Raw genomic sequence first — 69,426 nt, forward strand, 5'->3', positions numbered from 1 at the left:
CTCCATGGTCATAATTTTATCACTATATATGTTCATAATTGTAAGTTCATAATGTTAGAGCTCTGTGTTCATAATTTCATAATTGTATAACTGTATATTCATAACGGCATAACTGTACATTCATAATAAAAAAAAAAAAAATAACGCCGTTAACGGTAAAACGTGTGCGATTTTTTTTTTTTTTTTTTTTTTTTTTAACTAAATGACGCGTTTTTTTTAAAAAACGACGTCGTTTTGGGCCCGTGTCCACAATTCAATGTGGACACGGGTCCAGGGCATAATTTGCCATAACTATCCCGGATATACAGCATAATTTGCCTACTTCAGATATTTGGGCCTTTACAAAAGTGAACCGGTTCTGCCCATGTCCAATTTGGTTTCAAAATTTCCCGCCCAAATATTGGCGACTAGATTTGTTGAAATTTCCTCTTCTCACACCGATGATACTGATAAGCTTATGCTGAGCTGACAAGCAAATCAAAGGCCATTACGCCTAGAAGAATCAGGAACGCATAATTTCAGCTTAGTCGAATATTTGACCGGAGTTGGGCTTCAGCACCGGTGTTTTCTGAACCAGTTGTTATGGGTGCGGAGGTGGAATCGGCGACTGTTGACGAGTTGATGACGGAGGACAATCGGTCGGGATCTCGAGGACCGAGGCTTTTCATTAAAGAGATGGTGATGAAAAATTTCAAATCCTATGCGGGCGAACAGCGCGTTGGCCCATTTCACAAGGTTAGGGTTTTCTTACAACTTGTCTTTGAGAAATTAAAATTGTTTGAATCTTCTGGTGCTTAATTGCCCCTATTCTGCAGAGTTTCACTGCCGTGGTCGGTCCTAATGGAAGTGGGAAGAGCAACGTGATTGATGCTATGTTATTTGTGTTTGGAAAGCGAGCTAAACAAGTAAAAAGAAATTTTAATCTCAAGTGTTTTTGTTGATTTTATTCTCATGTGTTGTACTTTTAGTTTCTGTGTGTGCGTGTTTTTGTGTGTGTGTGTGTGTGTTTTTTTTCTTTTCTTTTTTGGTCGTAGATGATGAATGGAAATGAGATTTCTAGTTGTGCAGCAGAAAATGAAATTGAAATTATGATTTCCATTAGTATTTAACGACTCCAGAAATTTTAAGAATTTATTTCTTGCTACATTTTGTTATTTTCTCCACATGTCATCAGACATCAGTGGTTGCTTTTCATGTTCAAATTTGCAATTTGCTTGTATTTGAGCAGATGCGGCTTAATAAAGTGTCAGAGCTCATTCACAATTCAACCAATCACCAGAATCTGGATAGTGCTGGTGTATCTGTTCACTTTCAGGAGATCATTGACTTAGTATGTTTACTTGTTCTTCTTTACTAATGAAGTTGAAATTGGGATGTGACCATTTCATTGACTTCACGTGCCTCTTTATAGGATGATGGAACGTTTGAAGCAGTCCCTGGAAGTGATTTTGTAATTACTCGTGTTGCCTTTAGAGACAATTCCTCCAAATATTATATTAATGATAGAACAAGTAATTTTACTGAGGTCACAAAGAAATTGAAAGGGAAAGGAGTTGACTTGGATAACAACCGCTTTTTGATTCTTCAGGTTTGTATTTATTATTATTATTATTATTATTATTATTATTTTTAATTGTGAAATGTAGTACAACAAATTTGCTTGCATTCTAAGTTAAAGAAATGTGTAATTTCATCAGGGTGAGGTTGAGCAGATATCGTTGATGAAACCGAAAGCACAAGGACCTCATGATGAAGGCTTTCTTGAGTATCTGGAGGATATTATTGGAACTAACAAATATGTCGAGAAGATTGATGAATCATTTAAGCAGTATGCTCTGTTACTTTGTCAAAGTTGATTATCTTCACTCCTGCAGATGGCTTTGTCTATTGAGTTTAAAGAATTTATTTCTCATAGTTTACACACAAGGTTTTACTTTAAGAAGGGAAATGGTATTTGAATAATCATGCTGCCTTAAATTTTCTTCTTTCTAATGTATGCCATTGATATTCTGGTTTCCAACTTCCCATGTTTTTCTTTGAACAAGCCATTTTATGATGTCACGCGTTTAATACCAGAATTGTATCAGTATCTTAACTGCCATGAGTAAACATCATAAATAATCATATTGAGTGTATGCATGCGACATTTCTTAAGCCTGTGTTTGTGACATATTAAATTGCTTATAGGCTAGAATCCCTCAATGAAAAGAGGACTGGGGTTGTTCAAATGGTGAAGCTGGCAGAGAAAGAAAGGGATAGCCTGGAGGTATGTTTTACACATAACAGGTGCCTATACTTTCCTCAATCAGTGCCTTGATAAATTAATTTGTAATGTTGACTCCATCAGGGTGTAAAGAATGAAGCTGAAGCCTACATGCTTAAAGAATTATCCCTGCTGAAATGGCAAGAGAAAGCAACAAAGTTAGCTTTTGAAGATAATTCAGCAAAAATAGTTGAGATACAGGGTAACATTTTCACCACAGAAGAGAATCTGAAAAATGAAAGGTAATTTATCTATTTTCAAGCTTGAATTCATGTACCTTGTTGCTTCATTGCTGTTGATTCTGAAAATAGCATGCACTGTTGCAGGGAGAAGATTCGAGAAAACAGCAAAACGTTGAAGGAACTTGAGTCACTTCATATAAAGTATATGAAAAAGCATGAGGTCTGGACTTTAGATTCATCTAACAAACTTTGGCTAGCCATTTAGTACCGCCTTGCGTAGAGTTCCCTGCAGTCAATTTGAATTCCTGTCTCTTTTTTCTTCCTTTCTAGCCTTTAATTATACTGGTCTTTACTTTTGCTTTGAAAACCAGGAGCTTGGTAATACCCTGGGACGTTGCAAAGATGAGTTCAAGGAATTTGAAAGGCAAGATGTGAAGTATCGTGAAGATTTGAAGCATTTGAAAGAGAAGATGAAGAAGCTTAATGTTAAACTTGATAAGGTTTAGGGAAAGCTTGACATTGACTATGCTACTATATGAGGAATTATATGCTATTACTTTAGAATTAGTGCTGACAGCCTTGCTGTTTTTTATTTTAGGATTCAGCAAAAATTGAGGACACCACAAAGCAGTGTGAGGAGTCCACTAATTTGATTCCACAACTGGAGGAAGATATTCCTATGCTGCAAAAGGTTTTACTGGATGAGGAAAAGATCTTAGAGGAAATAAAGGAGAAGTCTAAAGGTAGAGTAGTTTCATATGTGCTGACAAAAGATTAAGGATCTTCTGTTTTCTGTATTTTGTCTTCATGAATTTGCTACTCAGCTCTTAGTAGATTAGAGAAAATCTCTCATCCCAAGGTTTCTCTTGATATTAATGTGGTAGATCCCATAATGGTATGATCTAATTTAATGCCTTCCCAAATGAAGGCTTTCATAGTCCTCTGTCAACCTGTCATTAGTTTCACCTGATTCATCTCCTTTGTTTGAATAGCTTATTTTTCATTGACTTAAATGTTTGTTTCTCTTGTGGTTTACTGGAAGTTGTCATGATGGCTCTGTTAAATTAATTTAAAGGTTTAATTCTCCATACTAAACAATGCAATTTAATGTAAAGATATGGGTTAATTAATTACCTAATGTCCTTCCATATTGTATAACATTTTAAAAATAGTTGAGACGGAGGTTCTCCGAGGTGAGCTTGCTGAAGTTCGAGCTGAATTAGAACCATGGGAAAAGCAACTGATTGAGCACAGGGGAAAATTTGAAGTTGCATCAACTGAAATGAAACTTCTAGCTGAGAAGGTAAGCTCTGAGATTGTGTTGTTCTGATGTCAAGTGAGGTCTACCTTTTGTTTATTGCTTGTTCTGTTTTAAAGAGGGCTCTGTCTCAGTCACCTGGGAAGATATTGTATAGACTTCTGCTGAGGAAATATATTATGTTTATGATGTGGGATTGCAACTGATGAGATATAGTCACAGGATGTGTTTTACACTTATTTTTCTTATCTAGAGTGTTTATTGGCCCATTATTATACTAGTATTCCTTCCAAAGCAAATTTTACGCAATTACATATATGTGGTCTAAATGGATTTAAATTGTAGAACATGATATGCTAGTACTCAAAATATTATTCTTGTTTAGTGCAGATGCTATTATTTAGTGATCTTGCTGCATTATTTGCCATGTTCTCCCTATTTTGTACAAATTGATTAACTGCTTGTTTAAGTCTGTGATTTGGTTCGGCTGGTTAGACCTTTTGATGCTTATTTTGATTACTTGCAGCATGAGGCTGGCCGTGCTGCTTATGAGGATGCTCAGAAGCAGATAGATGAAATTGAAAAGAAAATTGAGGTTAAAGGTGCAGGCATAAAGAACTTAATCAATGAGCTCGAGAGGAGTAAGATTGAAAAATCAGAAGTGCAAAAATTGGAAAATGTATGCATTTTTTAAAATGTAGTTTTTTTTTTTTGAATTTTCAAATTGCATGATGCACTTCATATTTTCCTGGGTAACTGTGCACGGTGAAAATTTTGAGCCATTGCAGGAATACCTCCTAGAAGAACAAAGATTAACTCCTCTTGAAAAAGCTGCTAGACAGAAGCTCACTGAGCTTGTATCTGTTATGGAATCTGAGAAGAGTCAAGGATCTGTGTTGAAAGCATTACTGCATGCCAAAGAGGCAAATCTCATTCCAGGAATATATGGTCGCATGGGTGATTTAGGTGCTATTGATGGTGAGTGCGTTTCTCTTTTTAATTTTTATGTGCTAGCTCACTTTTTGTATTTATTATTTGTCCTTTCACATGGAAAAAATTGCAATTTAAGTCTATCTAGATACCTTGATTACCTTCTCCTTATGTTTATTCTCAACTTTACACTTATGCTGCTCTATGAGCAATTGAGAAATGAGAACTTCCTTCGCTATGCTAGGACTTGTATAATGCTATAAATTACTTTTTAATTAAAATGATCTAAATTTGAAGTGTTATATATTGTGTTATAAAATTTATATTTTATTGCAATCAATCACATGCCGATACAAGTATTATAATGTGAAATATTAGTGTCTGTTTTTCCTAGTATTTTTCCCAATAATTAATTAATTACTTTATCAATGCAATTTTTCCCAGTGGCTTCTTATTTCAATGCATCAAACGACTAGTTCTTGCACTATTCTAGTCAATTTGCCTTTTTTCTTAAAATTCTGCATTATATGTATGTGCACTTGTATTTATTTATTTAATTTTATTTTGACAGCAAAGTACGATATTGCAATATCAACAGCATGTCCTGGACTTGACTATATTGTAGTGGAGACAACTGCAGCAGCACAAGCATGTGTGGAGCTACTTCGCAACAAAAATCTTGGTGTTGCAACTTTTATGATTTTGGTAGACATCTCTTTTAAGATGGAACAGTTTTTTTTTAATTTGTATTTTAGTTTTTTTTTTTTTTTTTTTTTTTTCTTTTTTCCCTAAAGTTAGATTAGATAATGATTGATTAATGTTAATCTGGATGCTTTCTTTGTGTGGCCTGTTTAAGGTGCATCTAAAAAATAGCAACATTGTTTCCTGCATTTGTGTTTTTCAAGATTTTGTTGCTTGTAAGAAACTAAACAAAGTCTTAAGTATGTCACGTAGCAGATTATGAACATTCAGAGAAATTCTTTCTGTTCCTTAGTTTGGTTCTTAGGTTTGGAAAAACTGCTTTTGCAGGAGAAGCAGGTTGATCATTTACATAGAATAAAGGAGAAAGTAACTACGCCTGAAGGAGTCCCACGCCTTTTTGATTTAGTTAAGGTTCAAGATGAGAGATTGAAGCTTGCTTTTTTTGCAGCATTAGGGAACACAGTTGTTGCTAATGATATTGATCAGGTAACATTTATTTAACTTTCATTCTTTGACCTCTGCTTCATTTTGATTTTTAGGAGACTCTTGAAAAATGTAAAATTTTAAACTTTCCTTTACCATTGCCAAATGATTATGATGCAAACATTTTTGTGTCTTGAATTCGGAAACAATTATGATTCTGTAAGAAATTCTGAATAGTTCTACTTCTCAATTGAAAAATACAAGCCCTAATTTATACAAAGAAGAAGATTGATTATAGCGAAGAGAATCCTATAATCAGGGAAAGTAAATAAAAGGATCACTAAACTAGGAAAGAATAAAATCATATCACTAATTACAGATCCTAAGAATATATGCATATCAATCTAATATTTTCACATATCAATTCTAATATTTCCACACTCCCCCTCAAGCTGAGTTGTATATATTATACAAACCCAGCTTGGAATTGAATTCTTCAAAGCTCCTTCTAGGTAGAGCCTTCGTAAGGATGTTGGCAATCTGTTTCTTTGTAGGAATGTAATTGAGTTCAATGATCCTCGAATTCACCTTCTCATAAATGAAGTGCCTGTCTATTTCAACGTGCTTTGTTCTATCGTGATGAACCGGGTTCTTAGCAATGCTGATGGCAGCTTGACTATCACTGTACATTTTGAAAGATGTAGGAATTTCAATTTTCAACTCATTCAACAACCTTTTAATCCACATCCCCTCACATATACCTAATGCCAGTGCACGGTATTCTGATTCTGCACTACTCCGAGAGACAATTGACTGTTTTTTGTTGCGCCAAGTGACTAGATTTCCCCATACATAGGTACAGTAACCACTAATCGATCGTCTATCCGTCAACTCTCCAGCCCAACTAGAATCCGTGTAGACTTCTAGGTCTCGGTTGTCATGCTTTCTGAAGTGCAAACCAAGACCTGGTGTCATTTTGAGATACCTTAGAATACGATAAACAGCTTCCAAATGCTCCTCATTAGGGTTATGCATATGTTGACTTACAACACTAACAGAGAAAGCAATATCAGGTCTGGTGTGGGAGAGATAAATTAGTTTTCCCACTAATCTTTGATAGCTCCCCCTCCCTACTGGAATTGGTTCCCCACTCCGATTTGTTTTTAAGTTAGGGTCCATTGGAGTATCTGTTGGCTTACTTCCAAGCATTCCAGTTTCGTTTAGAAGATCTAGGATGTACTTTCGTTGAGATATAACAATCCCTTCCTTAGATCGAGCTACCTCCATCCCACATGCACCATTCTTCTCAAGAGCATTTATTTCCTCATTGACAGCAACCTTCCATTTGGGATCTCTTAATGCCTCGTAGATGTTTGTGGGAATCTGGACAAGATCAAGAGAGGCAACAAAGGCTCGATACATAGGAGTTAATTTTCCATAAGCAACATACCTTTCTATTGGGTGACTAGTGCATGTTTTAACACCCTTTCGTTGAGCAATAGGCAAATCAAGATCATCAATAGCAGTAGATACCAACTCATGGGTCATAGAGTCCTTACCTTCATGATTTTCAAGGTCAAGTAAGCTCGAATGTGTGTTTGAACAGTCCTGGCTTTGCATGTTAGCCTCTATATTTTGAAGTTTTCTCCTTCTATAAACATGGAGTTCTGGTGCTTGAGGAGGTGAATTTGGTAGAGTGTTTTCTGAGGATGGATGGTTGTTTATTAGAGGCGAAGATGAGTTGATTGTAGGAAGAGAGGATGACGGGTGATTGACCATGTTTTCTGGAGTCACATATGATGAAAGAGGTAATAGAGAACTGGGTGATGTAGGTGATAAATCAGGTTGAGTTGGAGTAGGTTGATGTTGGTATGGTAGGACATTAGGTGAGGGAAAGGTAGCCTGATTATCTTGAAGTGTTTCCCAAAGTTGATATTTGCTCAAATGCTCCCCCTGAATACCAGATTTGGGAAAGAATGATTGGTGTTCAAAAAAAGTGACATCCAAAGTATGATAAACTCTTTTTGTGACTGGAGAGTAACATTTGTACCCCTTTTGAGTATTAGAATACCCAATGAAGATGCATCTGTGTGATTTGGGGTCAAGTTTTGTTCTTTTGTGATCATAGATATGGACAAAAGCAGTACAACCAAAAATTTTGAGTGGCAATTCCGAGGAAAAAAATGAGAGGTGAGGGAATGCTTGTAATAACAAGGATCGTGGTGTCTTGAACTTTAAGACACTACTAGGCATACGGTTTATGAGGTAAGTGGCAGTAAGTACAGCTTCCCCCCAAAAGTGTTTAGGCACATGATTTGAAAACATGATGGACCGAGAGACTTCAAGAAGGTGCCTATTTTTTCTCTCAGCCACTCCATTTTGTTGAGGGGTGTTGACACAGGAACTAATATGGACAATTCCCTGATCTAACAAGTATGGACCAAGAATTGAGTTGTAGTATTCTGTCCCATTATCAGTTTTCAAAACTTTAACTTTTTGTTTGAACTGATTTTGAATCATGGAATGAAAAGCTTTAAAAATTGATGCAGTTTCTGATTTTTCTTTCATGAGGAAAGTTCATGTGGTCCTAGTGTGGTCATCAATGAAGGATACAAACCATCTAGAACCATTAACATTTTTCACCCTTGAAGGCCCCCAAATGTCACTATGTATCAACGAAAAAGGTTGAGAAGGTTTGTAAGGATTGCTTGAATAAATGCTTCGAGTATGTTTTGCAAGTTGACACACTTCGCAATGAAAAAACTTGGGGTTTTTATTGATAAATAAATCAGGAAACAGTTTTTCAAGATAAACAAAATTTGGATGTCCAAGGCGAAAATGCCACAACATGACTAGACTCTCATTGGAGACAGAAACAGAATTGAAACCATAATTTGACTTGGGGAAATGTTTATTTTCAGGAGTGTTTTTGAGAATATAGAGACCACCGCAAATTTCAGCACTGCCAATCACCTTCTCCGAGCCCACAACCTGAAATTTACAAAGCTTAGGATAGAATTTAGTTACACAATTCATGTGTCTCTAGTGAGTTTACTGATGGAAAGAAGGTTGCAACTTAATTTAGGAACAAAGAGAACAGATGAAAGAAAAAGTTCATCAGTTAATTTGACAGATCCTGTTCCTATCACGTTAGAGAGGGATCCATCAGCAATTCTGACCGTGGTGGGATTGATACAAGGTTTGAATGTATGAAAAACCTTTAAATCACCTGACATATGGTCGGATGCCTCGGAATCCACAATCTAAGGACTTGTGTTATTGGAATTTGCAGCAAATGCGTGAGAAGTGGTACCTTGATGACTTATCATACTAACATGTGCTTCAGCGGAAGGTGGGATTGACTGTTGTGCAACAGATATCTGCCCAAAAAGCTTTTGCAGCGCCTCAAGCTGAATTTTTGAGAAAGGACTGACTTCATTGGGTGATGTTTAAGAGGTTGCAGCCACATTAGCACGGGCTTGATCAGTACGGGGTTTGGGTTTCCAATCAGCAGGTTTACCGTGAATTTTCCAGCAAGTCTCACGATAATGTCCAACCTTTTTGCAGTGCTCACATCATGGTCTGCCCCCTTTTCGAGGCCTGCTATCTTGAGAGGAAGTATGAGTGAGCATTGCAGAGATTTCTGAGTGTGAAGTTGTGTCAGCCATCATCAATTTTTGTCGGCTTTCCTCCCTTCTAACTTCAGCAAAAGCTTCACGAATGGGAGGAAAAGGTCGGACACTCATGATTCTCCCCCTGACCTGATCTAGGTTCTTGTTTAAACCTAATAAAAATCTGAAGGTTCTCTTTTGCTCAACAATATTTTTGTAAAGTGCAGAATCATCAGGACACTTCCAAGAGTATACTTCAAACATATCAAGGTGTTGCCAGTACCTTGTTATCGTGTTGTAATATTGTGTGACATTGGAGTCCCCTTGCTTTAACTCAAATAGCTTGGTTTCAGTTTCAAACAGTTCTGAAGTGTTTTCAGAACTGGAATATGTGTCACGTGCTCCATCCCAAATTTCTTTGGCGGTACGATAGAGGAGAAAATTTTCTCCAATCTCAGAAAGCATGGAGTTGATTAACCAGGACATTACCATATGGTTTTCAAATTTCCATTGGCGATAGCTAGTATCAGTTTCCTTAGGCTTCACGATTTCACCTGAGGTATTCGTCTTTCCCTCTACCAGAGACATACATGAGAACTGACTGGGACCATTGAAGGTAGTTGTGGCCGTTGAGCTTATGAGAGGTGATTGGGAGAGGAGAACTATCAAGGACTTGAGGAAGGTTAGGATGATTTGTGACAGTCGAGTGAGAAGGATGTAATGACCCATCTAAAGGTGAGGAATCAACTGGAAGGGTTTCAATAGGTTTAGACATAGTTGCTGGAGAGATTTGGTGAGGGAGGATAGAGAAGAGCTAGGGGTTTAGAGTCAGGCTCTTGATACCATGTAAGAAATTCTGAATAGTTCTACTTCTCAATTGAAAAATACAAGCCCTAATTTATACAAAGAAGAAGATTGATTATAGGGAAGAGAATGAGAATCCTATAATCAGGGAAAGTAAATAAAAGGATCACTAAACTAGGAAAGAATAAAATCATATCACTAATTACAGATCCTAAGAATATATGCATATCAATCTAATATTTTCACATATCAATTCTAATATTTCCACAGATTCCAAGCCATAAACCTGAGTGGATTGGTGTTGGTGTTGGTGAAAATGTGAAATAATCTCTCACCAAAAGTAGTGTGCTATTTGTGATTTATTCTTGTAAGATTATTTTTCCCCTGTTCATGCAAAGATATCTTTGAAAAGAAATATAGCCATGATATGTGATTGCCTCTTGACCTATAGGCAACACGAATTGCATATGGAGGAAACAGAGAATTTAGGCGAGTTGTATCACTCGATGGTGCTCTTTTTGAAAAATCTGGGACTATGAGTGGTGGTGGAAATAAGCCACGTGGTGGTAAGATGGGATCTTCAATCCGACCTGCCAGTGTTTCTGGAGAAGCTATTGCAAGTGCTGAAGATGAGCTTTCAAAGTTAAGTGAAAGCTTGAGGAATGTAAGGCAAAAAGTTTCTGAAGCAGCAATGCGTTACCGGTCGTTGGATGAAGCAATATCTCACCTGGAAATGGAATTAGCCAAAAGCCAGAAGGAGGTTTCATATCTGAGACTTGTTAAAACATTTTTTATAAATATTTTCTAAAGAGGCCTTTGTTAACTTTGAATTTGGGGTTTTAACCAGATTGACAGCTTGAAATCACAACAAAGTGATTTAAGAAAACAAATGGATTCCTTAAAGAGAGCTTCAAAGCCGAGCAAGGATGAAGTTGACCGACTGAAGGAGCTTGGCAAAATTACAACTGCCGAAGAAAAAGAAATAGACAAGCTGACACAAGGGTCAAAGCAATTGAAAGACAAGGTTAAGTTTATCCTGGTTTTGTGCTTTTCAACTGTTATATTTCAGGAGTTTGTGGTTAGTTCAATTCCGTCTATTCACATCACTTTTAACTGAGAAAAAGTTTCTTAGTTCCTGTGATATTTTCATTGTTGTAGGCTTCAGAGCTTCAGAATAAAATAGAGAATGCTGGTGGTGTACGGCTGAAAAATCAAAAGGAGAAGGTTAACAAAATTCAGTTGGTAAGCATTTAGTTGACGTAAATTCAAGTTTGGTGGCAATTAGTCAATATGGCCAATTAGTTTTACATTGGTGTGATAGAATTGATGCAACACCTAATACGTTAGAATTCCTAGCATCCCCAATTACAAATGCTCTGCTTATATCAGGATATTGACCAAAAAAGGACAGAGATTAATCGCCGCAAAGTTCAAATTGAAACGGGTCAGAAAATGATTAAAAAACTGGTAAAGGTGATAGAGGAATCTAAGAAAGAGAAGGAAAGACTTGGTGAAGAGAAAGAAAATTTGCTTTCTATGTTCAAAGTGATTGAACAGAAGGCTTTTGCAGCTCAGGAAAACTATAAGAAAACACAGGAGGTTGGTAAAATACTTTTAGTTCTCTTAAGCAAATAGGATCTTTTGATAGGCTTAGTAATTTATTTATTCATTTTTTATACAGCTCATCAATCAGCACCAAGATGTTTTGGATAAAGCAAAATCAGATTATGAAAACCTCAAGAAGGCCATGGATGAATTACGGGCATCAGAGGTCTTGTGCTGTTAAACTCATTACTGCCTTTTTCTAGTGAACCATCATTCCATAACATTGTTCAACTGGAGGTGCAGGTTGATGCTGACTACAAGCTGCAAGATATGAAAAAAGTGTACAAAGAGTTGGAACATAAAGGGAAAGGTTATGAGAAAAAGCTCTGTGATTTGGATACTGCTCTCTCAAAGCATATGGAGCAGTAAGACCTCACTCACTTATTGTACTCACAAGCCCTCCCAATCCTTGTTTCTTTTATTACTTATTTTAAACATATTTCTGCCTTTGGATCAGAATTCAGTTAGACTTGGTGGACCATGAAAAGGTTCAGGCAGCCCTGACTGATGGAACTCTTTCTGGAAGTTGTGATCTTAAAAGGGCTCTTGAGACGGTTTCACTTCTCGAAGCCCAATTGCGAGAGATGAACCCAAATCTTGATTCAATATCAGAGTATGCTTATTGTGAATTATAAAGTGAAAGATCCATCTCCTTTCTTATGTTGATGTGCTAAGAGTTTTCACCCTCACCCTCACCCTCACTAGGTATCGGAAGAAAGTGTCTCTGTACAATGGAAGAGTTGAAGAACTTAATTCTGTAACCACAGAGCGTGATGATATAAAAAAACAATATGATGAATGGAGAAAAAGAAGGTTTGATGATCTGTCATAATTACTTTTTATCTGTCCTAATTACTTATTACACTGTTAGTAGCACTTATGGTCTATTCACACTGAATAAGATTCTTTGTCACAATTGTCAGGTTGGATGAATTTATGGCTGGCTTTAATACGATATCTTTGAAGCTTAAAGAAATGTATCAGGTTGGATTATTTGAACTGAACTAATCATTTAATTCCATTTTCCAAGTTATCAGGTCAAAGTTTGTGTAAAATTTGTCATTACTTATAATTCTGCTGCAGTTAGACTGAGTTTTTATTAGGCAAGGAGTATTGCCTTGTGTTTTTATTTTTATTTTTTCTAACAAATTTAGTCTAATGTATTTGTTTAATTGTTTTCCAAATTGCTTGAACCTTCAATGAATTTGTTTACTATCGGTTTTCAGATGATCACCCTTGGAGGAGATGCAGAACTTGAGTTAGTGGATTCTCTGGATCCTTTCTCGGAAGGTGTTGTTTTCAGCGTTAGACCTCCCAAAAAAAGCTGGAAAAATATTGCAAATTTATCCGGTGGTGAAAAGGTACACCTGTGAAATATAACTTCATGCTAGTGTTAGTAATATTATAGGAAGCTAATCTAATATATTGAATTTAATGAACTGGTAATTTCAGACACTGAGCTCATTAGCCCTGGTTTTTGCCCTCCACCACTTCAAACCCACTCCACTTTATGTGATGGATGAGATTGATGCTGCTTTGGGTATGCCCTTTTCATCTTTGTCACTTGCTAATGCTGTGTCTAACTTTCCCCCCTCTGTGTTTATTGATATCTCTGTTACACTTGCCAGATTTCAAAAATGTGTCTATTGTGGGACACTACGTAAAGGAACGTACCAAAGATGCCCAGTTCATAATTATAAGGTAAGGTACTCAAAACCAAAACATGCATGGTTGTGAAATTCATGCATTCGGAACGTAATTTGGAGCTAAATTTTGTGCAGCCTTAGAAACAACATGTTTGAATTGGCTGATCGCCTTGTTGGAATATACAAGACGGATAATTGCACCAAGAGTATCACCATAAACCCTGGAAGCTTTGTCGTTAGTCAGAAAGCTGCATGATGCCTGGGCAGATGGTTAGCTCGTGAAGCATGTAAATTCTATTGTCTGTATTTTATTGTTGAATGTTTGTCCACATGTCTTGTCTTGTATAACTGCTTTTAGTGTATTGTATAAATTTGGTAGCATTTAAAGTCGACTTTTTTTTTTTTTGAATTACCCAGAAAGTGTCTATGGCAAACAATTCGTCGTATGTAATGTATTTTATTCAGGCCACAATGTTACGTTTGCTGGGTGGGGCACCAAAATTTAGCCTTCACTGATCTAGATTTAGTTTGGACATTATTACCATCTATATCAATTATCATAAATAATATAAATCTTGCAATGCCAGTCAAAATGCCAATTTGTCTGGTGCTCGAAAACCGTACTATGTTCTAGGATTGTATTTTATTTTTATTTTTATTTTTAATGTCCGCGACAAAGACCCAAACCAATGCACACGTGATTATTGTTAGATTAATTTACACCTCCCCCCGTTCTGTAGATGAGATTGATATCGTGGAAACTGGAAAACCATCCTATCGCCATTCATCATTACGTTTTGAGAAAAGCTGAGAAACAAACAAAAGTTGCAAGGCAGCAAAGCACCGATGAAGGCTTTGTCCTTTAGTGTCGTGTTGTGTACAAAACAACCTCATCTCATCTCTTAGTGGGTAAGACGGATTGGTGGGGCTCCCATTGAATAATTGTTTTTTCATTCTATATATTCCTCTTCCCAGCCGCCTCCTCCTCCTCTTTCTTCAGCTCTCGCCTTCATTTTTGGAGCTTAAACAGTTTAGAACATGGAGCCCAAATTTGATGATGGGCATTCTATTACAGTAAATCTCTTGGATGGACATAAAAAACTCCACCAAAACCAAAACATGAACCAGGATGGTAATGGTATTCACCGCCCCGCTTCCGGCCAGACATCCTTTTCCAAGACCTGTTTCAACGGCATCAATGCATTGTCAGGTACTTTCGGATCTTCTTATTAGTTTGTGGGTCTTTATGGCAATGCAAAGATGAGATGATTTGATGTGTATAAGATCCGTTGGAATAATATAATTAGATCTCTATCTTTTGTCATTTTCTGTGTTATGTGTGGTGGTGATTGATTGATTGTAAAAATGAATGTGATTATCAGGAGTTGGTATATTGTCAGTCCCATATGCATTGGCGTGTGGAGGATGGTTGAGCTTGTTCTTTCTGTTGATAATCGCGGCATCAACCTTCTACACAGGCTTACTAATTCAAAGGTGCATGGTGATGGATTGTAGGATAAAGAGCTACCCAGACATTGGTGAGCGTGCGTTTGGAAGTGTGGGAAGAACAGTGGTATCCATTGTTATGAACTTGGAGCTTTACATGGTGGCCACGGGTTTCTTGATCCTAGAAGGAGATAATCTGGACTACTTGATACCAAATTTGAAGTTAGAGCTATGGGGGATTGTGATTGGTGGGAAACCCAGCCTGGTTATTTTGATTGGGCTGCTAATTCTGCCCACTGTTCTGTTGAACGACATGAGCGTTCTTTCTTACATATCTGCCAGTGGAGTAATAGCTTCGGTTACGCTTCTGGGGTCAATGCTGTGGGCTAGTGCGACAGATGGAATTGGTATTCATGCAGATGATGCCCTTGTTTATTGGAAGGGAATCCCCACTGCTGTTAGCCTTTATTCCTTTTGTTACTGCGCTCATCCCGTTTTCCCCACTCTTTACACTTCCATGGAAAATCCCACACAGTTCTCAAAGGTATGTATATGGCTATGGCTATGGCTATGGCTTACACTGCGTTTGAATCGCTCATCTGGTTTTGTTGGGCAGAAGTCAGTAAAGTGCCAAATCTAACACCATGTAACTAGGGGATTGTTGGGCGGAGGTTCAGTAAAGGACCAAGTCCAACACCCTGGTTCTCGAAAATGTGTGGTGGTTTTTATTGGGCAGAAGCCAGTAAAGTGTCAAATCTAACACAATGTGACTAGGGAATTGTTGGGAGGAGGCAGTTAAGGACCAAGTCCAACACCCTGGTTCTCGAAAATGTGTGGTGGTATAAGGAAATAAAGTTGGGCATTTGCTACCAGCTATAGCTTTTGGTGTAGCTGTAAACGTTTGATCCTAACAAGTGGTATAAGAGTCTAGTCACATGTTAGAGAGTGGTATAAGAGTCTAGTCACAGGTTAGAGAGTGCCAAGGTCCTCGAAAACGTGTGGCAGTGTAAGGAAATAAAGTTACGTTTTTCTACTAGCTATACCTTTTGGCGTAATGGTAAGCGTTTGATCCTAACAAGTGACATCAGAGTCTAGTAACGGGTTAGAGAGAGCCAAGTCCAACACCTTGACTCTCGAAAATGTACGACAATATAAGGAAATAAAGTTACGCCTTTGCTACTAGCTATAGCTTTTGGCGTAATGGTAAGCGCTTGATCCTAACAGGTCTCTTTTCTTTGCTTTGCTTGTAGGTTCTGATTCTGTGCTTTCTAGCCTGCACCATTAGCTATGCATCAATGGCCATTCTGGGCTACCTTATGTTCGGTCCAGACGTGCTATCTCAAGTGACCCTAAACCTCCCCACCCATAAAATCAGCTCCAAAGTGGCCATCCTCACCACACTCATCAACCCAATAGCCAAGTACGCCTTGATGGTGAAACCGCTAGTGAATGCGATGGAGAATTTGTCCGCATCCCATTGCAACAAGAAGGGGTGCAGCCTGGTGATCAGAACCAGCCTGGTAATCAGCACAGTGATTGTGGCCGTAGCCATTCCCCTTTTCGCCTACTTAATGTCACTGGTGGGGGCGTTCTTGAGCATAACGGCATCCGTTATCCTGCCTTGCTTGTGCTTCTTGAAGATTTCTGGGATATACCGCACACTGGGGGTGGAGATGATAATGGTGTCTGGGATTATGGTAATGGGTGTAGCTATCATGGTTGTAGGTACTTACACGTCTGTGCTGGAAATTTATGGGCATTTGTAGACCAAATTGCTCTTGATGATAGGTGGTTAGAAAGGTGTTTGGCGTTTCTCGGTTGTACAAGTTTTTTTTTAACATTTTGTTTTGGTTTGTTTTGTGTACGTGGAAGTCATATTGTAAGCCATGTTAACATGATCTTAACTCTGAGGGTGTTTGGTTGACATAATTTCAATTCAATTATAATGTAATTCAGCAGAGCTAAAAAGTAAAAATTATAGCGTTGGTTGAAAGGTATTGTAATCCTGTGAAATTATAATTTTCACTATTTGTGAAATTGTAATTTATGTGTTCCCCTAGTAAAATTGCAATTTATGTGTCTCCCTATGAATTGGAGTTCAGAAAAGAAAAAAGACTATTATTATTATTATTATTATTATTATTATTATTATTATTACTACACAAGGACATTTGAGTCTTTATATCACTTCTTCCTTTTTCATTTTCAATAATTCTATTCATACCTTTTAACCAAACGACATGTTAAGTCACATTTTGTTGTTTAGTTTTGGCTAGGGCAATTTATATCATGGATCAGGGTTCACATAGTATTATAGACCGTGAATCAAACGACAAGGTATATAATTCATACTCGTAAGGTACAAAATTTCATAATACAAGACACAAAAAAAAAAAAAAAACACAACATAGGACACATACACATATTATATATTTACTTATTTTTCAAATTTAATTTATGTGCATAATTTGAGTCCATAAACATAGAATTTCACAACACAAGACAAATAAATTCATAACATGAGACATAATTACTAATTTGTTTCAAGTATAGAATTCATATTCTTAAGTTATAGAATTTCATAACACAAGAGACAAATTAAAAACTCACAATATAAGACACATACACATGTAATATATTTACTTATTTTTCAAATCTAATTTAGATACATAATTTGTGTTCATAACCAGGGGCAGATCCAGAAATCTTCGTTAGTGAGGGCGAAAGATTAAAAACCAATGAGATATTTTGAAAAAAAAAAATACATAGATGCCGAGTCATAAATATTGTTAATTAGGATGAAAATTTAAAATACATCAAAATAAGATAAAAAAAATATTCAAAACAAATATGAAATATAATATAATTAATTAATTATGAAAAAAACACAAGCTACAAATAAAAAATTCAATTAGAATTAATCTCACTATAAATTCATGTTGTAGGATTTAAACCCCTAACATTTAGAAAAAAATCAAATATCTTACTATCTAAGTTAACTCATCTTTTGATTAAGTTTATGTAAATTTAGCATTTATAAATAAATTAACTATGTATACACAAGAGACCTATACGTACACTATATATAAATGTGATGGGAGCACGGGAGTGGGGGCAGCTGCCCCCGTTGTAGCTCCGCCAATGTTCATAACCACAGAATTTCACAATACAAACACATAAATTCATAACATATGACATAATTATAAATTTGTTTTAGACTCAAAATTCATATTCTTAAAATACAAAATTTCATAACACAAGACACAAAAGCTCATATTTACAGTACACTGTGAATCCTAATACATGGTGATAGTACTAATTCACCGGATGTCGGTTGCATGTACTAAATATATAAAATATATGTAAACAAAGAATGAATCAAGAAGAAACAAGAAATAGTTAAACCCTCCTTTTATTAATGTTCTGCTCTTTTCTAGCTATAGAGAGAAAGAAGAGGATATGTAGAGAGGGAGAGAGAGAGCCCAAAGAGAGGACCCAGAGATGGCCAAAATGGTCTCCTCTCACTTAGAGGGCTAGAAGCCCTTTTTATAGGCCTAAGGTGGCGGGTTTGACCCATCTCGGGTTTGACCCGTCACCTTTGACCCCGACCTGTAGGCCAAAAATCCGAACCACGAGACCCCGACCCGACCACACACGGACCCTGGGTATATAACTTATCATAAAGCCCCCACAGCCCGTGCTCTGACGACGAGCTAACGAGGAAGGGTTCGGGCTGGAAAAACTGGCTACACGGTCCGTGACATATGCTGGTTGCCTCGTTAAAAAACCTTAGGCTAACAAAAAACCCAGTGGGAAAAACTTTAGCCGAGGGAAAAAGAGTACAACGCTAAACACAGTCTAGTGGACCGAAAGGGAGCGCCCGACCCAGTGGTCGGACTTGCAACGCAACTTGCGAAAGGTCGAGCCCAACCGGTTCAAAGACCGAATTGCCGGGTACGACTGGGATCTGGAGATCCATCTAACCAACTACGGGGTTGGATCCGCTTGCGACCGAGAGATTGGATTAACTCGGGCGAAACGCTACTCGGGCGAAACTAAAAAGCAATTCGGGCGAAAAGAACGTGATTCGACCGTTTTGACCGACGAACGCGCTACTCGGGCTGGCGCAGCCCCCTCTCCCGTAGGTGCGAGAATCGTCAGCACAGGGGAGCGGATACGACGGGTTGCCGATCGGGAAACGATATCGCGGTCGGGAAATGACTCGACCGGGTCCGCGATGCGAGTGCACCCGGCTACTATGTCGACGATCAGGAACGATATCGCTAACAAGCGGTACATACACATCGCTAAAAAAGCGGTAAAACATCACACAAAGAAGGTAAACACATCGCTGAAAAGCGGCATTGCCAAAAGGCGGTAAACGCATCGCTGAAAAGCGGCATCGCTAAGAAGCGGGGTAAATACATCGCGCGGCATCGCCTAAAAGCGGAAACAACATCGCTAAAACGCGGCATCGCTAAGAGGCGGAATACATCGCGCGGCATCGCCTAAAAAGCGGAATCAAAATCGCTAAAACGTGGCATCGCTAAGAGGCGGAATACATCGTGCGGCATCGCCTAAAAGCGGAAACAACATCGCTAAAACGCGGTATCAACCGGTATAACCGGACTCATAGCCCCGGTGGTGGCAATGCTGACCTAACCGGTCATAGAGTGCCAGTGGTGGCGAAGCCAACCTAACTGGTCTTTAGAAATACCGGAGGCGGCAGTGCCAACCTACTCGGTCTAACAAGGCGCGTGGCTCACTTTTCCTTCACGTCGGAGGTGGCAATGCCGACCTGCTCGAGGTGGAAAAGCGCGTTGGACGACCGGGCTAATAGCCTCCAGGCGACCCCCACGCCAGCATCGCAGAGTGCCAGTGGTGGCGAGGCCAACCTAACTGGTCTTTAGAAACACCGGAGGCGGCAGTGCCAACCTACTCGGTGTAACAAGGCGCGTGGCTCACTTTCCCTTCTCGTCGGAGGTGGCAATGCCGACCTGCTCGATGTGGAAAAGCGCGTTGGACGACCGGGCTAAAAGCCTCCAGGCGACCCCCACGTCAGCATCGCCTTATCCGGGCAGACGGGTTGAACCGGCCGCTCTAGGCCGACCGGGCGCATGGCCTCAGGCGACCCACATACCAGTAAGCCGACCGGGCGCATGGCCTCAGGCGACCCACATATCAGTATGTTACCCGAGCAGACGATTTGAACCGGCCGCTCTAGGTCGACCGGGCACATGGCCTCAGGCGACCCACATACCAGTAAACCGACCGGGCATATGGCCACAGGCGACACACATATCAGTATGTTATCCGAGCAGACGATTTGACCCGGCCGCTCCTGCTACGACCGCCGCCCACCCTGTCCAGACCCCACTGTCGGACGCACTTATGTATAAGGTCATGTGATAGTGGAATTAACGGCCGGGCGAACTCAGGGCGTGGTCTTGCTGTTTGGCTATTGCCCTCGCCGGCTTTAACCGGAAAAAAAATATCGGCTTTAACCGGAAAAAAGTTTAACGACATTGCGGTCGTCGGGCTATTGCCCTCACTGATCGGTGACCGGAAAGAAGTTTAACGACATTGCGGTCGTTGCTGGAGCCTCGTCCGATTGGTCCGGAGACCCAAAATTGCCTACGTGATAAGGCTTGGTGCCGGGACTTTTCCCGGGCCTAACAATGCCGATGGTGGCTAGGCCAACCTGACCGGGATCTCAGTGCCGGTGGTGGGAATACCAACCTAACCGGGCTTGGGGTTCCGATGGTGAAAATGCCAACCTAACCGGGCTCTAAGTGCCGGTGGTGGGAATACCAACCTAACCGGACTTGGGGTGCCGGTGGTGAAAATACCAACCTAATCGGGCTTATTACAAATAAATTCTAACTATTACAAATTTTTCTAGGTACAAGCCCATAACTTAATACAATTTGTCGTTGGGCCTATACCACTTACAAGCTAAATATGCTACGGCCCACTTTAATATGTGGGCCTGACTATACAATTTGTAATTTTAAAAATTACATAAATAAATTATTAACTAGGCCAATAGCACTGGAACTTTCCAACGTGTTGAACGCATGCCAGCCACTACCCCCTTGTGCCTTGCTAGCTGGCCAATGAATGAGAGAGGAAAACAGTCGGGAGACGACCGGTGAGAAAAAGTTGCTCGGGGCGATCGGGAACGCGGATCTCATCAACTACGACCGGACATCTGCCCAGCTACTGCATTAGTCGGTGATGATTTTTGTATGGCAGACAAGTGTCAGAAGGAGGCACTCAACATGTTCCCACTTTCAATACTTCCACTGCCTAGGCTTTCTCAATTCACCGCCACCTTCCACTAATCACATTGCATGCAAAATGGACTTCAGCTTTTTCCAAATTCAAGACCACCATCTTGCCCCTCTACCCCACCTTCTTCTTGTGTTTTCTTTATGAACAACAAGAAGAAAATACACAGGAAAAAGTATAGGATTGTTACGAATGGAGCTCTTCTGGATCATCCACATGCAGCCTGCGCTATTACAGCTTCATTACAATAAGCTTTTCGGGCAGCAACGAACGGCGACAGCAACAAGCTCTCTTGATCTCGGCTTCATCTCTGTCTCGTGATTTGAGTTGATTCTTGTCGTTTCGGGACCCGACTTCAACTTTTTGCATTTCCCTGCACGTTGATAAGCGGATGACGACGACAGCGCCGGCATCGCGGCGGAGGGTGCCGGTGGTGCATAACGAAGATGATGACGATGAAGAAGCTGGCGGCGGTCACGGTGGTTGCATGCATTCGCTGCATTTCCTTCAACCCGGAACTACCTTCTACCAACATGCCCTCCACTTAACTCGACGGCGATCAGTACGCCGGAATTCCAGTCAGAGAGCGTTTAGGGAGGGGTCCGGAACTGAAGTCACGAATTGTGATGATGATGATGTCGACTTCGCATCTGATACAGAGGCTGAACTGGGTGTTTACATTGGATGCAATTACAGATGATAAAACCTATATACATCTACTACAAAATAAAAGAAAAAACAAAATGCTCGCCGGACGTTTATCTACGGCGGAACAGCCTGTAAGAAAGGCGATGATGCAGCTGAATGAAGATGACAACTCAGGCTGCATGTTGAGAGGAATCTGGAAGCTAAAGGACAAATATGAGTTCTAGTGAATCTCCATAATGGCATGAACAGAGAGAATGGCGGAGTGGTCGGGGCGCCTGTCTGGTAATCCAAGCGCCTGAGTTTGAACCACCTCTAACTCCAAGCGCCTGAGTTTGAACCACCTCTAACTCCAAGCGCCTGAGTTCGAACCACCTCTAACTCCAGAACTTGTAGCGATGGCTTGCAAATTCCAAATTTTCTCCCCTTTTCCAGGATTTTTGTAGCCCTTCCTCTTTGCTCGATGATAGGGACGTAGCCTTTTGCCACGGTCCCCACCGACGGTGCCATTTGATAGTACTAATTCACCGGATGTCGGTTGCATGTACTAAATATATAAAATATATGTAAACAAAGAATGAATCAAGAAGAAACAAGAAATAGTTAAACCCTCTTTTTATTAATGTTCTGCTCTTTTCTAGCTATAAAGAGAAAGAAGAGGATATGTAGAGAGGGAGAAAGAGAGCCCAAAGAGAGGACCCGGAGATGGCCAAAATGGCCTCCTCTCACTTAGAGGGCTAGAAGCCCTTTTTATAGGCCTAAGGTGGCGGGTTTGACCCATCTCGGGTTTGACCCGTCATCTTTGACCCCGACCCGTAAGCCAAAAATCCGAACCGCGAGATCCCGACCTGACCATACACGGACCCTGGGTATATAACTTATCACATGGTATAAGGATTGCTAGCTTCAAGTGTCGGCATTAGGAACGGATCGGAACATCGTAAACTGGGTTAAGACTTTGGAAAATGCATATTTTGTTTGACCATTACAGATCCAATGTCTTTTAATACAACAAACCAACTAAAATTTTAAAACAAAAAGTTCATAAAAGTCTGTGATATAAGACTTTCATGAACTCTTTAAAAAGTTACAAAAATTTTAAAAATATTTTATAGGAGTAAACTCTATAAAAATTTATCAATTACAAAGTTTATAAAAATTTTAATTGAATACACTCTTTAAGTCCTAAATATACTCTCGTAAGTACGTATTTTTTTTTTCTTTTTTTTTTTTGAATAGTTTATATTGATTGAAAGGGAAACTAATAATCAATCAATGAATCAAGACAAGTAGGGAATAAAAACAACACCATTAGATAGGTTTTTTTTTTCTTCATGATTTTTGTCAATCTACATGGAGGAAGAGTAGAGAGAAAAACAATGAAAAAAAAAGAGACAAAAAAATCAAATTATTGTAAATTTATTTTCATCTCTCTCCTCTCTGATCCGCATCACCCTCTCTCTTTTTCAAATCATAAAAAAGCTATTTAAAATGCACTAAGAGGAATGCTTTAACACAAAACGCAATATTCTATGTAAAAAAAAAAAAAACAAAAAACAAAAAGAAAAAAACAAAAGAGAAGAGAATGGCCATCATGTATAAGCCTTAAAAGAATACCAATGCAAAACACGTGGAATTATATTAAACATAAAGTTGTTCTTATCCCATCCAATTTTTCCCACGCTAAGCTAGATGAGGTAGCACATTAAAATATATATATATATATATTTTTTAATATGATGACATGGTTAGCAAACTTGTTACTGTAACAAATTTGCTAACCTGATAAAAGGCTGATGTTGTGATAATCTTTTTTACTTTTATTTTATTTTTTAAATATTTGATGATGTAAAATTTTAAAAAATAATAAAGTATTGCAGGGATAAGTAGATCCTAATGGTCCATGCATGTAAAAGAGTTAAAACAAAGGTGGCGTACTTTTATTCTCTTCTTTTATTTTCCTTTCGTCTTATTAGGCAACATAATATTCTCTAACATTACACTTCAATAAATTTTTATTTTTTTCAATTTTTCCCGTTTATGTAAAAGCTTGTCAAGGTATGCCAAAATCTACCCGGCCAACTTTGAATTGTCTCAATCATTATACCATAGACTATGATTCACTTTACAAGATGAACTATTGACATAAAATTTATTATTAATTATTATACAAAATGTTTAATTTTTGAAGATTTATTTTTTGTATTGAAGATTCATTTTTAATGATACTACCAAAAAATGAACTTTCATCAATATTTTTAAAAATAAATATTCAATATACTAAAAATAATTATTTATTCATAATCCACATTATAATTTGCAAAACTGCCAAAATGTGATACGGGTTAGGAGCGAAAATTTTTGGTCTGCAAAAAAAAAGTAGACTTTACGAATTGGGTTGCATACTAATATAAAATAAAATAAAGAGAAATTAAAATAACAAATTTAGTTAATAATTAATTTAACTTTTGCAAGTATCCATGATATCTTTTGCAAGCAAGTAATTAACCTCATAGTTTGCACCAAAAATTAAATAAATAAATAAAACCCCATAGCTTTTGCAAGCAAGTAAACTACATATATGGTTTGCTGATAGGTGGACACGGAAAAGCTAGGCTAAAACTATCTATTTCTTGCATCAACACATCCAATACAATTTATAACAACAAATATCAAAATAAGAAAGATTGGCGATTTCGTAGTCCGTAGAGAGATTAGAAATCACTTGTTGTAACATAAAGGAATAGGTCTCAATTAATTAGAATATTTTGGGTTTGTATTTGCTTTAATCACGAAAGAGTCTCCTTGGACATTAAAATTTAAGTTAAATTAGGATCTCTCAATTAATACACATCTGGGAATTCATTCATTGAATCTGCGAGTAACCAAGGCTAGGTCTGTGTGAATATTAATGTTCTCACCAGACCATTACCAACTTTTCATGGGTGACCATGGTTCGATTCCAATTTAGAACCGGGGATTCTTAGTTTCGAAAAATAGCAAACCGAAATTAATGGTTCCGGTTTGAATCACCAGTTTAAACTTTCTTTAAAAAAAAATCTATTTCTTATTTTTTTAAATAATTTAAATTTAATAATTATATTTTTAGAATTTTATCATTCTGATTAAAAAAAAAGGTTATATAAAATATTAAACTTTAAATTTAAACTTAAAAAATAAATAAAAAATAGTTTGAACTTAAACTTAATTTTATTAATAATAAGTTGCCTATGTACCTTTTATCAAAATAATTTTACCACAAGCTTTTAGAAATGTTTTTTTTTTTTTTTTTTTTTTTTACATGATATACATATTTTTGTTTGCTTGATTAACGTTTTCTGCATTTATTTGCAGATTGGTGAAAAGTGAAAACTGGTTTGGACAGATTTGTTTGGATTGAACCAGGATGGACATTCAGAGATATCGTCTTGGGGTCAATGTCATTCTCGCTAAGAGGAAGAATCTTGTGGAAATTGATTTACCCGTTTATTCTCTCTGTTCTATTTTACCTATATTGTTTACTATTTGATGGTTAAATCAATTATTTCTTCATTTTTTTTGATAATAACTATTTCTCCATTGTTTATATTCTTTATTAATTTTTATTAAATTTGAAATTTAAATTTTTGTATTTAATAGTAATTTTAATGTAGTTTTTAAATATATAAATTTTATATATTAATACTAAATTTAATAGTATGAAAAATTGAATTCAAAATTACTTTACTTAATTATCCTTAACCGAACCAGACAAACAAAATGAGAGGGGGAGTATTATTTATTGGTCAAATTAATTTTTTTTTCTTTGATAATTTTATTATTATTTTAACTTTAAATTTAGTATTTAATAATATTTTTAATACAATTTCTAAATATTATAATTTAATACTAAATTTAATATTATAAAAAATGGAATAAAAAGGTATAAGGGTGTAAACGATCCGAGCCGAGCCCGAGCCTGGGTAGGCTCATGCTCGAGCTCGAGTTCAGGCTCGAATTCGAACTCGAGTTTAGGTTCGAATTTGAGCTCAATTTTGATCTCGAATTTGACCTGTTTGATTTAAAATTTAAACTACTTTGTTTTATGACTTTTATCCATAATATAATTATATTATATATTATATATTATATAATATATTATAAGCCTCGCGAGCGACTCGTCGATCCGCGAGCCTACATTACCTAAGCTCGGCTCGTGCTCGTTTAATCCACGAGCGGCTCGAGCTCGAGCCGAACTCGATCTTGACCGAGTTCAAGCCGAGCGTTGACCGAACCGCTCACGAGCGGCTCGACTTATTTACACCCCTAAAAAGGTACTTTAGTCAAGTTCCATTAATCAACCTGGGGAGAGTATATGACTTTTTAATTTATGCCTTTTATTATGACTCCATCTGTAGGGCATGAGGTATGACCGTGATAGTGTTGTAAATCCATAACTTCATAATTTTACATTCAGATCGAATGTGAAATTATAACTTTATAACTATACATTCAGAATTGCATGCATAACTACACATCTATAACTTCATAACTATACATTCAGAATTGCATAACTACACATCCATAACTTCATAACTATATATACATTCAGAATGTGAAATTATAAAATTATGAACATATGTTTACGTATCTAACAGCAATCGAAAATAATTTCTTTTTTCTTTTTAAAGTAAAACGACGTCGTTTTTGCAACCGTATGTATGCATGGTGCAAATGGTTGCAGCATAATTTGCCCACCAAGATACCGGCCACTACATAGAGATGAACAAAGCAATTGCAATAGGATATTAGTGAGTTCTCAAAAGCCTATTAAAAATACATAGAGATGAACAAATTTATGTTGCTTTTTATTTTTCAGTACATAGAAATTTTTAGGCAAGTGTGTATAAATGTTTGTTTTAGTGAGCTAAAATCCTAATAAAATTGTCAAAGTTATTTTTGTTGCAATCAACCACAAAACATGTATTGGAGTTCATGTCTAAAACGAGCAATATGTTATACTTAATTATTGGAGAAAATTACACTTTTGGCCCTATGATTATTGTGGTCTTGTTAATTTGAGTATTTGACTTTAAAAATTATTAATTTAGTTCCATAACTATGCAAATTTTAACACATTTGGTTATGCCGATCAAATCGCCAGCCAAATGTTGCCAGAAAAATGTAATTACTTTTAAATTGTTTATTACTAAGGGTAAAATATTCATTTTAAGTTTAAAGAAAGGGAGGAAAGTTCATCCCGGTTAGCCCAGATGAAAAAAACCTCTCTTTTGCAGAGAAAATCCGATCTTGTCCTCCAACTGCTCGATGCAATTCCTCCGGGTAAACCCTCTATTTGTATCTTTCTTGATTTTGTTTCTGTAACACATGTTGCATTGCTGCATAAATTCTTGAAAATGCAATTAACTCGAAAATACCAGAGTCAGAAATGTAAATTGAACAGTCCTAAATTTAGGAAGGATGTATTTTGTGTGTATTGGGTTGCTCAATTGGTGAGAACCCTAGTTGATACGAACCAAGTTTAGCCCAAATTCTCAGGCCGGTGTAGGAGCATCACTACTTCTCTCCTAGATAAAAGTAGAATAGAAAGGGATGTTGATGGCTAATTTTGTACTGTTATTGAATTTTGCAGAGATAAGGAAATTATCAATGCTGCGAGCTATATACGAGTACTTGAGGGGGAAAATATTGGATGTGCTTCCCGATTATAAGAAGGAAGCAGAGGATCACCTCTCCACAGCTGTAAGTGAGATTGATTTCTTGTTAATTTTCTGTACTGGGTTCAAATTTGGGGTGTTTTTTTTTTTTTTTTTTTCACTCTGTTTTATTTGTTGGGTATATGCTTTGTTTACCAGGTAAAGTTGAACCCTTCTCTTGCATATGCTTGGCTGGATGAACTTTCCCTCTTTTTTTTTTTAAAGCTTAGAATGACTATTTTACCCTCATTAATAAATAATTTAAAAGTAATTACGTTTTTCCGACAATATTTGATCGGCAGGACTAAATGTGTCAAAAATTATATAATTACGGGACTAAATTGATAGTTTTTAAAGTCAAGTACTTAAATTAACAAGATCACAATAAACACATGACCAAAATTGTAATTTTCTCTAATTATTGTCAAACTCATGAATGGTTGGAACTTTAATTTTAATTTTTTTTTTTTTTTGTAAGTTTTGAAAGTTTCACGACTTTTATAGCAATAGAAGTTCTCATCAAGCACAAAAGTTGATAAAAAGCAAGAGTTACATTTATGATAGCAGTAGAAGTTTGAGCATAATGAACTTTTAGCAGTAAATTAAAACTTCTAACACACAACAAGAATCTTCAAGAACCAACAAGAGTTTCTCGATAAGCAGAGCGTACTTTCAAGCACAATAAGCATGTGATTTTTTTTACCAACATTCTCTACTTATTCCTTACTACTTTTGGAATGTTGCATATTATCCGAGGATGATACATGTCTTTTTAAGAAATGTTTGTGAAAGATTACAAAAGCTAGAATTTTTGGACAAGTTGCAAGCAACCATTGAATGCAACCTACACATGTCAAATCCGAGCATAAAATTTTAGTGGCAAGTGGATGAGCTTGAATTTGTTTTCTTCCAACGGTTAGATTCGAAGATAAAAATATAAATGGGTTAAATGTCAAAGAAAAGACTCAAAAAGAAATAAAAGATATATTCATATTTACAAATTTAAGCATTCAAAATCTCAAATCATCATCAATCAAGTTCAAGTCTTGACTTGTGTCCAAGGGGGCAATTTAGTGGACTAGGGGATGGAGGGGGAGGAATGGTTTTGCTCCCCCTACCTAGACAATGGAGATGTTAGCTGGCATCCCTACACCCAACAACATCCTTGGTTGGCGATATCGGGAGCAACCAGCTATTGTCAGGTAACATGGTGAGGGAGGAGGGGTGGTCGTGGTTGGTGGCTTAGAGCATCACCATCAAAGTATATTTTGGGGAGAATAGTACAATACCTTATGACTTGGAAGAGAGAGAGGATAAGAAAGAGAAAAATGAGACTCTCCTGCAAGAATGGAGAGAATAGCAAAAAGTGGGACCCATGTCTCCATTTGCTCCACTCCCGCACGCTGTGCGTGAGGGCCAAAAAGGCACCCAACAGGCGCGTGCAGTGACAGTCATTATAGTATTATTGTTTTTATTTTAAAATTCAGTTTTCCTTTTTTTTTTTTCTCCTCTCCCCTCCCATATTTTCTTTCCTAATTACTCTTACATTCTCCCCCTAATATTCCGAACCGATAATGTTGTTTTTTGTGACAAGGGGACTTATGTGTGGTCCAGAACTCTAGGGGCTTGGCTTCCACTAAATTTTCAACTGTCTTTGACTCCAAGAATACTTTAAATAGGGTTCTCAAACTCCATTCAGACATCATCAACCGATTCACAAAGTATGCACTTGCGTCCTTAGCTTATTGCCCGCAATCTTTCACTCATCAGGTGGTGTTTAATTAGTGGATTGGGATATGTGACTTGGTCCCATAGACCTTTTTGTTTATCAATCTGATTTATTTATTAATCATTTGTAGTCCAATCGTTATGTTATGGACCCGTGTCCAGCATGCATGCTGGACACGGGTAATAGTGTCTTAGGCACTGTTATCTCTTTTTTTTTTCTTTTTTTTTTAAAAAAAAAATTCAAATCGCTTCGTTATAGGAGTATATGTTCATAATTTTATTACTATATGTTAATAACTGTACATTCATAACTCCATAACTGTACGTTCATAACTCTATAACTGTACATTCATAACTCCATAACTGTACATTCATAACTCCATAATTGTACATTCATAATTTTCGAAGCTTTATGTTCACAATTTTAGAGCTCTATGTTCATAATTTTATCACTATATGTTCATAATTGTAAGTTCATAATGTCAGAGCTCTTTGTTCATAATTCGATCAATAACTGTACATTCATAATTTCATAACTGTAGATTCATAATCTCATAACTGTAGATTCATAACTCCATAACTGTAGATTCATAATCTTCGAAGCTCTATATTCACAATTTTAAAGTTCCATGGTCATAATTTTATCACTATATATTCATAATTGTAAGTTCATAATGTTAGAGCTCTGTGTTCATAATTTCATAATTGCATAACTGTACATTCATAACGGCATAACTGTACATTCATAATCCCAAAAAAATAACGCCGTTAACGGCAAAACACGCGCGATTTTTTTTTTTTTTTTAAAACTAAATGACGTATTTTTTTTTTTTTTTTGAAAAACAACGTCATTTTGGGCCCGCGTCCACAATGAATTGTGGACACGGTTCCGGGGCATAATTTGCCTTGTAGTCCAAAAGCGGTCACGCAAAGGCAAGGGCCTTATACCATTATGTCAATATAAATCTATTATTACCGCCTCCTATTAATTTTTTTTATCAAACTACCCAATTCCATGATAGGTTAATTTTGTTCTCTAAAATCATTAATATAAAAGTGTTAAAAAAAAAGGGTAAATTTTTGGCCCCCTTGCTCCGCACCTAATCATTTTTTTTTTAAACCACCTAATCATATCTTTATTTATATTAAAATTAAAGAGTAGTAATTAATTTTAAAATAATAAATATGAAAATGAAAAAAACAAAAGAAAGTAAACATGATAGCTGAAATGGTTTGAGCACACCGTCGATGAATGAATGAATATAATAAATATTGGAAAGAATGAATATAATAAATAAAACGATAAATTGTCATTGATTCTCACGTACTTGAAACAAATGAATTAATTTTTTTTTTTTAAATGCTACTGATTCTATTACAATATAGTATTGATATCACCTTTACTGAGGCACAAACCCCCAACCTCTCATATAAGGGAGCAACTTAGTACCATTGGACCACAAAGGTCCTTGGCTTAGAAAGAAAATAAATAAATTAAAAATTGAATTAAATAAGAAAAAAAGGTAAGTAAAATAATAAATATAGAAAAATGCTTAAAAATTAAAGTTGACTAATTATAATAACGTCACTATACTATTCTCACAGCCAAAAATTTCTTAATTAAATAAGTGAAATTTAAGATCTATAATTGTAAATTGAGCAACTAAGTACATGATTAATATAAATAGAAGTAGTTTGCGAAGAATATAAATAAAAGTAGCAACATATAAAATTATAAGTGAAATCAATATTGAATGTATAGTAAGTACTTCACATATTTAAGTAAGAAGAGGATTGGAGATTTAGAGAGAGCCCATTGATTTTCAGTGTTAGTTGGAAGTGAAAATGGTTAGTCTTAGCTGGTGTTGGATTATGGTTGAATCAATAGTAATCCCCAATGGATTCTTCATGAAATGGTTTTACTTGAGCTTCTATATCCATCCTTCTTTTCTTGCACTTCTCCAAATTTTCCTTTGGATCACAAAGCTATACACCTATCTTCTATCCTTCTTAGTTTTTGTTTCTAAAATCTCCAGTTTTGTTATCACCAAAACCCTCAGCTTCTTCAACCGTTGCTTCTGCAACAACCAAAGCCCCAGCACAATCATTATTCCAACTACTTATGGATTCAAAACAAGCTTATCAGTAGTCAATATTTCTGCGGTGAAAATCTACCAAGAAGAAGAAGAAGTTTGTCATGTTGTCCTATCAAGTTGCAGCTCGAATTCATCGACCTCGGGGTATGCATCTGATGGGATATTGAATGATCAGTTTTGGGCATCTTCTTGTAGCGAAGAAGAAGAAGAAGAAGAAGATGATCATGTCTTACTATCGAGTTGTGGCTCGAATTCGCCTGAAATGGGGATGAGGACTGATCAGTTTCTGGTATCATCACCAGCTTGGAGCTCCTCAGCCGCTGAAGAATATGAATTTGATGAGATAATGGCTGCTGCAGGTGTTTGTGACTTAATAAATTCGCCACCTGCAGCCATGGGTGATGATGAGGAAACCAATATTGATGATGAGTATAATGTTGGTGAAGATGACGATGATGATGATGATGATGATGGTCACCAGCTCTATCAGGAAGTAACAGATCCATTCTACAATGCATATTTACAAAAAATGAAATGGTTTGATGTTCTCAATCATGATAGATTTTTCGCTACAAGTGAGTATGATATGATATTTAATTAAGTTCAATTATATATGTGTAGAATTCGAATAAGATGTGTTAACCTCTTCTCGCGGACATGCGAACAGATTTGGACCATTGGATAAGTTCAGATCAATCATGGAAAATCAATCAAAATGGAAAAAACACCGTGACTTTTTTGGTAATTTTTTGCACCCAAATATATTTTTGTGGTGTATTAAGTGCTAATCTGTTGTGTACTGAGTGCTGGTATGTGATGCACTAAGTAGTGGTTTATGGTGCACTACGTGCTAGTCAATAGTGCACCACCAAATGGTGGTTTGTGGTGCACACGGTAATGTTTGACAGTGCATTGGTCTCAAAGCACCATCAAACATATCTAAATGCACCAGCATATCATTAAAATTACCGAAATACTACCTCGTTTTTCACTTTTTTATTAATTTTTAACTGTTGATCTGAGCTCATCCAATAATCTAAATCTATTCCTACGGAGGAGTCTATCGCACCACAACCAAACTATATATATATATATATATATATATATATATATATATATATATATATATATATATATATATATATATATATATATATAGTGGAGTTAACTAACTAGCTAACATAATTTGGTATTGGATAATCAATCATGTGCATCAGAAGCGATGATGAATGAGAAGCATATTGCAGCAAGAAGGGTAGGGAAGAGCTTAGAGCATGATTTAGAGTTAGTTTATGTGTCGCAGTCATGCTTGTCATGGGAGGCCCTACATCATCAGTTCACAAAGGTTGAGGCTGCTCATAGTCATATGTTGTTGTTCCACAACAGCGTTGCAGAAAGATTCCACAAGTTTCAGATTGTGTTGGAAAGGTTTCTTGAAGATGAGAGGTGTAGTAGTAGTGGAGGCACAACAAGGCATTCTAATTACATCCATTCAAAATACTCTCTCCAAACTCTACTCCTTGTTCCTCAACTCTCAGGTACGCATTACATTTTATTTTGCTTTTAATATGCATAAAAAGCAAATTGTAGATGAACCGGTATGCTCAAAGTGGGCAGACCCCTTGTGCACTTATCGCACCGACATTTGACCTTGTGTGTTGAGTTAGAATTACCGTGATTTACAATCCTATCAAATGTTCTGTCGGATTTGGGTGTGGGGGCTCTTAGAGTTGGGGATTCAACTTTTTGGGAAGAGAGCACGCCAATATAATAATGAATTAATTAAATGAAAATTAACTCATTCAACATTAACATTATTTATTCAAATGGTGATATATAGAGTATTATCCATTTACAATATTTAAATATATTTTTTTGGAAATAATTGAGCATTAATAAATATAAATTTTATTTTAATTTATGTTAACAATTCAGTATGTAAAATCAAGAAAAAAGAGTAGGTACTAAGGACCTAATTGTGGTCTAATGGTATCCGGTTGCTCTCCTAAATGGGAGGTGATAGGTTTGAGTAGTCTTGGTGGAGGCATTTAGTAGTTTTGGTATCCTTTTCTCTTGTAAAAAATATAAAAAAAAAAAAAAAAAAAAAAGTAGGTCACTAAATTGCAATTGAATGGATTGCCGGAAGTCAAGCACGCTTAACCACTATACCATTTATGCCATTTTTTAACCTATTATACTGGTTGAGATGAACCACTATACCATTTTTTAACCTGTTATACTGGTTGAGATGAAAAATTAAAATATGTTCAACTCAAATTGCATTAAAATAAATCAAAAACTATTTCAATTGCACATATTTTGTTTGTTTGATGGCTCGATTACACATTTCTTTAGTTCAATGATTCAATTGCACAAAAATAATAAGTTTAGTGACATATTTGATACTTTTTCCATAAAATTAATTTATAGTAACCTATCCAACTAACCATAACTCAGCTAATTTTTAAAACATGTTTAATACAATTTATAATTAATGTCAACAAATTAGAAAACAACCCAATTTTTTTAAAAAAATTAGCCTGCTTTTCACATACTATATATAATGCTACTTGGTTAAGTTGGTTGTGAGTCTGTGTTTATGTATTTCTTTTCTTGATATCTTCATGACATGTTTGACAAGTGTCTCTTAATTTAAATTAAGTTCAACACTAATATAATATATTAAGCTTCCATTTTAATTAAAGTGCAAGTCACCAGTCAACTATAAATTATGTTTGTACCAATTAAAAGAGTAAGATTTTGATTCTGACAGACCAAAACAACTAAATTAAAGTAGGATTGATTTTCGTGGCAAATAAGAATAGTTGTTGGTTTATCCTTGTCGCCATTGCAACGCCTCTTTCCAGAAAATGATGAATCAGATGGACCACAAGCACCTTATCTTAATACATATATACTAATATTCAATTCCATTCACACCTCACTCATATACATAGTTTAATCATTTTGCAAGATAAAAGAAACATGTATGACTTGTCCATTTACAATGTATTTAATTAGCCAAACTATATATACATAGCATTCAAAGTTGAGCACACATAAAAGATTACAAATAAAAAATCTTAAAAATTATTTTTTTGCATTTTTAAAAAAACAAATCTATGTTAAGTTTTTTTTTTTTTTTTGTTTAATTAATCTTCTTTTGATTATTTAGAACAAGACTCAATATTTTAATTATGATCTTGCACTATTGAGAATGATTTAGGTCGTTATAGTATTAATAATTTTTTTTATTGTTGATCTATTTTAGATTCAAATATGTTCTTTTTGCAAACTAGCACCAGTAACCCAATTGAATATGAGATACTACCAACAGAAAAGAAATCTATCCAAAAGCGAATTAACAACTTAGAATAATTCCAACCAAAAGTAGTATCTACTACCTAGCTAATACCATACCAACTACAATAAGTATTTAGATAATTGTTTTTAGAAAAGTGCAAATGTTAATTTTAATGCCAACTATAATGAATTCTCTTATATAATCTTGTATTAATATATTTTAATTTACTTATTTAAATACAAATGTTAAATATTAGATCAATTGTACAATGCGCGTGTAAAGAAAACTAGTACTGTATAGAAAGATGGAAGTGTGTTGTATAGAAAAAGTCTTTGGCCTACATGGTGTTGATGACCTTATATAGAAAGAGAAGAAACTCTACTTGAATTGGCATGAAAATGACATGCAAACTCCCAAATTTCCCTTGGTGTCTCTTAAATATATAGCATCTTTTCCCCTCTCTAAATGGGTATATTTGTAAACACTTAATTGAGCTTTATTGGGCCGGGTGTTATCCCATCAATATTAAAACTCCTAAAATGTGAGTGAAAATACTAAGAAGAAAGTTTATAATTGGTTAATTATTGAAAGGTTGGTTCAACTGTTCAATAGACCTGTTAGTTCAACGATATTACTCAACGGGTTTATTGAATTCGTTAGACCTGTTGAACAGCCGGACCTGTTGGTCTAATAGTACTGCTCAACGGGTTTATTGAATCCGGTTGAGGAGACCGTTGACGGACCAAATTGTCATTCTCAATAGTTTTTCTTATTAATTTGTGTCACAATTCGCGCTAATTAATAGATTAGGATGATTTGATCACAGTCATGGATTCTCTAATTTCAATAATCCAAATTAAGTCACATGCTCTCACCTAGAGAGTACGTGGTTTGAGAGCCCGACCCTATATATATACATACAAGCACATACCAAAACTTTAAAGTATTTATCTTGAATTATTGTCCAAAAATGTATACCTGTATTTGTGTTGGGATAATCCTTTATAATTTTGATAGGGTACCATAATGGAAAAATGTCGAATGAAGGCATTAAAGCAATTGAAGTGTTGAAGGCGATAGAAAAATGTATAACCACGTTTTGGTTATACGTGAAGGTGGATACCAAGAAATTAGGATGGAGTAGGCCGGTCCTCGAAGACCCAAGAGATTTGGATCTTCTACATGCCTTAACCAAGTTATTACGAAAGGTAAGATATGTTTCACGACCCATCTCGATCTTAATTAACTTGAAATTCTTTATGGATGTTTGAATGAACAATTGGAATATATATAATGTTGAAGAAGGAGGCAGCGTTGAAAAGAGTAGAAGGAAAAAGGAGATGTTGGTTGAGGAGGAGAAGAGCAGTGCATATGCAGGAGGAGGAGAACACAGAATTAATATGTAGAAAGATAGAGATGAAGTTGATTGGGAGGGTGCTGAAGCTTCCCATCATCTCCACTTCTCACCTCCAATGGTGTCAACACAAGCTTAGTAACTTAGAGTTCAACAAAGATGGAAGCATAATTAGGGCATACAATGCCTTCTTGTTTCCTTCTTGAAACTATCATCACTCTTCTTCTCCCAAAAGGTTGAATCCCCAACTCGACGGTGACTAAATGACTCAACCGACAACGTAAAATGCTGGTGCCCACAAGGGATATGTTCACTTTGAGCATTAAAAAAAAATGTATTATAATGTTTAAAAAAATGATTGCATGCTTGTTTCTTGTATGATACTCTTATATTTTTTAAAATAATAGTTTGTGTGTATGTATGTATATATTTAAAGTTGTAGAATTCATATTAATATTATTGAAGTAAGATGCTAGTATAGAAATGATAAATTACTAAATATAATTATGGTAACATTTAATTAAAATTTAAATGAAATCAAATTTATCGTTGAAGAATGTTAGAAAAAAAAATATTGTGTATGCATGCGCGCATGGTAATAATAATGTGAAAAAATAACAGAAGTTATAATTGTATGGATATTTTTGTCCAAAAAATTGCATAGTACAACTTTTATAGCATAATGTACAAAAAAAATTAGAAAAAACGAACATAAACTATGAATAATATAACTTGAATTGAGACTTATTATGTTTTTAGATTTAAATATTTATTTATTTAGATTAGTAGAGTAATATACAATTTTAATACCCATATATTACCACCTATATCATTTTTTTCTAAAACAAGGTAAAATGCCTTCGCCGGCGAGGAAGCTTAGCAACAGGAAGACGAGTGGTCTAAATTCTTAAGGCTTCTTAGGTTGTGTTTGTCAAACACCCCAATGATTCATGCTATCTAATTATATGAAATATATTTCCATAAAATTATGTACTAATGAGTTGAGATGGCCGAGTTGGTCTAAGGCGCCAGATTAAGGTTCTGGTCCGAAAGGGCGTGGGTTCAAATCCCACTCTCAACATTGTTATCTAAATCTATTTTTGGGATTTCAGCCCTTCAATATTATGTCAATACGATTTTTAAAATCTTTTTAACTTTTTTCCCATACAACTAATCTTAATACAATTTTCGCCCCATAATTTTTAATAAAAATGTAATCTGTTTTTGCCCTAAAATTAATCTATATTATAAATTTCCCACCCCTTATTTTTTAAGCCCCATAATTTTTAAAATTAAAAATGTAATCTGTTTTTGCCCTAAAATTAATCTATATTATAAATTTCCCACCCCTTATTTTTTAAATTAAAAATGTAATTTATAATATAATCTTTTCCTAAAATTGTTATTCATGTTGTAAAATAATCAGGAACATGGAGGAAAATAGAGAGACAAGGGAGATGAGAAGAAATTACATTTTTAAAGGAATACGGCTTGTTAAAATTTGATAACAAAACAAAAAATGTATTTGTAACGAATGGACTATAAATTTGAATTGATGGTTAATTAAAGGACCACGGCTTGTTAAATTTTGATTATTGAAGGTTCATGTGTGGTTAATTTGGATTACGGATGGTAACAATTTAAAAATCAAAGGACCACGGGTCGTCAATTAGGATTAAATGTGATAAAATCACTGTACTCGATCGGAGGATCCAAGATGGTATTAACTCCCCTTATAATTCTATGTGTGTGTGTGTTTGGGGGAGGGGGGGACAATTAAGAGATTTTAACCTGACTCAACAAATGATAAATACGTAACTGAATCAATTTGATACATCCTTAGTCACTGGAAAAAAGAATCATACTCCAATGTGTGATTTACTTTTCTTGATATCATGTAATTAGATTCTTATTGTACTCGGACTTTCTTGAGTAAAAATTGCCCAGAAATAATTTTCTCACTTTTTAAATTCTTAAAAAAGTTTCAACATTCATGACTAAATATTTTATATTCCGTAAGAGCAATCACATTTGTGATTTTTGAAGAATTTTTTTATAACAAAAAAAAACTTGGATGGAAATTTTTAAGGGGGGGGGGGGGGGGGGGGGTTTGATGGTTTTTATTACGATTGATGTAGTAAATACGACAATTACTATAAATACATATGATGTACTTGATCAGGCCGGGCTACAACCCTTATGTAGCCTGCTTGTTAGTTAAAGATATTAAGCTCAGTAGAAGGGCTAAAGGCGTGAGGCCAGTGGTTCCCGAGCTAAATAATGCTATCAAGAAATTGCCAAAAAAATCCCCTTTATGCAGATGGCGGGATTGGCGGCTTAGGTTGGTCCTTACACGTGCTTGACGATTCCTGTCGCCTTGAAGTCCATTATAATTGTATTTGATTGGCCCTTCAAGTACTGAAGGTTGGGCGCTCGGTCCCGAGCTAAAGTGATCGGGGAAGTTGGTGGACACTACTTTTGGTCTTGCTAGCCATATTGTACCGAATATCTGTTTTCGTCGAGAATACGCGTGGTCTATCTATGTGGGGGAAGGTCAGATCGAGCTCCTCCCCAATGCTGGGTTCGACACCAACCAAGTGTACTTTTTAAATGCCACCGTAACCCATCAGCCACTACCATTCAAGAAAATCAACCCATGTAAAATAAATTTGAGCGAATATCTACGGGACGTGCAACAACTCTTGTGAGGTCGGTTAGGCCTCACCGTACGGCGTGCCGCATCCGTCCGCAACTTAGGCACCATCATGCCGCATCCGTCCGTCCGCAACTTAGGCACCATCGTGCCGCATCCGTCTGGCCGATCCGGGCAGAAAACATTGTCATGTGAGGAGCGCTTGTGTCGTCTTAAATGAAGAGGCGTGCTTGGTAGGACATCGTTGATTTTCTTTTAGTGCCAATTCAAAATGCACGCAACGAACGTTGTCTTAGCGCCGGACGGTGGGGCCTGACCAACCTCACGACGTTGCGAGCAGCGAACTGCCCACGTCGCCGCGATCCGAACACTTCACCGGATCATTCAATCGGTAAGAGCGACGGGCGGTGTGTACAAAAGAGCAGGGATGTAGTCAACCCGAGCTGATGACTCGCAAACCTACGCTCTGTATACATTAGCATGGGATAACATTATAGATTTCGATCCTATTACGTTAGCATTCGGAATCGGAATAATGATTAACAAGAGCGTACCACTCTCTACGTATTCTCAAACTTTAAATAGGTAGGACAGCCGGGTTACAGTGCCCAATTGAAAATATCTTTTAATGATTAGTATACTTTTATGTACACAGCATCCAAGGCCTGAAGGCTGAATCTGTAGACTGTAGACTGTAGGTGTAGGCCAACGTCCACCTGCATCACCGATCACGAGACTATGAGTTTGCGCCACCTAATACTGCCACTGCTAGGGCTGTTGGGCGCTGAGGGTGACGGTTGCGGTGTTGCATCGATCAATGGACATCTACCTTCCACTTTGTACCGTGGCCTCGCCTCTCTCCATCAAATCTGAACCCTCCATGATTGATTTCTTCTTCCCTGGGTCCCTCTTCCACCTCCTCCGCGCCAAATCTTTTCTGCCGTCACTTCACTTCCCTCTTGTTGCTCTCTCACTCGCTTCTACTCCATCTTCGCTTCTTCTTCTCTGATCGGAGTCACTTCGTTGAGGCAACACATCGAACGCCTTGCGATCACCTTCTGATCTCTGTGAATTGTGATGGAGAGCTCAGTTATCCGGTCCACGCTTCCCCTGTTCACACCTCGTCCGAGAAAATCCCCCTATTATGGAGCTTCTCCTGATTCCTTAGTCGTGTTCCCCAGAATTTTGAATGAAGCTGTCGCGAGGGTGTCTCTTGGCCAGGGGCGCAGCAGGCATCAAATGGGGAGCATTATGCGAGTAAGAGCGGCGGATAAAGGCGATGCCGACAGTGAAGAATCGGAGAATGCTTTGGAGAGTACGATTGAAAAGAGCAAGAAGGTTTTAACCATACAGAAAGACCTACTTCAACAGGTCTGCTTTGTTCTTTCACCATTCTTTCAGGAAAAACCAAACTCTGTAGTTTTATATCCTACCATCCTCTTTGCGTTGTTTAATACCTTGATTGAATGATTGCAATGAAGTTGTTCGGGGATAATGTTTACCCATGAAATTACAAGATTAAGTGTCCTAAAGACGAAGAACTTTGGAGAATTTACATGTTTTAGCATGTGGGAAACGTGCCAATGTTGAGCTTAAGCTTCTAACAAAATCAGGATTATTATTGCTATGGAAAAGAAATTTGGCTGCATGGGTCATTTTTCTATTTTATCATGGTTGAAACTCTTTTGTTTTAGGATGTTTTTATGGGCTTAACTGAATACAAATGAGTTTTATTTTTAAAGACTTGAATTATATCAGAACACTAGTTCATTCTATATGTCATTCTGGTAATCTCAATGCATTCTCATATAACTTTTTCTTATGTGTTGTATTATCACCTTGATTGCAGATTGCTGAAAGAAAGAAATTAGTGGCTTCAATAAAAAGTAGCCTGCTTGACCCAGATAGTAGTGTTAAAGGTGGGGAGGGCAGTTTTGCAAGTGCGGATATTGCTCCAACCCATGAAGACACTGATGCCGACTATAATGGAGTATTATCTTCAAGTGCTCAAGAAACTCTTGACTTGGAAGAATATCCACAATTAGCTGCAAGCAAACATTTTGTTGAAACTTCTCAAACAGGTAAAAAGGACATGCCTCGTAACGGGGCAACCTTGGACAAAGATTCAGACAAAAGAACTACAAAAAGAAATCCAAAGACTGTGGGATCTACTGAAAGGCCAAGTCAAGTGACTTCTTCAGCAGTAAATTCTCAGGAGCCGGCAAAAGCTACCTCTGAAACTGTGAAGTCCAGTCAAGTGATGCCACTGGACGTGGATTCACAAAAGAATGTGACATCCTTTTCTAGGGAGGTTATTTTGTCTGATGTTCCTTCCTCCTCTTCAATGGCATCTGCATCTACTTTAGAGGATGAGAAAAGAGATCTTAGAGAGTCAAGTTCAAAGGAGATAGATGTTGGGACTGAAGATCCTGTAAATGGAGACTTGAAGCCACCTCCATTGGCGGGAACCAATGTCATGAATGTTATATTAGTTTGTGCAGAGTGTGCTCCATGGTCAAAAACAGGTATGCAATATGCTATATACACTGTTGAGTGTTGAGGTTAACATTAGGATGCTTGAACTAATTCTTTATTCTGATGGCTTAAGTTTCAGAATTAGTTGCATTGTCATAATTCCTCCTGGAATGTCTTGTATACTTATCATATTGTTTCATTGCTCTAACTGATATATAAGAGTCAGAATAGTTCCATCAAAACAACCTCCCTCCCCCCAATGACCAAAAAGTAAATATGGCATTGGTTGTTACCTCAATATATTGAATGGGATCTGTACTTGACATCCTGTTCCAAATTGTTTCCTACACTCCAGAAATAGACTGAAGAATAACACCATTTTAATGAAACAGTTTGAAAGCTTGATATTTAAATGGGAAGAACAAAAGCTTGAATTTATATCATGGTGTATGTCCATATAGTAGAAACAATTACATGCACCTGTATAATTGCAATGTAACTATGCAAGGACTCACTAATGATTATCTTAGGTGGGCTTGGTGATGTTGCTGGAGCACTACCCAAGGCTTTGGCTCGGCGTGGACACAGAGTTATGGTAATGTTATTGAGCTTCCTGTGCTAATATCATTGTAGGTGAACTGTTCTAGAGAAAGATCATAGATGAGTATTATCAATGTCATTGAAATTTAAATGTGCTCCATTAGCTCTATTACTCAGCTGCCCCTGTATTTTAGCAAGAGTTCCTACCCTGTAATACTTGTTTATTTTCCATTGGAACGTATAGGTTGTGGTTCCTCTTTATGGAAACTATGCTGAACCTCAACATACTGGAGTTCGAAGAATGTATAAGATTGATGGTCAGGTAATAGTAGTTATTCAAAATGCATTTATTATTCATTGGGCCTGAAATTCCTGTTTGTTTGCAAATATGTACTAATAATCTTTGGTTTCAACCTCTGTATCCTTGCAAATATGTACTAATAATCTTTGGTTTTAACCTATGTATCCTTGCAAAATTGTACTAATAATCTTTGGTTTTAAACTTTGCAGGATATGGAGGTGAATTACTTCCATGCCTACATTGATGGTGTGGATTTTGTCTTCGTTGATAGTCCTATATTACAGCATAGAGAAAACAACATATATGGAGGAAATCGTGTGGTATGAACCCCCTCCACTTCAAGAGGGGAAAATAATTCATCTCTCAACATCCTGAATACTTATAATAATAATAATTTTGAGAAACCCCTAAATCATATCTTCTTTATGATGTTTTATATGATCTTTTATATGCAATTGCAGAATGCATCACAGTTTCCTTAGAATGTGATATTATAGCTTACAGCTAATGCTAGTTTTAAAAATACCAATGTGCTTTAGCTGATCATTACTCAGTTTATCAATTCATTTGTGTAACATAAGGTATTGCTTGAGTATATGCTCTGGATGGCACACCATTCTTTTGTCTTTTGTCATCTTTTATTCATCAGTACCTTGTAGTTTGATATTGCTGCTAATTTTTCTTTCTGCTTCCTATTGCAGGACATTTTGAAGCGCATGGTCTTATTTTGCAAAGCAGCTATTGAGGTATGTTAGATTTGGTAGGCACTGTACTTTGGCTACTGCTTCCTGTCAAAAGGACACTGTAATAGAAATCTTCTACTCAGTAGACACCTGACCAATATCTAACATTTTAGGATATGCAAAAGATTAAATTTGGGAACATGAAACTTCTAGGTGAAGAGTGAGTAAAATATTCACTAGAATTTCCAATTAACATTTTACAGCTTGATACAAATAGAGAATGGGAATGGAAAACTGTAACAAAAACTAAAAAGTGAATATAAATTAAATGAAAAATGCACTTATATGGTTTTGTCATCTCCTCATTCGGCCATCTCAAGAATCAAGATGCCAGCGGACTATCTTGCCACCTTGGGCATTGGGAAGTAATCTTGCAGATTGTATTTCTTGAATTGGTTTTTCTATTTTGGATTTTGTTAATGCAGCGCTTAGTGAACTGTTGAATTGGCAAATTAGGTTCCGTGGTATGTTCCGTGCGGTGGTATTTGCTATGGAGATGGAAACTTAGTGTTCATTGCAAATGATTGGCATACTGCATTACTGCCAGTCTATCTGAAAGCATATTACCGTGACAATGGAGTAATGAAATTCACTCGATCCATGCTTGTCATTCATAACATAGCACACCAGGTTTATTCCATCTTAAGGTTTCTACAACAATCATCTTGTCTCTTTCTTGTCTAGTATTGATCCATGCTCTTACTTTAGGGTCGCGGGCCTATGGATGATTTTTCCATTGTGGACCTACCAGCTCAATATGCAGACCTTTTTAAGATGTATGATCCAGTAGGAGGTGATCATTTCAACATATTTGCAGCAGGTCTAAAGACAGCTGACCGTGTAGTTACAGTGAGTCATGGATATGCCTGGGAGCTTAGAACTTCTGAAGGTGGATGGGGTTTGCATGGGATCATTAATGAGAATGAGTGGAAACTGCAGGGGATTGTCAATGGGATTGATACTGAAGAGTGGAATCCCCAATTGGATGTTTACTTGAAGTCTGATGGCTATGCTAACTATTCCCTGGACACCTTGCAGACTGGTAAACCTCAGTGCAAGGCAGCATTGCAAAAGGAAATGAATTTGCCTGTTCGCGATGATGTCCCATTAATTGGTTTCATTGGGAGGCTTGACCACCAAAAAGGTGTTGATTTGATAGCCGAGGCAATCCCTTGGATGATGGGTCAAGATGTGCAGGTGGTTATGCTGGGCACGGGCAGGCATGACCTTGAACAGATGCTCAGGCAGATTGAAGGTCAATACAGTGACAAAGTCAGAGGATGGGTTGGTTTCTCAGTAAAGACTGCACACCGGATAACTGCCGGTGCAGACATTCTGCTGATGCCATCAAGATTTGAGCCTTGTGGACTGAACCAGCTGTATGCTATGAGCTACGGGACAGTCCCAGTTGTCCATGCTGTGGGTGGACTTAGAGATACGGTGCAGCCTTTTGATCCTTTCAATGAATCAGGGCATGGATGGACATTCAGTAGGGCTGAGGCAAATCAGCTGATTGATGCACTAGGGAATTGCTTATTAACATACCGGCAGTACAAGCAGAGTTGGGAGGGGCTCCAGAGGCGTGGAATGATGCAAGACTTAAGCTGGGATCACGCTGCCGAGAAGTACGAGGAAGTTCTTGTTGCTGCAAAGTATCAGTGGTGAGGTTTACTACAATCACTGCTGACAACAGGTATGATTGTAGACTTGTAGTGTTGTTCTGCACTTGTTGGTTTGAGCTGAATCAATCTTATTTCTGTATAATTGTTTCATCACTTTTGTTTCTCCAGGATCAGAAATCATGCATTCCGAACTAGCCCATCGCCATTCACTACTATCTATTTTCAGATCTTGCCAAGAGAAAAGGATGAAACAGATTGCCAACTTATTGTATAGGCAGTAGGCTCCCTCAAATGTTTGAAGTGAGATCAAATTTTATGGTTGGTTTTAGTTTATTTAATAACCTTAGCTTAATCTATAGTCCGTCCTATACCCAGCCTGCCTGGGTTCTTCTTTCCCTTACCCTTTAAGAGTTAAAGAGTAAATCTTTTTGCACACTGCTATAGTATTAGTAGTCGCCACTAGCCAGTAGGGAGTATTTTAATTGCAGTGCTAAATAAATAAAAACAGCAGGCCCACAAGCATTTGTCAAATGCTAATATGCTATGTTACTCCTCACCTGACGGCTTGAATTGCTTTAGACAAATCATTACAACGCCGTATTCGTTGAACAAACTGTTACTTTGTTGAATTAAGATCAACCTCAATAGGCATGCTTTTGGGGGGTGGGGGGTGGCAAGTAAAATAGAGGAGAGAGAGAAAATGAAAGAAAAAGGAAAACAAGTCTGACAAAAAAATAAAAAACGAAGAAGAAGAAGACCCTTTTTTGGTGTGGTAGTGCGCGAAACGTACAATTTATGCGTCATTTGTCTAATTATTGGAGCTCACAAAAAATTTTGATTTGCAAGATTTTTATTATTTTTTAAAATCATGTTTATATGTGTTAGAAATCTTATTTTAGTTTTTTTCTTTTAGAAAAAACCTCTTAAAATCGACTGATACCGATGCCCTAAACAAACAAAATTTTCAAATTCCCTATGGCTTATTTGTCGCTAAATATGACTACAGTTCTAGTTTTGAACTACTAGTCCACATAGGGATAGCAATGAATCAAGAATGGGTTAGGAAGAACTACATTCACTATTCGACCGATAAGAACTACATTCACTATTCGACCAATTTTATACTTTCTCCGCCCACCATCCTCCATCTCTGACTCACATTGCGGTGGACTTTTTCAAAAACTTATCCCAACTCACCGGGTGCAGGTGCCCACTACGCATACCCACAACTTATTACCATATTATTTTTAAAAAATAAATTATTAGTTTAGCAATAAAAATAGTAAAATGTTAGTAAAAATTATTTTTAAAAATACTTTTATAATTAACTGCATACTAGTACTTATTTTACTATTATACACACACACATATACATGGTGGGTCGGGTGGGGTTTTAAGTGAATTTTGTACATAGAACTCGAAAGACACAGCTTTTTGTTTGATCATCACAAATGGCGTCAATGTTAATTTTGTGACCCTGGGTGGTTGTCGACAAGCCCACATATATCAGTTGGTAAACAAAATAAAATATAAACAATTAAAGGGAAAAATAAATGGATACAATATTTTTACATAGAAACCATAAAACCACGAGTCTTTTTCAACGGTGTCAAGTCAAAATACATTCTCTTTATAATGAATTTTGTATATGTATATTTTTTGTTTAGAGAGCTCTCGGATTAAAGAAAGGTGTATATTTGGATCTCTTTTTCGCTTCCCTTTATTGTCTTTGATTATGGTCTTTTATAGTGGAAAAGATGGTCTATGGTAATTTTGTATTTTTTTTGAAAGCGACCACTCCAGGGCCAGCCACCCAGGTCCTAGTATTACATCCATCATATAATATGCAAATTGATGTCATCTTAATAAATCTAAAATTGTGTTATAATGAACCTACAATATTATAATAATGAACAATGATCAATGATATATTTTTAATGAACCTGCAATATTATAATACTGAGCAATGGTCCATAATATAATTTTTCGTGGGGTGGCAATTGTTATATTGTGGACCAGGATTCATCATATGATGTTTAAACTATATCTATAGTTAACATATTATGTACATTTAGTTAATAAATTATATACATATTACAATTAATTAACATACTATGTACCTACAATTTATTTACAGATATATAATTTGTTAACTGAAGATACATAATATGTTAATTGCATGTACATAATCTGAATGTCGTTTGAATAAGGGTTTACAATGTAAGGTGGACCTTGATCCATAATATAATTTGTCACAGGGGTAGGGGTTCAATCCTTATACCATGGACTAGGGTTCACAGTGCATTGTGGATCTTGGTGTATGTATATGTGTCTTATGTTGTGAATTTTTGTGTCTTATTTTATGAAATTATGTACTTTAAATAACATAAATTCTGTACCTAAAACAAATTAGTAATTATGTCTTATGTTATGAAATTTTGTATATTACCAATATAATATGAATTCTGTACATTATCGTTTTGATCTAAGATACATAATACTATGTGGAGTCTGATACATGATATAAATTTCCGTAGGGGTTGGGGGATTGTAATTGTTGAAGCTAATGGAAATTTGGCCCTAAAGAAAACGGTACTCCGAAAAATATAAAAGACCATAGGCATGATTGACTCGTGTAAAGTGGGCTAAAGTATGACTGTGAAAAATTACGAATCGGCAGAAAATAAGATAATCACTCTGCGACAGACCAACAGTCAAGTAAAACAAAGAAAATGTTATATATGAATTTAATTTTTATATTGAACATGTTATCAAATGATATGATTTGTTATGAGTGTTGTATACAATTTTTTTTTTAACATTATTTGTATATTTTGTTTATAGGTAAGTGTATTGATTGGGTGAAATGATTAGGAAAAAAAGTATTATTTTGTTTTTCTAGGTTAATCATAATATGTAAATATACCATGTCAACAAAAGGTAAAAAATATACTCCCTAATATATGTGTATTTGTAAATTGGAAAAATGCTAATACAAGATAATAAGATAAAGAGTCACACTTGTGTGATACCGCCTCACGCAGAGACGGAGCCAAAAGGGGACAGCTGCCCCCCTCATCCCACTCTCACCCCATATATAACTTTTGTATGTATATATGTATATATAGTACATGTTTTAGTATTAGTATAAAAAAAACTACTAAAAATCAACAAAAAATGAGTTAGATTAGTTGCTAGGGCACATATTTAGTTATAATAAAGGTTAAAGGTTTGAATCATTTGGCTTCCAACAATCATGTTTTTAATAGCTTTTTTTAATATTTAACACACACACACACACATATAATATATATATATATATATATATATATATATATATATATATATATATATATATATATATACTTTTATATTAATAATGAGATGTGTAATTTATAATATGTTTTTTATTCAAATTATTTTATCAAATTAATTATGTTTCATATTTTGTTATGAATAAAGTTTCGATGTGTTTTATTTTTCGCTCATATCTAACAATATTTACAACTATATTTCTTAATTAATTAATTTTTTTAAAAAATTATCTCTTTTGTTTTAATATTTCGCCTTTACTGAAAATTTTTTTTTATGAATCTATCTCAACTTCTTCGCCCCCCTCAACATAATTTATGGCTCCGTCCCTGACCTCACGAATCTTTATTCCTAATACGGTCTCACACAAGTTTTGCCAAAGACAAAATAACATCACATAGTTTTAACAAAAAATAGTTCATATAAAATAATACTTTCTCTTTTCCACTTTACATGTCCTGTTTATTGTTCACTAGTCAAACCAATTTTTTTTTTGTTTATTTGTTTTAGTTTTTTTTAAAAATATTTTTAAATTTAATTTTTTTTTTATGTTTAATTGTACTTTTAATTTAATTTATAAATATATAAATTTTATATACTAATACTAAACTTAAAAAGTAATATCAGTTAAACATTGTTAATTAAATTAGACACATAAAATTTGACGGGGTCAGGGAATAGTAAAATATACCTATATAGTGGTTCATTATTATTTTCTTCAATTAATTTTTTTTTTCTCATAGAAAATAAAAAGACGTGTTGTTGGCTTGCAGAATTTACTGCAGCTTTCTTTTTGCGTAAGACTTTTGGGGAATATTTAAACAAACTTCTCCTGACGACTGACTGACTTTACTTCTCGTCTTCTCCAAGCCAATTCGTTGAAGAAAAGTATACAGTACAATAAAGACAACATTTTCCTATCAATTTCCCAACACAAATTTAAAATATTCCCTTCCTATACAGTTTTTTTCCTCCTCAATTAATGATGAGGATGTTGGTTTTGGTTCACATTATTTCAACTACAAATACGACTATTTCAATATATTATGCGTGTTGATTTTTTATTATGATTCATATTCACATTCTCTTTTGAGGAAAAGTACTGTAAATTTACTTAATTGGGAAGAAAACAATAGGCTAAAAAATTCAAATGTATTTGGTATGAAATTACGGGTAAAACATAAAATCAAGGGAAAATAATATTTTTAGCCTTAAATCATTTTACTTTTTTGGAATGCGATCCTTTTAATGATACGTTTGGTTCCTCAAATAGTATAGTTGCAGTTCGCGATATATCATGCAGTAACTTTAGAAATGAGATCATGTAAACTTAGGATTAATCAAGTAAAAGTGAAAATTTTAGAATCACCCAAGTTTTTTTTTTTTTTTTTTTTTTTTTTTTTTTTTTTTTTTGTTTCTAAATACTGATTAAACATAAGCGTAGGGTGTGGGGAAACATGATTTGAAGATGGCATGAAAGTTGTGTTCCATAAGGTACGGCCGGCTAAGAAAGTTCCATGAAACTTCTTTATTGTCTCAACCCAGTCAATGGAATATGAATATGCGATAGATCATAGATGCATAGGATACCCAAAAATGGCCACCATTCCCTCCATTTGTGCCGGAAAAGAGATCTGATCTGATCTGGGGTTTGTGAGAAGCTTCCTTTGCTTCTTCCCCCACCGCCTACGTCTCTCTTCTCAATTATATATATATATAAATTCCCCCCTCAGCTCCCATCAGAACATATATACACACATCAACAACCAAAAACTCAATTTCTCCTCAGCTCTCCTTTATTTGCTTCCAATAATTTCCATCTCTTTATTATATATACGAGATCGAATTGGATTGAAAAAGTGAGAACGAAGCTAATATAGCCATGGCTTCCATCAGCTCAGAGAACCGTATCCCCATCAAGAAGCTGCCCATCGCTGCTACTCCAGTTCTCTTTGGGGTCATTTTGCTCTACATAATCATGGAATGGGGGAGAAAGGTTTTCAATGTATTAACATCTCAGTTTTCCAATTACACTAACACTAGCCATCACCAAAAAGCTATAGATTATTCGGGGTTGTATCAAAAGCTAAAGCTGCCCAGTTTCAGAGAGGAGACTGAAATTAGCATTGGCAGGGATGAGGTGGAGACGGTTCTTGCAAAACTGGGTCTGGAGATTTCTTCCCACCCTGAACCGGGTAGAGAGAAGAGGTTGAGCTCCAAGGACTTTTCCGGGCTATTTGGTGGCGGTGAGGAAGAAGAGGGTAGTGGTTTTGAAGTGGATGAGGTGAAAGGTGCTTTCGATGTTTTCGACGAAAACAATGATGGGTTTATTGAGGAGAAAGAATTGCAGAGAGTCCTGTGCGCGCTGGGATTGAAGGAAGGCTTTGAGTTGGAGAATTGCAGGAATATGATGAGGATGTTCGACCAAGACGGAGATGGGAAGATTGATTTCCATGAATTTTGTGCTCTTTTTTAGATATATCTCTATATTGCTCACCAGTAACTAAAAACACTTTTTTTGACGTGCTGCTATTGCTTATTGTACGTTGCATGGTTCTATTCTTATTTTAGAGATCGATATGATGATCCCCAATTCAATTATATATGTATATATCAACATTTTTTAATTCACTTCCCATCCTTGTAAACTTCTTTTTCATCTTCCTTCCCCTCTTAAGATTGATTTTCAAATTGCCAACCTAAATTGTACTAGCTAACACCTAAAACAACTTTTAAGTTATTGGAAATATGATACACCATTAATTGGGAATATGATATACCATATATATACAATAAGAAAAAGTTTAAAAAAAAAAAAAAAACAAAAGAAAAAAAAAGCTGTATAATAGAATCCCTACAAAAGTGTATCTTTTCTCTATAAAAGCCTTGAAAACCACACCCATCACATCCAATCAACTTTATACTACTCTCCAGCACCTTTTTGAAATTCAAAATTTCATCAAACCCCTTTTCCCCCACTTTTCTTTGTGATGAGGTTAGGCGCTAATCACTACTTGAAGCAATGAGGGGAACATCATTAATTATGGTTACACAAAGCTTATTATTTTATTTAAAATGAAAGAAAATGTCCAGTTGCGGGGATAGCTCAGTTGGGAGAGCGTCAGACTGAAGATCTGAAGGTCACGTGTTCGATCCACGTTCACCTCAAATTAATCTCTCATACTTTTCTATGTAAAACACATACTTACTCTTTACATTCCAATAGATTTTAACAGATAAAATATTCAAGTTCTCCGTTGTCGTCCAGCGGTTAGGATATCTGGCTTTCACCCAGGGGACCCGGGTTCGATTCCCGGCAACGGAAAAATTTTTTTGTTCTATTTTATCGTTCAAATGTGATCCAGCCCGTCATCCCCTGAATGGCCCAAAAAGTAGTTTTATGTGATGGGTTTCTACGGCAATCGATATATCGTGGACCCTGATTATATATGACGTTGTTTTGAATTTTAATTTTAACGGAGATTGTTTTTCAATTTGTGTTATAGAGTTTTTTTTTTATTTTATTTTATTTTATTTTATTTTATTTTAACTGTAAAGCATGTTTTTGGCATCGTGTTACGAAATTCTATACTTTAAACGTAAAGATTTTGTACCTGAAATTGATTAATAGTTGTATAACACAAAACATATTGTGTCTTATATTATGAAGTTATGTGCTTATAAGAGGTAAATTATTTACATAAATCAGATTTGAAAATAAATAAAATAAAAAACATGTGTATGTATATCATGTTATGTGTTTCTGTACATCATGTTATGCGTTTCTATACATCATGTTACGCAATTCTGTACATTAAGTATAATGATTTTGTACATGAAATTGATTAGTAGTTGTATAATACAAAACACATTGTATGTCTTATTTTACGATTTTTTTATAATAAAAAAGCTCGTTTATTTAATCATAAGTTGAAGCGATTACAAATATGATCGATGAAACGATATACCATTCCTTACAGTGAGATATAGAAACAACTTTCCTAGCAATGCGACAAAGAACTTGATTCGCAAACTGTTTCACAAATTTGAAGTTAAATTCGTTAGATTAACGCTTCTTTAATATAATTGAAGGCAACCTTCTCCACGACCGGAAACTGTTCGCCAGTCAGTCAGTTATCGGTCTTTTTTTGTTGAAATTTGCATTAGAATGTCGCCGAAAGGTTGTCAAAACTCTGTGATATGTAATAACAGGTCATTAACTAGTTTTCAAACTTCATTACACCAAAATACAATATTGACGAGTTTAATTACAATTTTATAATATTTTAAGTACCTAATTGATTTTTAGGTAAAGTTGAAGAAAAAACTAGAAAGCAAGACGATGGGCCTCTAGTAAGCCCAAGAATGGCAACCATGGGCATCTGAAGTTGTTGATGGACGGCTGAGATAGAGAGGAAGGAACAACGAAGTGTTAACTACTCCTCCATTGTTGTTTCTTCCATTCCATCGCAGTTCGCAGTGGAATGCTTCATCTTCTTTTCAATTTCCATTCAAGCAGGCTGCACATCAAGCAGGTTCATTTCCTTCTCCTCCATTTTACTCCTTTCTCCTCCATCCCTCTCCAAGCTTCTCACCAATCGCCTACAAAACCCACCACAAATAATGCATCTTTGGATAACTTTCGTGGCATTGCAAAACATGTGATATCCAAGTGCTCACATCTATGCAACAACACCAAAGCTCAGACCTCGCCCAACTCTTCTCTCAAACATTACTTCCTCACGCTTTCTTGCATCTCCCCCGAAACTGTTCGCAAATTCTGGAGAGTTCGTCTGTTAAAACCTCAAGATGTGCTTGAAATTCTGCTTGGGTTCCAATGCTGCGGCGATAATTTTGCGCTTGAGGCTAAAAAGGTTGAATCTTTGTGGGGGATTTTTAAGCGGGCCAGTGAGCAGACTAAGGGTTTTGAACATCTTCCTCAATCTTATAAGATCATGGCGTCAATGCTTGTCCGGGTTCGGTTGTTTGAGGAGGTTGAATCCTTGCAATCGATGGCGGGTACTCGAGGAATTTTGTTGGATGATCATGAAATGTTCAGTGACTTGATACAAGGGTATGTGGATGAGCTTCAATTGAAGAAGGCTATTTCAAATTATGATAGAATGAGGATTCTTGGCCTAGTTCCATCGTTATCATGCTATCAAGTCCTGCTCGAGTTCTTGGTTCAATTAAATGAGACACAATTGGGGTCTCAAATTTTTGCTGATGCTATAGAGCTTGGTCTGGGAAGGGCAGTAGCAGAAGGGTGCATTTATGGGAGTGTTGTTCGGCTTTTGTGTGCAGAAGGTAAAGTTCAGGATGCTAGAAATCTTGTTAAGAAGGTTCTAACTCTTGGAATTAAGCCCAATGGTTTAGTTCTCAATTCCATGGTTACTGGATACTGTGAGAAAAAGGATTATGATGATATACTGAGTTTCTTTGTTGAAGTAAGATGTCTCCCTGATGTTTATGTTGCCAATAAAATCATACATTCTTTGTGTACTGATTTTGGTTCGGAATGTGCTAATTCGTTCAGGCTGAAGCTAGAAGAACTAGGTTTTTGTTCCAATGAAATAACCTTTGGGATTTTGATTGGTTGGAGTTGCATTGAGGGAAAACTGAAGGATGCATTCGTTTATTTTTCTGAGATTCTGTCGAGAAGTCTCGAGCCCCAGATATATTCATATGACTCGCTTTTGAGTGGCCTTTTCAAGCAGGATATGTGGAAGCACTCTCAAGAAATTCTCAATGAAATGAAAGATAAGGCAGAAGTGCTCCATCTATCAACTTTTAAGGTTCTTTTAGCAGGTTATTGTAAAGCTAGACAGTTTGCTGAAGTGAAAGCCGTAGTTGTCCAGATGGCAGACTGTGGCTTCATCCAACTAACACCCCTAGAGGATCCGCTTACCAAAGCATTCACACTGCTGGGACTTGGTCCCTCTGCTGTGAAGATACAAAGAGATAGTGAATTGGGATATTCCAAGGCAGAATTTTTTGATGACCTTGGGAATGGACTTTATCTGGATACAGATCTGGAAAAGTATGAGACTGCTATGAACAAAGTTCTTGATGATGCCATGCTTCCCGATTTTAAGTCCCAAATATTGAATAGCATTGGGAGCAAAGGCATCAAAGAAACTATGCTAATGGTTGACAATATGGCTAGGTGGGGTCAAGAGCTGTCTTTGCCTTTGTTCTCAACATTAGTGAAAGGGCTTTGTGAATCCCATACTAGTTTGAAGACGGTTATCCGTCTGATGGAGGAAAATCCTGAGTTTAAGTATCAGCTTGATCAAGAAACTTTAAATAAGCTTGCTCGGGCTTATGGTAAAAAAGGTTTCATGCACAGAGCAAGAATAGTTGTGAATGGGATGCTACAGAAGCATCTAAGCGTTGAGAATCAAACCCATACTGTCTTGCTACTTGGTTTATGCAAGAAAGGCGATAGAATAGCTCTAGCTAACTACTGGCATCTTGCACAAAGATATAACTGGGTTCCTGGCTTGAAGGATGGAAAGGCTCTTCTCAGATGCCTATGCCAACAAGGATTGCTTGGCAAGGCTCTAGGGCTATTTGAGGCCATGCTAGTGCACTACCCTCATAAAGACTTCGTTGCCTTTAATGAGTTTCTTGAGCAGCTTTGTGATTTGGGGTATACAAACTCTGCTCTTGTTTTAGTTGAGACACTCATAAACCATGGTTACATCCCTGACCATGGGGCTTATTGCCTTCTTATCAATGGCTTTTGTAAAGAAAAGAAATTTGCCAAAGCTTTTCTGCTATCTGAAACTATGCTTGCTAAGAATTTCCTCCTGCCCATGGATGTATGTATTAAGTTAATTCCTCAGCTATGCAGGACTGGTAACATTGAGAAAGCTGTTGTTTTGAAAGATATTTGTGCAAAGGAGCAACCTTCAGGTTCGTTTTATGTAAACTGTGCTCTAATGCATGGTTTTTGCCAATCTGGGATGGTTGGTGAAGCATCAAAACTCTGCCAAGAGATGCAGGGGCAGGGTCTCGTCCTTGACAAGGAAGTCTATAATCTTCTAGTTCAAGGATACTTTCAAGCTAAAGACTTCAAGAAAATTGGAGAGTTGCTTGGTGTCATGATCCGTAAGAACTTGAATCTTACAGTTGCAAGTTACCGAAATTTCTTGCACTTAATGTGTGCAGAAGGCAAGCTCCATCTTGCATTGAACTTGAAAGAGCTTATGCTTAAGGAAAGAAACCTTCCACACACTTTGATATATAATATACTGATTTTTCGCCTCTTCTCAGTGAATAAAACTTCAATTGTGAATACACTTGTACATGAAATGAAATCTGAAGGACTGCTGCTTGAAGAAGTCACTTACAATTTCCTCATTCAGGGATTCTCTCGGTGTAAAGATGTGTCATCTTCCTTGCAGTATTTGAAAGCTATGATGCAAAAAGATCTTAGGCCAAATAATCGTAGTCTTAGAGAGGTAATAAAGTGCCTTTGCTGCAATGGGGAGCTTGAAAAAGCTTTGAACTTGTGTGAGGAAATGGAATCGAGAGGTTGGACTCTTGGTTCAGTCATTCAGAATGTCATACTCGAAGGCCTTCTTTCTCGTGGCAACCTCAGAGAAGCAGTGCAGTTTTTAGACCGTATAGCTATAAAAGGCCTGATTCCAGGGAACATCAACTATGATGTTCTTATTAAATGGTTTTGCCAGCACGGAAATGTAGACAAAGCAGTAGATCTTCTGAACATAATGTTGAAGAAAGGGAATGCCCCAGAGTCTACCAGTTTTGATTACGTTATCCAGAGTTTTTGTTCATGTAACATGTTGGATCTAGCTCTCGACTTCCATACTGAGATGTTATGCAGGAACCAAAGAACAAACATCAACACATGGAACACTCTTGTCCATAGCTTATGTAAAGGAGGCCGAGTTGCAGAGGCAGAAAAGTTACTTGATTTGATGGTTCGGATAGGTGAAATTCCAAGCAGGGAAATGTATTACACTGTGATTAATGAGTACCGCTCTGAGAACAACTTTAGCAAGGCATCTCAGGTTTTACATACGATGCAGAAAAGTGGGCATGAGCCTGATTTCGACACTCACTGGTCTCTAATCAGCAATTTGAAAGATTCCAATGACAAACACGGGGTTGAAAAGAAAAGTGGATTTTTATCAAGATTTCTTTCTGAAGTTGGATTTTCTCGGAAGAATCCAAATGCCAAGAAGGGGTAACAAAGTGTATGTTTCTCTGCACTTAGGCTCAGTTTTGTTACTTTTTTCATCCTCAATGTGTGGTAATGTATTGTTTACTAGAAAGTAGAAACTAGAGTAATTTACTCACCAAAAAAAAAAAAAAGAAACTAGAGTAATTTAATATGGCAATGAAAGTTAAATATAAAAAAAAATTATCATTAACTGATGTTATAATTTAACAAGCTTTGTTTTTCATAGAGACAGGTCAAGGGTTCACTGCTAACATTAAAATGTTATGCGTCCTACCTAATCTCTTTTGTCAAAATTTAGAGTCATGAACATTTAAATAAACAAATCCATAATGCTATAAAACCTAGGAAACAAAGATTTATGGACAGTAGTTCAAGGACATGTTTGAGATGTTAGGCACAAAAGCACTAGTAAAATAATACTTGTCCCTTAAAAAATGCAGGTAAAGTCTCACTTTTTTTTTTTTGGGTGTACCCAGGGTTTCCACCGTCGGACACAGTGAGTAATCCCCTCTCTGGGGCACCTCTTTTGGGTGGGACAGCTGGTTTGGAGATTTAAGGTTGCTCCATACCCAAAGCCAAGGATGGAACCCTTGACCTTTGGTTAAGGATGGATGAAGTAAAGTCTCACTATCATTCTTGTTTTACTTTGCAGGTCAATCACAAAACCTGGCTATCTGAAGATAAATGATATGGCACCACATGTTCTAGTCTGATCAATGACAAGAAAAGAAAATGGCAAGACAAGAAAAAAAAATTATCTGATAAAAAACCACTCAAAATTAGATTTGCTTTACCACCTGTATTTTTGTTTGACCACATATTGATTAATGCATTTGGCTTTGAGAATATGGTGTTTTCCACACCAACCATCTCAAATTGCAATGTGCATTCTTGATTGTACTACTTGACATCATGTATAAATTCGCATGCTTAGCCAAGATAATTCAGTCTCAAACCAAACCGATAATCATATCCTTGGTCCTTGGAGCTAGGAAAGATGAAACCAGAAACTCTTGAAGCTGGTGAGGCCTCCAATGAATCTCCCCCGAAGACTGATGTGAATAAAGGGGTGTCGAAACTTGATTTTATTATGAGAATTGTGGCCATGTTTGGTACCTTAGGGAGTGTCATTGCCATGTCAACCACTAACCAAACACTCCCCTTTTCCACGCAATTCTTTAGGTTTGGGACCAAGCTCAATGGTCTTCCTACCTTCACGTAAGACTTCATCGTACTCTGTTGTTAATATTTAGCTATCTTGAACTATACCATATGGTTGTAACCTTGTTAAGTATTTCTGTTTATGAAATTTAATGATGCCATTTATATTTTGCAAAACAGGTTCTTCGTTGTAGCAAATGTGATTGTATTTTGCTACCTGGTTCTATCCCTTGCCTTATCAATCTTCCACATAGTGAAAAGTGCTGCAGGGGTCACCAGGGTAATTTTGATCTCCCTTGACACGGTAAATTCCCTCAAATTATGAGTTTTACCTAATGTGTTGCTAAACAAATAGGGGGTGTTTGGTAAATAGCTGTTAGCTGATAGCTGATTACATACAAAATGACTTTCTCAAAAAGTTGATCGAAAAAATTGCTTTGAGTAGTTATTTGAATTTTAGCGTCTTGGAGCAATAAGCTGTTACAAAAAGCTAATTAATCAAGCATTTGTATTGGTTGTATAACTAAGTCAAACAGCTAATAGTGATCAAATAAGCCAAAATTGGCTGATAAGCTAACTTTGCTGTTGTGCAGGCAATGCTGGCATTATTGACATCCGGAGCTTCAGCTGCTGCGGGCATTGTACACCTAGCACACAACGGCAATGCCCAGGCAACCTCGGTCACCATTTGCCAACAACACGGCTCTTTCTGCGAGCGTGTCTCAGGTTCTTTGGTCGGATCCTATATAGGATGCCTCGTGCTTTTACTGTTGATTGTGTTGTCCGCTTTAGCCCTTTCTAGAAACTGATCTGCACTGAATAATCCGTTTGGACAACAAACGAGATGTCCACGTTGTATTTGGCGAACTTTGTTTGCATCGAGTTGTGTTTTCTTGTTCGGGTTATTTTCTAAATTTGTTGTTGATTCACATATGAAGGAACACTATCAATTTGAACCCTTCATGTTTTGGTAGCTGTGTGATTTTTTGTAGTGGCCACAGGAAAGTTGGCCCCATGATTAAGATAAGATATAGAGATAAGCCTAGTCTTAGGTTGTGTCTATCCTTTTATCTGGTAAAAAGGACCATATTGAAGTATAAGATATTTTCCCAGGTTAGGAATAATGAGTTGTACAATAATGAACTGTATTAATTATTTTGTAATGGTGGATTGGTCATATTCTAGAACTACAAGCTATCAGAATAAATCAACTATGAATTAATATATTATGTTTGACAGAACTCACAGAAGATACATAAATTATAAAATAAATAAGTGGAATTCATTTTGGTTGTTATACATACAATTAACCAACCATAATCTACTACTGCTTTCGCATCGCTCTCAACGCCATTGGTTGGTTTGAACCAACCAAACACCTTCATGATTTGTGTCTTCCTCACCACTATATATATATAGGAACAAGTCATTAAGAGAAAATTAAAGATTAATTTCAGTCTTATATTTTCTAGAAAAAATCAAAGGGATCATATCATAATTAAGAAAAATACAATGATATTTTTGTAATTATTATCAATTTTATCAAAATTTGAATACTAAAATCTGTATTTTCTATAAAAAAAATTATATTTGTACATTTAGTTGTTACAAAATGCATATATTTTTTGAGAAAGAGAAGGGCAAAGCCTCAAAAAATAAAATAACTACATTAATGTAAATTACGTGAATAAAGATTTGTGAAACAGTCTCATTTGTGTGACTTTCTCACCAATATGATGACTAATTTTTCTTTTGAGTTAAAACAACGTGGTGTGAGTGTTTTTATTGGTTGATAAATTAAGCATATAATTGTAATATACGTAAGATTATTTAAGCTAAGGGGTCGTTTGGTTCACGGAATGTCAGATTACCTTAGGGAATGTTAGATTGCTGGGAATGTTAGATTCCTGGGAATGTTAATTCCTGTGTTTGGTTAAAATTGGGGTATGTAATATAATCATGTTTGGTTCAGGGTTATCTTTTATTGACACACTATAATATCCTTAATATATTTTCATATATTTTAATAAATTTAAAAATTAAAATAAATAAATAAGATAACAGTATCATATATAATTACATGATTTTAAAATATTGAACTTGAGAAACAAAATTATTTTATATGCTAACCTAACATAATAAAAATAAAAAATATATAATTACAAATATATATATATATATATATATATATATATATATATATATATATATATATATATATATATATATATATATGTGTGTGTGTGTGTGTAATAAACTAACATAACCAATGTTATCTTACATAACCTTAGAAATTGAAGGGAATCACATTCCCTTCAAAATCCTATGTGGAGGGAATGTGACATTCCTGGAGAATGTTAGATTCCCTGAGATAATATGAACCAAACATAGGAATGTGAGCTTTGAAATGTCACATTCCCTTGGTTATGTTATATAACCTGAACCAAACGCCCCCTTATTTATTAGAATTGAAGTATAATTTGTGGTAAATAATGTAATCTGGAATTTTGTGCGAACGCCACCGCACCACGTGCTTGTTCCCGGAGTGGCCACATGTCGGTACAGATGAAACATGGCCCACTCTGCGATAGTTTTAGCCAAAAAAAAAAATTTCTTTTAGCAAAAATTATTAGGTTTCGATTTTAATGTAAACCATCCACGTGCAGGGTTCGGTAACTTTGTTCGTCGGCAGAGACGGGGATGGGCCGGATGGCGGCATCTGGAATCCACGTGGATTCTGAGCGATCGTTATGCAATGAAACCGTGTGCACCATGTATGGTGCATACGATTGTGAACGACGTCATTTCACTTTGGTGGAGTAACGACGCCATTAGTGACACAGTTTAACTCCACCAATCAGTTGTTTGTTGTTTGTTTTTTTTTTTTTTTTTTTTTTTTTTTTTGTTTTTTTTTAACTGTACAAATATGAATATATAGTTCATTCATTCTGGATACACAGTACTTGTAACCGGTGTGAATATATAGTTCATTAATTCTGGATATATAGTTCATTAATTCTGGATATATAGTTCATTAAATCTGAATTTATAGTTTATTAATTCTGAATACATAGACGCAATGAACTGTGTGGATATATAGTTCATTAATTCTGGATATATAATTCAAATTATGCACAGCATAAAATCGTTAACGACAATTAACAATGATTTTTTTTTTAATTGAACAACGTCATTTTTAATCAAAACGACATCGTTTTATAACCGTGTGCACTATGCATGGTGCACACGGTTGCACGACATAATTTGTGGATTCTGAGTAACACTCTCATCATGTGTTTTGATTTTATTAAGGTATTCACAATTATATTTTTTCTCTTCTTTTCAGCTTAACTCATCTGCTCTATATCACCTTATAATTTCTTTCCTATTTTCTCCCTTTTTTTTTGGGCACTATTCATTCAAACCCCTACAAATCTACAATCATGTATTATTTTATTCACTTTTTATAATTAATAATTTTGATTCTAAATAATGAAATAAAAAATGAAAAAACAAATTTTAAATACTATATATATACAAAAGTTAATAAATTAAAAATTTTAAAAATAAATTTTAATATAGAAATTTATTCCTTCCCCATCTAAGCTCAAAAACCTATCCATGAATTCTGATTATTCCTTAAACCCAATTAATTCACTGACTCTACTTCCAGACACAATTGATCTTGGCCTCAAGCATCATTCCTATGCTTTGACTATCTACTCAAGTGTGCATTTTGAGTGAAGTCCTATTTATGACTTTAGCTGACAAATGATCACATGATCGAAGGTAAATTAATCTAGGTTGTTCATACTTAACCAATCAAACCAAGATGCAATGGTCAATAGGCAAATCCTTTTTCTTGCAAGAAAAAAAAAAAAAACCATTTTTAATTCCTTGATTGTGATATAGTGTAAATTTATTACCTTAGTTATTTGCGATGTAAAGTTAGGGTTAAATGAGCCACTTTATTAAGAATCAATGACCTAAATATATACTACAAATAATTAAAGGATTAAATATACATTATTATTATTGCACAAAAACTAAAAATGTTATTTTATATTAAAAAGAAATAGATTTTATCCGAAGAGAGTTTCTAACATACACCTACTAATTCATTCACAAAGTTTGAATTGAAATCTTTTTCATGAAGAAATGAATAATCAAATTCATTTCACTTATACCCACGGGTTGTAGGTTTTCCGATGAAAAAAAGATGGGTATTTTTTATAATAATAATAATATTATTATTATTATTATTATTTAGTTATGTAGTAGCTTTAGCTTGGGAATTGCATTGAAGTAGATAACTTTGGGTAAACAAATGGCAACTGCTAACAGGTAGAATGTTTTATATTTTAGACTTTACCCAATACGCAACTTGTGGCTTCACAAATTAAAATAAATAATGAGAATGTGATTCAGCTGTTTTTGGGTCAACTTCGACATGAAAGGGACGATTATTGCACAAATTTTTATTTCAAGTTTCATTTATTAATTTAATCTTAAAATATTGTTTTGATTAAAATAAATCCATCCTCATAATTTATCCTTATTCAATTATTATTAAGCATAATTTGCAAATGAGTTAATTTCACCAGAGATCTCTTGTCTTTAGTGACAATTCTAAATTTAGTTCTAGATTATTGTTTTTGTCTTTAACATCTCATATTATTGTTTTTTGGACATTTTCCTTTCATGACTTTTCCTATTTTTAATAAGGGCATTTTTATCTTTTCATAATTTTTTTTTGATTTAATTAGTTTTTTAATGTTTGATGTTTGTGTTAAGCCATAAGAGATGAGAAAGAGCCCACCTTCCCTTCTCTATCAACAATTTTGTCCCATATAATCCCCTTCCCCTTCCTTACCCCATAGCTGTCTTGTCATTATTATATTGCTGCTTAGCTTAGCTTCCTTTCTAGTCTTATTACTCGCTGCCTGCCTGCCTGCCTCTGTCCTATGCTCTTAATTGATTCAATTCCAATCCCAATTCCCAATTCCCAACAAACAAACATTCTCAAAATCAACTAACGATATGGATTTGCCTCCGGGTTTCCGATTCCACCCCACCGACGAAGAGCTCATCACTTACTACTTGACCCCAAAGGTTCTTGATACCCGCTTTTCTGCCGCGCCGGCCATTGCTGAGGTGGATTTCAACAGCGTTGAACCATGGGATTTGCCTTGTAAGTCTAGTTTTTACTTGCTAGTCTCTTTTTTATGGGGTGACACGGAGATTCGAACTCATGACCTTTGGTATAGCTCTGATAAAACACTCAACTAAAAGCTTAAGCTGATAGTTATGTTTATGTTATATTATATGCTCAACATATATATGTTGTTGAGGATGAAGGGAAGGCGAAAATGGGTGAAAAAGAATGGTATTTCTTCTGCGTGAGAGATAGGAAGTATCCGACGGGGATGAGGACCAACAGAGCCACTGGTGCAGGGTACTGGAAAGCCACTGGAAAGGATAAGGAGATTTTCAAGGCCAAAACCCTTGTTGGGATGAAGAAGACTCTGGTTTTCTACAAAGGGAGAGCACCCAGAGGTGAGAAGACTGGCTGGGTAATGCATGAATACTACAGATTAGAGGCCATGCACAATCTTCCTAAATCTGCTAAGGTAAAATGTGTCTGATCTCATCTGATCTGTTTGTTTATGGATGAATTGAATTTTTTGATTTTGATTTGGTGCAGAACGAATGGGTGATCTGTAGAGTGTTTAAGAAGAGCTCCGGGGGAAACAGAATTCCTATTTCGGGTCTGATCAGAGGTGAAAATGGCGGCAAGATGCCTCCATTAATGGAGATATCAGAAAGTTCTTCACATGTGCCCTGCTTCTCCAACTCGGTGGAGGATCAAAAGCCCCGAAACAGCGAATCCTCCGGAACCCTTTCCAATCATCGTCCGCTCATCATGCCGGCCGAACTGGACGTGGATTCCGGGATGATGATGATGCAAGATCATTCAATTCTGAAGCTTTTGTTGGGGAACAATCAAGACAGTGAAGTGGGAGGGTTGAGGCCTTGTGATGATGATGATGACCAACATTTCCTAATCACTTCAGCGCCCGGGGCGGTGGACCTGGACTGTCTCTGGAATTATCATTATTGAGTTTCAGATAACAACCATTACGTACAGAATAGTGCAATTTGGGGATGGCGAGGGAAACTGCAATTACTATCCAGATGGTGTTTATTGTGTAAATTTTGTCTTGTAACCTTAACCCGTAAAAGAATATAAGTAGTACTGTCAAAATGGGTCGGCCCATCCTATTATGCCCATCCCATTGCGGGCCTAATTTCTGGTAGACTTTTGATGGTCTAAAGTAAACCAGTCTAGATTGCACATAATTGATTCGGTTCAAACCAACAGGAGCGAGATCCGACCTCTCATAATCTTGTAATTATAAATTTGTATTCTTTGTAATTTTGGCTTGGATTACTCCAATGTGATTTAGGGACATGGGAAGATCAAGTGCTAGTGTAGTCTAGTACTAGTGTGATAATTCTTGGTTTTAATTTGTATACTTTTTTTTTTTCTCACACACTGATATGAAACTAAGCTAATTGGTTTTGTAAATACCAATCAACTGTAGTCGAAGTTGTCTTTGTCAGTCAAATATGTGGGTGGGTGTGCACGTATTGTAAGATATCTATCTTTTTCAACTTTCAGTTGAGTTTGATTAGTTTTCAAATCTTTGTTTGTTCAGTGCTACTATGCTTTCATTGTTTCAACTCTGAACTCTGATGCATTGTCATATGAGTTTACAATTTCTACGTAGAGATTTTGCTATTTTTGGTGGTTATTATGTATAGATAACTTCTACATAAAGTTAACTTTGAACTTTGTAATTGTCAAAATAAGAACATTTCTATAGAGATTTTAACTCAATTTTTACACAAATGGGAAACTTGATTTTTTTTTTTTAGGTTCTTTCTCCTCCAAGACCCAAGTTTTAAGTGGGTCCTGCAGGAGAGAGATGACTAAAGTCTATTGCCTTTGTGCGTGTATGACACACATTTAGAGCCCGGGCGCGTACAGTCTAGGCGCGTTTAACTGCATTTTCTTTAAAAGAAATTACTTTTCAACTTTTGTTTTTGGTTTTTGGTTTTTTTTTTTTTTTTTTTTTTTTTTTTTTTTTCGTCCCTCCCATATTCTTTCTCCTAGTTGGCACCTCAAAATCTAAAAAAAAAAAACTGTTGCTATTGAGGTTGCTCAGCTCTGACCGTTCTATTAATTTGGCTGGAGTTATTTCATGTTATCTTCCCCTTTAAAAAATGAAGATGTTGATGGATCAAGTAATTTTAAAAAGTTAAAAATACGAAATAGTGAGAATAACAAAATTTCACAATGTATTTTATATAAGAACTAAAGATATGGTAGCCAGCTACAGTTATAGGAAATCATGGGATAGTGTATTTTAGTTCAATGAAATGTATGTTTTGCAAGTCAAATTCAAAGTTATGAAATTGTTAGTTTGTTAGGCCACCAACCGAGTTATATTGGAAGATGATCTAAGTGGTGACCGGTGAGTGTGGAGTTTGGAGATTTTTTTTTTATTTTTCTTTAAAATTTATTTGTGAAACTAAATTGATGTTTTGTCACATGCATTGTTCGAGTTGTAATGCCATCGTCGTTTAAATGATAGTTTAAAATACTAACAATTTTGCTACAATACCAATTTGATAAGTTTATAATGATTTTATTACGAAGTATTTAATATTAACATTACTTTGGAAGAACCTCTTAAAATGTAAAAATCTTTTCAAAATAAAATTCTTAAACTCTAAACTTATTATTTTCTAATAATCTTATAGTTTTCCTTATATAATTCTTAACTAAATATATATTATATTATATATATTAGTATTTGTATACAAACATGAGTGTTCCAAAAAATATATTAGCATTATTTATACTTATCAATTAAATTATTTTATTTTAAAATATAAGGAATGTAGTATTGATTTATTATTTAAATGACAAGTATAAATAATAGCTATATATATATATATATATATATATATATATATATATATATATATATATATATATATATAAAGAAAATTACAAGATTATTCCAAAAAAAAAAAAAAAAATTAGAGCATCAGAGGTTTATTTGGGATCATGCACAGTTTTTAAGAAATACAAAGCTTACATGGATACAAGGTAAATAAGAGAGAGAAAGTTGGGGATTATCTACAAGGTTGGGGTTTATAGCAGAGATGTGCGACCCACATCATAAATAAACCAAACGTGACAACTAGCCTTGTGTGGTTGTCACGAGTGCACCCAGTGGGCGCGTGCACTGCATGCTCAGGCGCGCCTGTTTTTGTTTGTTTGTTTTTTTTTTTTCTCTCCCATCTCATATTATTTTTTCCTAATCACACTTACAAAAACTCTTCAAAAACCATAAACCACTATTATGGATGCTCTTATAAGGTTTGAAAATTTTATTTTAGAAAGATTTCTATATTTTAAAAGTTTCCTAATTTATATTATATTAAGATTCAAAAAATTAATTGCAAAATTAATAAATTGGTATCGTAATAGAACAATTATTCTTCCAAAGGCTGAACCCCAACCCTAAGGACCCGTAATAGAACAATTATTATACCATGAACCGATGTCTACCTTCGCTCTGTTTGACAAAATTTATTTAGGAGCTCATAGCTTATTTTAAGCTACTAATAAGCTATAAGCTCTGTTGGGTAATGTTCCTAAAATAAGCTCTTAGCTTAAAATAAGAGCTTATTTTGGAACGCTACCTAAGGTAGCATTTCAAAATAAGCTCATAGCTTCCTAACTTTTTTTTTTCATCTTTATCCTTATAATTTTATTAAAGAAATGACATAATTTACTCTTCCCAATTAAAACCCTTTTCTCTTCTCCTTTATCCGCAACTTTCACCACAGTTATTATTATTATTATTATTATTATTATTATTATTATTATTATTATTATTATTATTATTATTATTATTATTATTATTATTATTATTATTATGAGATTTGAAACAATATTGATACTTCATTATAAGATGCTAGATCATGATTATGCTAATAGTTTTGTTTCAAAATGTTAATTTTTTTTAAAGACAAAATGTTAAATTTTAATATGTAAACAAACTAATTTAAATTTTATGAAGATGTCCTTTTTAGTCCTTTTACATTTATCAGCTTATCAAAAAGCTAATTTTATCAAACACTTTCAATCATAATAGCTAGCTTAACAGCTCTTCAGTTTTCAACTCCGATCTTATAGCTTTTCAGCTTTCAGCTCCTAGCTTATAGCTTTTAACAGAGCTTTGTATCCCTAATATAAATTGTCATTCAGATTATGTAGCTATAGTTAACATATTATGTACATTCAAGTAATAAATTATGTGCATATTACAATTAACATATTATATATTTGCAATTAATATATTATGTACATGTTGTTAACATATTATGTATTTTTAGTTAATAAATTATGTACTTATTACAATTAACAGATTATATTCTTTCAGTTTATTTATAAGTACATAATCTATTAACTTTAGATACATAATATGTTAACTGCAGATACACAATTTAAATATATTTTTGAATCAGGTTCATAATTCATGGGACCCTGGTCCATGATATAATTTGTCGTAATACAAAGGTTAGAGTTTTAAATAATTATTTAAATGATTAAAGGTTGTTTCTTATTAATAATACTAGTATTTTATATCTGTAATACACAAAAATATATGCCCAATATTAATACTCAATGTTAAAAGCTTAGTTATATTAAAAAAAAATTAAAAATAATAGTATATTATTTTTTTAAATAATAATTGTAGAATTCGTATTATATTAAAAGTATAGTTGATCTTTTTTAAAAAAAAGTATAATTGATAATTTGAGTAAAAATTATGGTATGATTAATATTATTAAAGTAAAAATTTTCGATGTGATAAATTACTAAATATAAATATAGTAATATTTAATTAAAATATAAATGAAATTAAACTTATTTGTTATATTACTCCAATAGAGTTAATTACTGAAATGGTCCCTTAACTATTGTAAAATTATCAATTTGATCTTTGACTATTTTTTTGTCTAATTAAATCCTTAACTTTAAAATTTTTAACCAATTTGGTCCTCCGTTTGTTTAGTTGTTAGACTTCCGTTTACTCGGGACCAAATTGGTAATTTTGATATAGTCAAGGAACCATTTCAGTAATTAACTCTTCGATTTAATAAGAGAGGAAATGGTGCATGTGTTGACCGAAATGGTCCCTTGACTATAAAAAAATTATTAATTTAATCCCGAGTAAACGAAAGTCTACGGCCAAACAAACGGAGGACCAAATTAGTTAAGATTTTTTAAGTTGAAGACTAAATTATGGAAAAAAAAAAAAAAGAGGCGAGGGGGGGGGGGGGGGGGGTGTTAAGGACCAAATTGATAATTTCGCTATAGTCAAGGAACCATTTCGGTAATTAACTCTACCCCAATATATAATGTTTACATACATTATTACCATTGAAAAGTATATTAAAAGATATTGTTTATGTATATGCATGGATGATAAGGAAAAGATAACAGAAATTATAATGATAGAGATATTTTTGTCTAAAAAATTATATAGTACAACCTGACTTGAGAGCGTAATATATTAAAAAATTAACATAAAAAATAAACATAAATCAAAGATATAATCTAACTTGAAACTTATTATTTTTTAGATTTAAACAAAAATATATGATGTGACATATAATGATATGGCAAAATGTGCAATGTTTATTATAAGGAAAATATTACATGTAATCTCACTTTTTACTCCTAATTTCTACTGTCTTTCACATATCTTTGACGTAGACACTTTTTCTGAGACCCACATGTAGACAGGGCTGGATTTGAGACTGTGCAAGCTGGGCTACCGCACAGGGCCCCCAATTTTTTAGGACTCAGTATACCTAATATACCTCAAAAAAAATTTTTAAAAAAAATTACAATTAAACGTAAAAGGATTGAGAGGAAGCAGAAGAGTTCAATTCGTCTTTGGCGATGTTTCCCAATGTTTCTTCGTAAAAAAAGATTTACAATACCCCAGTTTCCCATTGTTTGTTCCAATTCTTCGTCTCCTTTGACGATTGGCAGAGGAATGGAGGATTGAGAGGAAATAAGGAATCAGAAATTCAGAAGAGTTCAATTCATCTTAGTCTTCTTCAGTGAGTCGAAGTCCGCAATTCATCTCAGTCTCTCAGTCAGTGAATCGCTACGTCCACAACTCCACACTCCACGAAGTGAAACTGACGAACGGAATTACGGAAATATGGAATCATCCGCTACTTTAGTACTTTGAACCTTATGCGTTTCTCCGTAGCATTGTAGCAAAGTAGCAATTAGGATTTAATCATTTAGGTGATTAGCAAACGGCTGCTTTTCCGGCAAATCGGCATTCGGCAATCTACCTTGAACAGTCGGCCCTGCTGCGTTTCTGGCTTTCTGCCTTCATTGCCTTGAGCCTTCTGGTTAGCAAGTCAAACCCACCGCTTTTTTTAATCTTTTTTTTTTTTGCGCTTTTGCATTTTTTTTTTTTTTGCGTTTTTTTTTTTAATAATTTATTCTGTGTTTTTTTAATCAAATTTATTTTGCGTTTTTGCAGACATGTAGAGTATAGATTGTCACAGACTCGCAGTGTTTCATTGTTTCAATCTGAAGGCAGTAGGCAGTAGCAGACGAAGAACATAAACAAAAAATTAAGGACTTTTCGATCAGGTTGTTTAAATCTTTTTTCACTTTAAATTTTTAATTTAATATAAATGTGAAATGTGTAATATGTTTGCTCCTTGCCTCTTTGTTAGAGTAGTATATTTTCATATTATGGCTCCCGGCATTAGAAAATATGAATCTGGCTATAAAAAAGTTGTTTGAATTTTTCTTCTTTATATTGAAAAATCATATATTTTACGGTATTGGTTGTAAATTATTGCCCTTATACTTTTGATAGGGGTAAAAGGCAAAAAGGGTTGTAGGGCCTCATTTCTTTACAAGAACGGGGCCACCAAAATAAAAAAACCGGCACTGCATGTAGATAGAGATAAAAATATCATATCATTGTTTGTCATGTCAGAAAATAAAAATGGAGGAGTAAAATTTCGGAATTCATGTACTAGAACTCTTACTATAATTGCGGAATAAACTCAAAATTTGGAACAACAATGGCGTGAGCAAGTATGATTCCAAACAGTTATTTTTGTTTCCAAGTCCTTGATTCAAAGCGACATTCAGATCATATATCTACTATTAACATATTATATACATTCAGTTAATAAATTATGTACCTATTATAATTAACATATTATGTACCTTCAATTAATAAATTATCCACAGATTACAATTAACGCATTATATACCTACAGTTAATATATTATGTA

The 69,426-nt window shown here is 35.5% G+C and overlaps 8 protein-coding genes and 3 non-coding genes across 18 annotated transcripts; all 11 read left to right on the forward strand.

The window, feature by feature from the left end:
* The first annotated feature begins 386 nt into the window (after positions 1 to 386).
* Positions 387 to 13,960, forward strand: LOC109153687 (structural maintenance of chromosomes protein 4). Its single transcript, XM_019301560.1, has 28 exons — positions 387 to 735; positions 816 to 905; positions 1,229 to 1,330; positions 1,412 to 1,588; positions 1,698 to 1,828; positions 2,188 to 2,266; positions 2,348 to 2,505; positions 2,590 to 2,665; positions 2,817 to 2,945; positions 3,044 to 3,188; positions 3,618 to 3,748; positions 4,230 to 4,382; positions 4,492 to 4,681; positions 5,205 to 5,338; positions 5,663 to 5,821; positions 10,625 to 10,933; positions 11,021 to 11,197; positions 11,332 to 11,415; positions 11,563 to 11,772; positions 11,855 to 11,944; positions 12,022 to 12,143; positions 12,236 to 12,391; positions 12,484 to 12,591; positions 12,702 to 12,762; positions 13,005 to 13,139; positions 13,231 to 13,318; positions 13,407 to 13,479; positions 13,560 to 13,960. Exons 1-28 carry the CDS (start codon positions 583 to 585, stop codon positions 13,678 to 13,680), a joined length of 3,741 nt encoding a protein of 1,246 aa, XP_019157105.1. The 5' UTR covers positions 387 to 582; the 3' UTR covers positions 13,681 to 13,960.
* Positions 13,961 to 14,441: 481 nt separating this feature from the next.
* LOC109153688 (vacuolar amino acid transporter 1) lies at positions 14,442 to 16,883 on the forward strand. Of its 2 annotated transcripts, XM_019301562.1 has the most exons (4): positions 14,442 to 14,536; positions 14,573 to 14,634; positions 14,807 to 15,414; positions 16,121 to 16,883. In XM_019301562.1, the coding sequence occupies exons 1-4, from the start codon at positions 14,463 to 14,465 to the stop codon at positions 16,634 to 16,636; spliced, it is 1,260 nt and encodes a 419-aa protein (XP_019157107.1). In that variant the 5' UTR covers positions 14,442 to 14,462; the 3' UTR covers positions 16,637 to 16,883. The 2 variants fall into 2 exon arrangements, with proteins under 2 accessions (XP_019157107.1, XP_019157106.1); XM_019301561.1 differs by having other exon boundaries at positions 14,442 to 14,634.
* A 14,187-nt stretch (positions 16,884 to 31,070) lies between these two features.
* On the forward strand, positions 31,071 to 36,303 carry LOC109153696. 3 transcript variants are annotated; one of them, XM_019301569.1, is made up of 4 exons: positions 31,071 to 31,901; positions 32,544 to 32,864; positions 35,648 to 35,838; positions 35,933 to 36,303. In XM_019301569.1, exons 1-4 carry the CDS (start codon positions 31,076 to 31,078, stop codon positions 36,188 to 36,190), a joined length of 1,596 nt encoding a protein of 531 aa, XP_019157114.1. In that variant the 5' UTR covers positions 31,071 to 31,075; the 3' UTR covers positions 36,191 to 36,303. The 3 variants fall into 3 exon arrangements, with proteins under 3 accessions (XP_019157114.1, XP_019157116.1, XP_019157115.1); XM_019301571.1 differs by having other exon boundaries at positions 35,936 to 36,303; XM_019301570.1 differs by having other exon boundaries at positions 32,547 to 32,864.
* A 681-nt stretch (positions 36,304 to 36,984) lies between these two features.
* Positions 36,985 to 37,065, forward strand: TRNAL-AAG. Its single transcript has one exon. It is a non-coding gene; the product is annotated as a tRNA-Leu (tRNA).
* A 2,246-nt stretch (positions 37,066 to 39,311) lies between these two features.
* On the forward strand, positions 39,312 to 44,676 carry LOC109153694 (granule-bound starch synthase 2, chloroplastic/amyloplastic). The gene is made up of 9 exons (XM_019301568.1): positions 39,312 to 40,008; positions 40,487 to 41,162; positions 41,643 to 41,707; positions 41,897 to 41,974; positions 42,163 to 42,273; positions 42,655 to 42,699; positions 43,153 to 43,326; positions 43,405 to 44,389; positions 44,487 to 44,676. Exons 1-8 carry the CDS (start codon positions 39,715 to 39,717, stop codon positions 44,359 to 44,361), a joined length of 2,400 nt encoding a protein of 799 aa, XP_019157113.1. The 5' UTR covers positions 39,312 to 39,714; the 3' UTR covers positions 44,362 to 44,389; positions 44,487 to 44,676.
* A 4,553-nt stretch (positions 44,677 to 49,229) lies between these two features.
* Positions 49,230 to 50,289, forward strand: LOC109153619 (probable calcium-binding protein CML45). Of its 2 annotated transcripts, none has more exons than XM_019301473.1 (2): positions 49,230 to 50,117; positions 50,168 to 50,289. In XM_019301473.1, the coding sequence occupies exon 1, from the start codon at positions 49,513 to 49,515 to the stop codon at positions 50,104 to 50,106; it is 594 nt and encodes a 197-aa protein (XP_019157018.1). In that variant the 5' UTR covers positions 49,230 to 49,512; the 3' UTR covers positions 50,107 to 50,117; positions 50,168 to 50,289. The 2 variants fall into 2 exon arrangements, with proteins under 2 accessions (XP_019157018.1, XP_019157019.1); XM_019301474.1 differs by having other exon boundaries at positions 49,230 to 50,112; positions 50,167 to 50,289.
* Positions 50,290 to 50,725: 436 nt separating this feature from the next.
* On the forward strand, positions 50,726 to 50,798 carry TRNAF-GAA. The gene has a single exon. It is a non-coding gene; the product is annotated as a tRNA-Phe (tRNA).
* An 85-nt stretch (positions 50,799 to 50,883) lies between these two features.
* On the forward strand, positions 50,884 to 50,955 carry TRNAE-UUC. The gene has a single exon. It is a non-coding gene; the product is annotated as a tRNA-Glu (tRNA).
* A 1,065-nt stretch (positions 50,956 to 52,020) lies between these two features.
* LOC109153709 (pentatricopeptide repeat-containing protein At5g15280) lies at positions 52,021 to 56,721 on the forward strand. Of its 3 annotated transcripts, XM_019301595.1 has the most exons (3): positions 52,021 to 55,855; positions 56,283 to 56,294; positions 56,661 to 56,721. In XM_019301595.1, exon 1 carries the CDS (start codon positions 52,115 to 52,117, stop codon positions 55,847 to 55,849), a length of 3,735 nt encoding a protein of 1,244 aa, XP_019157140.1. In that variant the 5' UTR covers positions 52,021 to 52,114; the 3' UTR covers positions 55,850 to 55,855; positions 56,283 to 56,294; positions 56,661 to 56,721. The 3 variants fall into 3 exon arrangements, with proteins under 3 accessions (XP_019157140.1, XP_019157138.1, XP_019157139.1); XM_019301593.1 differs by lacking the exons at positions 56,283 to 56,294; positions 56,661 to 56,721 and adding an exon at positions 56,495 to 56,579; XM_019301594.1 differs by lacking the exons at positions 56,283 to 56,294; positions 56,661 to 56,721 and adding an exon at positions 56,319 to 56,399.
* Positions 56,568 to 57,994, forward strand: LOC109153710 (casparian strip membrane protein 3-like). Its single transcript, XM_019301596.1, has 3 exons — positions 56,568 to 57,060; positions 57,184 to 57,307; positions 57,597 to 57,994. Exons 1-3 carry the CDS (start codon positions 56,840 to 56,842, stop codon positions 57,810 to 57,812), a joined length of 561 nt encoding a protein of 186 aa, XP_019157141.1. The 5' UTR covers positions 56,568 to 56,839; the 3' UTR covers positions 57,813 to 57,994.
* Positions 57,995 to 61,850: 3,856 nt separating this feature from the next.
* Positions 61,851 to 63,716, forward strand: LOC109153611 (NAC domain-containing protein 92-like). 2 transcript variants are annotated; one of them, XM_019301462.1, is made up of 4 exons: positions 61,851 to 62,194; positions 62,362 to 62,633; positions 62,708 to 63,018; positions 63,076 to 63,716. In XM_019301462.1, the coding sequence occupies exons 1-4, from the start codon at positions 62,044 to 62,046 to the stop codon at positions 63,122 to 63,124; spliced, it is 783 nt and encodes a 260-aa protein (XP_019157007.1). In that variant the 5' UTR covers positions 61,851 to 62,043; the 3' UTR covers positions 63,125 to 63,716. The 2 variants fall into 2 exon arrangements, with proteins under 2 accessions (XP_019157007.1, XP_019157006.1); XM_019301461.1 differs by having other exon boundaries at positions 61,853 to 62,194; positions 62,708 to 63,135.
* The last annotated feature ends 5,710 nt before the right edge of the window (positions 63,717 to 69,426 follow it).

The sequence above is a fragment of the Ipomoea nil genome, unplaced genomic scaffold (assembly GCF_001879475.1).
Source record: "Ipomoea nil cultivar Tokyo-kokei standard unplaced genomic scaffold, Asagao_1.1 scaffold2516, whole genome shotgun sequence".
Lineage (NCBI taxonomy): Eukaryota > Viridiplantae > Streptophyta > Magnoliopsida > Solanales > Convolvulaceae > Ipomoea > Ipomoea nil.

Bases quoted from the DNA above. Each gene is read 5' to 3' on its own strand.
- LOC109153688 (XM_019301561.1), top strand. From the start codon at position 14,463: ATGGAGCCCAAATTTGATGATGGGCATTCTATTACAGTAAATCTCTTG. The intron at 14,635-14,806 runs GTACTTTCGGAT...TGTGATTATCAG, and splicing joins CGGCATCAATGCATTGTCAG to GAGTTGGTATATTGTCAGTC. The intron at 15,415-16,120 runs GTATGTATATGG...CTTTGCTTGTAG, and splicing joins ATCCCACACAGTTCTCAAAG to GTTCTGATTCTGTGCTTTCT.
- LOC109153710 (XM_019301596.1), top strand. From the start codon at position 56,840: ATGAAACCAGAAACTCTTGAAGCTGGTGAGGCCTCCAATGAATCTCCC. The intron at 57,061-57,183 runs GTAAGACTTCAT...TTTGCAAAACAG, and splicing joins AATGGTCTTCCTACCTTCAC to GTTCTTCGTTGTAGCAAATG. The intron at 57,308-57,596 runs GTAAATTCCCTC...GCTGTTGTGCAG, and splicing joins TTTTGATCTCCCTTGACACG to GCAATGCTGGCATTATTGAC.
- LOC109153694 (XM_019301568.1), top strand. From the start codon at position 39,715: ATGGAGAGCTCAGTTATCCGGTCCACGCTTCCCCTGTTCACACCTCGT. The intron at 40,009-40,486 runs GTCTGCTTTGTT...CCTTGATTGCAG, and splicing joins AGAAAGACCTACTTCAACAG to ATTGCTGAAAGAAAGAAATT. The intron at 42,274-42,654 runs GTATGAACCCCC...TTCCTATTGCAG, and splicing joins TATATGGAGGAAATCGTGTG to GACATTTTGAAGCGCATGGT.
- LOC109153611 (XM_019301461.1), top strand. From the start codon at position 62,044: ATGGATTTGCCTCCGGGTTTCCGATTCCACCCCACCGACGAAGAGCTC. The intron at 62,195-62,361 runs GTAAGTCTAGTT...TTGAGGATGAAG, and splicing joins TGAACCATGGGATTTGCCTT to GGAAGGCGAAAATGGGTGAA. The intron at 62,634-62,707 runs GTAAAATGTGTC...GATTTGGTGCAG, and splicing joins ATCTTCCTAAATCTGCTAAG to AACGAATGGGTGATCTGTAG.
- LOC109153696 (XM_019301569.1), top strand. From the start codon at position 31,076: ATGGTTAGTCTTAGCTGGTGTTGGATTATGGTTGAATCAATAGTAATC. The intron at 31,902-32,543 runs GTGAGTATGATA...CATGTGCATCAG, and splicing joins TGATAGATTTTTCGCTACAA to AAGCGATGATGAATGAGAAG. The intron at 32,865-35,647 runs GTACGCATTACA...TAATTTTGATAG, and splicing joins CCTTGTTCCTCAACTCTCAG to GGTACCATAATGGAAAAATG.
- LOC109153709 (XM_019301595.1), top strand. From the start codon at position 52,115: ATGCTTCATCTTCTTTTCAATTTCCATTCAAGCAGGCTGCACATCAAG.
- LOC109153687 (XM_019301560.1), top strand. From the start codon at position 583: ATGGGTGCGGAGGTGGAATCGGCGACTGTTGACGAGTTGATGACGGAG. The intron at 1,829-2,187 runs GTATGCTCTGTT...AATTGCTTATAG, and splicing joins ATTGATGAATCATTTAAGCA to GCTAGAATCCCTCAATGAAA. The intron at 12,392-12,483 runs GTATGCTTATTG...CACCCTCACTAG, and splicing joins AATCTTGATTCAATATCAGA to GTATCGGAAGAAAGTGTCTC.
- LOC109153619 (XM_019301473.1), top strand. From the start codon at position 49,513: ATGGCTTCCATCAGCTCAGAGAACCGTATCCCCATCAAGAAGCTGCCC.